This window comes from Leopardus geoffroyi, chromosome A1 (genome assembly GCF_018350155.1).
Source record: "Leopardus geoffroyi isolate Oge1 chromosome A1, O.geoffroyi_Oge1_pat1.0, whole genome shotgun sequence".
Classification (NCBI taxonomy): Eukaryota; Metazoa; Chordata; class Mammalia; order Carnivora; family Felidae; genus Leopardus; species Leopardus geoffroyi.
The window spans coordinates 66,613,847-66,685,935 of NC_059326.1; the positions used below are offsets into that span (position 1 = coordinate 66,613,847).

Below are 72,089 nucleotides of genomic sequence, written 5' to 3' on the forward strand. Positions count from 1 at the left end.
GGAACAAGGGCAGCCCTTGACCAAATTATGAACTCAGACTTTTGTACCTGACGGCCCTTTCACAGCATTTTCTAGGACTTGCCCTTCCAGGACCAGCACTCTCACACAAGTTCCACCCTTTTATGCTCCTCTTCTCATTAAGTAACCCCTGCCTGTCTGGTACCCTCCTCCAAATCACAGTCAGATTAGAAGAGCTTATTTAAGGTGCTAATGGGGGAGGTTATTCCCATGTTTCTCTTCTTCCACTAGACACTGGGGGTTTCCTGTTGGTACCTGTGCATTCATCCGTTCAACAACTTTTGAAGACCTTTGTAAAATAAGCCAGGCATTCTTATAAACACTGGTTGAAAACAATAATCTCTGCCCTCATCGCTTTACATTCTAGAGTGGGGATGCAGACAATAAGCAAGTAAACACTAATACGCAATATAATTTCAGGTAGTGATTAGTGTGTTAGTTGAGAAAGGGGCTATTTTAGATAAGATGGCCAGGTAACACCTCTCCCAGGAGGTGATGTCTAAGTAGCCATCTGAATTGAGTGATGCAAGCGGCCTAAGCAAAGAGGAAGCAAGTGCAAAGGCCTCAAGACAGGAGGAACGGGCCTCAGGTGTTTACAGGAACTCCAAAAGAGTAAGTGTGGCAGGCACAGAAAAGCAAAGAGGTAGAATGGCAGATCAGTTTGGAAAAGTAGGGCGTGGACACTTGAGTCCTGTAGATATGTTAAAGAGTTTGGGTTTTATTCTAAGTTTGACAGGAACCACTAGGGTAAAACTCTATGCACTTATTTACTTAATAAACACTGACTTCTGTGGGAAGAACAGACTTTAGGGGAACAAGAGTGGAAGCAGTATGACCAATTGGGAAGTAACAGTAGTAATCTAGGCAGAAGAAGACAGTAACTTGGACTAGGGTAGGAGGGCGGGGCGGGGGGTGGGGTGGCGGTGTGAGAAGTGTTTGCTTTGAAAGTAGTGAAAGAGGACTCACTGATTGAATATGGGTGTGAGAGGTAAAGAGCCATCACACATCTAGTCTAGGTCAAAGCACTAACAGAGGGGTGTTTGTTAAAGCCCGCTAAATAAATGAATGTGCTACTGTAACCCAAACATGGTTGCTTGGTGCCTATATGTAGAAGGCCTGTGTACGGAAGGGGTGGGCTGGAGGCTGGGGCAGTCGAGGAAGCTTACTGCAACATGGGTGCACTCAGAAGAGTGACAGGTGCATCCCAGGCCAGGTAAGAGGACAGACGGTACCACAGCACTTTGGTTTTGGTTGGGAAGCATCTTAAGTCGGAGTTTCAAAGGAACCAAGACTTTTCAGGCGGAGGCGGGGACGGGGGGCGGGGAGGGGGGGGTGATGGCAGAAGGTAGGCTGATCCTAATCATGCGTTAAGACCCTTCCCATTTCAGACCCCCTAAGCTGGTCCCAAGTTGCCAAGAGCAAGTAGAGGTGCAGGAAAAGGTTGGGGTTTCTGGGGAGCCACTACTCGGCCAGCGACGCCGTTACCTACATGAAACCAGCACCCCCGGTCACCAGGAGCCGCTTCGCAAAGCTGCCGGGAGGACCCAAGGGCTCCGCCCTGCCCGCAGCCGACATCTCCCAGCTCAGCAGTGCCTAGCAGCGTAAAGCGCCAGATCTGTACACCGTAGGTAAGTTCCACCGCGACTCTTCGCGACACGTCTAGCTGCCCCGACACGTCAGTGGGGTGGGCAGCAGCAGCTTCCGGAGCTGGGCCGACTTATCCCCGCCCACTGCGGGCTGGGCGGGGCCCGCGGGGGAGCGGGCGGCGCAGCGCTACTGCGCAGGCGCAGCTCTTCTCCGTTCAAACCCACCGGGTTAAGCGCAATTGGGGTGGCTGGGAAGATGAGGTCTGGTACGGTTCGTGACAAGTGACACCAGTATGGATCGGGTTTTTACTTAGATACGCAGATGTCGGAGTTATGAATGATTACCTTCTTTTCATTCTTGTACTGCAACGATCTCCACCAACTGTTTACCACCAGTTGAGATGAGAACAGGCGTTCTCTTCTTGCAAAGTGTGGAAATAGGAGGTTAGAATTGCAAAATGCCTTTTACTTCGTTAATATTTTTACCGACAACGCAGGCTGCTGACCGTAGTGGTAAAGATATTTCCTAGATTCTGCCCTTACACTCCCTCTTTATCCCTATGCTCCAGCCTGCCTGCCCTTCTCGCTCTTCCTTGCATTTGTCAGGTCTGCTACTTCTGGGCCTCTCCCCAGATATCTGCCTAGTTTTTACTGATACTTCGTCAGTTCTCCGCCTGAATGTCACCCTTCTAGAGAGTCCTTCTTTGACCACCCCGATTAAGATAGCAAGCTCTACCCCAGCCCTGCAGAACCACTTTATCCTTCTTTCATTTTCTACATAGTGGTCATTGATGCCAATTAACTGCTCATTGATACTGCTCCACGAGGTCAGGGGCTCCGTTTTGTTTTTTGCCGTAATGCCCAGGCCATGGGACAAGGCCTGGGACAGAATAAATGATCAGTTAATGTTGTTGAATAGATGAATAGATATGTTGGTTGTTGTTTTTTTTCTTTTTTCATGTAATGTGTTGGCAAAGTCTAAAAAGAATGAGAATACGCAGTATATGTGGAAATGCCATATGTTACAACTTTTTTTTCAGGGGCAAAATGGTAACATATACAAAAAGTTCAAATGTACATACCCTATGATCCCCAAATTCCATGATGTATAATATAGATAATTGCAAATAAACACAAATATGTTCATTGCTATATTGCTTATATGTAGTAGTGAACAATCTAATGATATATTAGATCCAGTCTCACCTTTTAAATACCATGGGCTGAAATAAACACTTTCAAAAGAATGTACGCACATGGAATGAGGACCAAAATATATTGTAGTGGATACTTATGGTTTTATCTGACCAGACTCTCCTACTCTCCTACCCTTTATAATCACCCTAAATTGACCACTCCCCCACCTCAGGAAGGTCACAGGAGCATCGAACTCACACTAGGCCAACTGAAACATCTTCCTGGGATTTGGAATTGGACTAAGGTTCTAGTATAATCTGGTTGCTCTTCTTGAACTCTTGAGGACCTACAAATCTGGGACTAGTTGGTGGCCATTTTCATTCAAATGAAGTGAGGGATCAAAAAAAAAAAAATCTGTCTTCAGTGAAAGAAAAACAGAGTTGATCATGAAGAGAAGAGACAGAAAGGGCCTCACAGCATTCATGGCCTATGTTCTGATTTTTTTTCCAGGACCAATTTTATTCCTGTCCTTGGTGTGCAAATACCATGTACATTTGTAACTACATGTCTAAAAAGATCTACCCTAAACTATTAACAGGGGTTACCTTGTTACCATATCAGGCAGGGCAAGGAAAAAATGAGGACTTCCATTTTTACTTCATACACTTTTGGCTGTGAAATTTTTTTTCTAAGTTACATGAATTACTTTTATAATAAAAAAAGAGTGCAATTTTTAAAAATCTCATATTAATACCTTTAGTTTATTCCTGGTTGACCAGCAATATAGAAAATGTTGGGTATACTATAGAAAGCATTTCATCAAGTTTTTTTTTTTTTTTCTAAATAGTGAGGTCTGTTGTGAGAAGTTGCTTATATGTAATGAAAGCATGTTGTGAAATGAAAATAATTTATATACATTTATTCATGAAATTTTTGAGCTTCTGCTCTCATCAAGACAGATACAGTCTCTGACCAGATGAAGCTTCTTATATAATGGAGGATTAGAGACATCTAGAGACATTTACAACACAGTGTAGGAAAGTAAGGGATTCTGGTTCCCAGGGTATCTAACACAGACTTAGAGGTTTAGGAAATTAAAAAAAAAATTTTTTTTTTAACACTTATTCATTTTTGAGAGTGAGAGAGACAGAGCATGAGTTGGGGAGGGGCAGAGAGAAAGGGAGACACAGAATCCAAAATAGGCTCCAGGCTGGGAGCTGTCAGCACAGAGCCTTACGTGGGGCTCCAACTCCCGGACCGGGAGATCATGACCTGAGCCGAAGTTGGGCACTTAACCGACTGAGCCACCCAGGCACCCCAAGAAAAGTTTTGTTTGTTTGTTTGTTTAAGCCAATTGGGAAAGAAGAGTTAAAGTAGAAAATGGAAGGTGATGGAGAGGTTGAGTGGTAGACTAAGCGAAGCCTTCCAGCCATAGGGATCTGCAAGTGCTCCAGGTTCAGAGAGGACAACTTGGAGTGTTCTGGAAACTGACAGTGGTGGCTCCGTAAGGATGGAGACAAAAAGTTAAGAGATGGAAATTTGAGAGCCTTGAAAGCTATATTCTAGAGTCTGATTTGTGTACTACAGGCGATCAAAGGCGTTTGAAGGAAAGTGATGCAGTCAGATTGCGTTTCCCACAGCTTTCTGTGACTCCAGGGTAGAGATGGGCTGTGTGTAACCAACTGGAGAAAATTAAGGCTGGTGCCACATCACTTGCCACAGGCCAAGTAAGATGATGTATCCGTGATGGCCTGGATAGAAATGGCAGCGCTGCCTACCATCGCCGCCCAGAAGAGGCGCTAAATAGGCATGTGTTTCATTGAGATGATTGGATGTAGGGGTGTAAGCTATACTTCCGAGGTGTCTGATGACATAACTCAAGAAGATAGGGAACCTAGGAGGTTAAAATAGGTTAGAGGTGCCAAGAGAATTCATGCGTTAAACTTGGACGAGTACAGTTACGTGTCTTTGAGACATTAAAGCGGAAACGTCCAGCAGGTTGCATAGGCACCTAGAGCTCTGCCGGGGCTTTCCTTTCTTCGCCAGAAACGGTGCCATCGTGCGCTTCTCAGTTCTTTCCAATTTCCACACCCTCCACTCCCCCGAGAGCCCTCGGGAGCCGCGTAGGCGATCCCACGCATGCGCCGTGGCACCACGCACAGAGACGGAGGGGGATACTTTTTCCGTAACCTGAAGCAACATCCTTCTGAGTCTCCATAAAAAAGGCGGGAACTAGCCAACAGGCTGAGGAGTGATGGGACGCGCGCCTCCGCACGTCCCGCCCATTTCAGCCTCTGATTGGTGGGTGTACTTGGCTCGTGGTGGAGGGACCTGCCACATAGGCTGTCAGTCTCCCGGGGGCGGGTCCGCGACGCCGGTCCTGCTCCCTCCTCCCCCACCCCCGGCTGCCGACGTGGGGAAGGCGGCCGCAGGCTGTTAGGGGCCGGGGCGTGGGTCCCGAGCGGGAGGGGGGATGGGAGGCCTGCGGCTGCTGGCGGTGGCCCTCACCTGCTGCTGGTGGCCGCCGGGCGGCCAGGGTAAGACCCTGCGGGGCAGCTTCAGCAGCGCCGCGGCCCGAGACGCTCAGGGCCAGAGCATCGGCCACTTCGAGTTCCACGGTAGGTGCGGGGGCGGGGAGCGGGATGCAGGCGCGTGGGCCCATCTCGCGGGCCGCGCCTCCCCACCTCGCTTCGGGAGGCCTGGAGCCGGCGGCGGCGACGCGGGCACCTCCCCCCTCACCCAGCCCACCCGGACTCCCAGCGTCGCTGGCAGCCCTCCCCCGACCGCAGTTGCCGGAATCTTGGGCTGCTCGAATGCCAGCTCTGGTGTTGCTGCTCCCCACTCCCTAGTCTGCACCCTCCCCCAGGAGTGATTGTGTTCTGCGCTTGGAACGCCGCTTCGCCAACCCTCCCCACACGCACGAAAGTACGGAGACTCTAATGCATCTTTCGAGATCCTTCCCTCAAGGAAGCAGGGTTTGCTCACCCCTGACTCAAACTGGTTGTAGACACTAAGGCACTGTACTTACGCGTTCATCGAAGTCCCAGAACTTAGATTTACTGGGTTTAGTTTTTGTTTTTAAGATCAATTTGCTCTAACCTCCTTGAAGCAGAGAAGTGTGGGAAACCAAATAAAACACCTGCTAATCTGGTGGTCACAATTGCCAGGTCAAATCGCCTAAAGTAGGAGATTGACTCTGGACCAGGAGGCCCGGAATTAACTTGACAGAAATGCTTGTAAGTGGGTCCTGGGAGCTTCATTATTTGTATCCTGTCTGGATCTTCTGAAATGAGAAGTGCATTTGATTCGTACTTTCTGGTCTCCCTCAAAAATCAATAATTCTTGAATGAATGAATTTGCAGTTCATTCTAATTTTTGCTTTATTTGCACTCTCGAAATTTAAGTGATTTTCTTGGTATGTACTCTTGCTACTCTATTTGACTAGTACAATATTGCAAATAATTATTTGCCTTGATGAGGTTGGGATCCTTGATTAATGTAGCTTTTAGCATGAAAAGACGCAATGTCAGACTGTGGTCCTAGAGAGGATTCTTAGGAGAAGATAATAGGAGCAAGAAGCTATTTTGGTGTAGGGAATTTAAAGTATTGGGAAGGTACAGAATTGGTGATGTAAAGGAAGAGGAACCTGAATTTTTTTTTTTTTTTATACTCAAAGTGTTTAAAACAACTGAGAAAAAGAAAAGCAACCCAGTTTTCCAAAATCCAGTGTGGCACAGATCTTGAGTTAAGAAGAAACTCTAGAAACGGTTTTGTTATTATATTTTAGGTCACATTTTTAGTTTTTTTAATCAACTAGTTGTTACTGTACTTTGAATATTGACAGTGATAGTAAAGACATTACAATAAATGGCACAACCTGGACAGTGCTGGAAAATCTGGGCTATATGGAAGCTACAACCTGGATTATCACTCAAGACTAGCAGAGGACTTAGACAACCAGGATATTTCATGATGATATTTCATGAATATCATCACGATACTCCATAAACATGGAGGAGAAACATACGTTGGGAATCCAGGTGTTTTAAGGAAGATTGAGGAATTGAGTGTTCAAGTATATTCACACACACACTCTCATTGTGTGTATTTATTACAAATTTTCAGTGAATTTGAATTCAGTAGAATAATATTACTAAGTTACACTGAAATAATAAACTCTAACTCAGTGCAATTTAAGATGGTAAGCCTTTGAGTCACTCTTAAAATTATCGATAATTTGGGGAAACCTCGGTGGCTCAGTCGGTTAAGCGTCTGACTCTTGGTTTTGGCTCAGGTCATGATCTCACAGTTTGAGGGTTCGAGCCTTGCTTTGGGCTCTGCACTGACAGTGCAGAGCCTGCTTGGGATTCTCTCTCTTGCCCTCTCTCTCTGCCCTCCCCTGATCTCACTCTCTCTCTCCCTCCCTCAAAATAAATAAACAAAAAAAATTAAAAATAAAATAAAATTTTTGATAATTTGTAATGTGATCAATTTATGTAGGAGACTTGGACATTCTTTGATACATACTGTACGTTTAAATTTATTTAAAATGTTTAATTAGAGTAAAATGATAATAAAGTGATGACATCAACAGAAGAATATATCTTAGAATGAAATAAGTCTCCAGCTTTTCTTCTCACCTAGAGGCAACTACTTTTTACCATTTCTGTTAGGGCCTTAAATGTAGTTAGTGTGTGCAACCAGGCTCATTCTGTAGTGTCTTACAGTATCTATTGTTCTAAAAGTTCTTTTGTAAAAGTCACAGATGTCACATTTTTCACATGGTCTAAAATGTCTACCCCCAAACTAATTTATTTAAACTTTCTTGCTATTAGCTATGCTTATTTTTTACATTAAAAGTATAGCTAAATATTAACATACACGTTACTTTAGAAAACAAGAGCAACTTTGGTGGGAAATTGCTGTAGATGGTTTATAAACAAAGATTAAAGCCATGTGGAGTGGTTCTAAAAATGAGGCAAAAATTCTGTGACAGTGAATGTCCAGATATAGTGAAATGTCATCAGTTTTCCTCAGAAGTAGATGGAGACACCACAGGTTAAGTTTGGATAATTAATATGAATAGTCTCTTGACTTACCTCTGAATGGGCTGTTCATGCTCATGTGATTTACCTAGTTAAGTGAGATTTAAGAAAAACTGCTCTTTAAATTCCTGTTTTGATAAATACAGATGTTGAATTGTCTTGTCATTTCAGTTCCATACAAGACCAAACTCGTTGATAATTTTTGTTTTAATGCCAAGGTGACCATGCTCTTCTGTGTGTCAGAATCAATAACATAGCAGGAGCTGTTGGGAAAGAAGCTAAACTCTACCTGTTCCAAGCTCAGGAATGGCTAAAGCTCCAGGAAAGCAGTCATGGTTATGGTTGCAATGAAAAATTGTCCAAAGCTCAGTTGACAAGTGAGTATCTCCTTTTTCTTTTGATCATTGGATCTGTTTTTTGACTCCTGAATGAAGTCTGTTGTTTATATACCAAGATGTTTCATGACACATCATGCTTTGATGACATTTTGTCTAGTACATTTTAAGCTGAAGTTTAAGGAAACTGACCTTTTCCTTGATCAAGGGGTAGAATGCCTTTTCCCTCCCTTTATCATTAAAAATTTTTGAAAAATATCTAGCTGATTTATAAAGGCATACTTTCATTCATTTGGACTTCTTACAAGTCACATAATTCACACCAGTATGGCAAATATATTTTGACCCAGTGGCAGCATGGAATGAACGATAGCATTTGTTGAACGCTTATTATCTGCTAGCACTGAGCAAAGCACTAAACATGTATTATCTCAGTTAATTGTATAATTTAGCCCAAGTGATGCTGTTTTGCAACATGTTACTAGAACATGGGACCTAATCATGTGATGACACAGTATGTCATCTTGGGATGTACAAGCACCACATCATTTGTAAACTTCTAGATTTGCCTCTAGAGAAGCTCTGCTTTTATTATCCTAGTTGCCTGTATCCTGGAGCCCTTCCATTCTCATCAAGACTATCCCATGTATTAGGGTGCACTATCCAGAATTAGTGCAACTCTTTTTAATTTCTGTATAAACGAAGGGCGTATACCATGCTACCCATGTTACCCGCTGGAAGTTAATTGGTTGTAGAAGACATGAGAAATGTGAAACTTCCATTAGAAGAAATAGGAATTATCCCTCTCCCCTCTCCCTTCTGTAGGGAAACAGAATTATCCCTCTGTTTCCCCTACTGTGTTCTGCATATCAGTGAGTCTCTGAATCTTCTTTTAATTAGTCAAGTAAAACATTGCCATTTCTAAACTTTCAGCCTTCCTAGTCTTAGCAGCTCTCTTAGGTCCCTCATAAGGTAGCTAGCTACAGTAGGATTAAGAGTAGAAGACCCCAGTCCTTGCCACCTCGTGTAGGGATCTCTTATTTAGATTTATGAGATGACATTAACAGTATGTTGAAGAAGTCTCAAATGACTGGATTCAGATATCAAAGAGACAGTTATATAAACTTATTTACCTCTCCCTTGAATTTTGGAACTAACCTGGGAAATTTGTGCAAATGCTCATTATCAGTTATCTTTTCCTTTCTATACCAAGTTGGTCATCTGAAATGTTCCACATATGTATAAAAAGTTCTGGCCTTCCATTCCTACTTCTTATAATGTCCCAAACCAATTCATCCTCTAGCCCATCTAGACCTCACCCTCTTCCAGTGTTCCCTGTTTCAGGAACCAACACCACCATCTATCCAGTAAGCAAGCTAGAAATCAAGGAGTCTTCCAACACTCCATCTTTGACCTCTCCATCTCCTTCCAGTCTATCAGTGAGTGACCTCTAAATCTCTCTTGAATTCATCTACTTTTCTTCATCTCTGCCTCCACCACGTTATTCCAGTCTGCCATAATTTCTTGCCCATTGCAGTAGTCTCCCATGTGGCCACTGCTGCCATGCTGGTGCCCCCCAGAACCAGAGTGATCTTTCTGAGCAGAGATCACGTCACATTCACTTCTTACCACACATAAGTACTTCTGTCTTTTTATACTGCTCTTAGGACAAAGACATGCCTCCTTAACCTGATTAGCAAAGCCATCATAGTCTGGCCAGTGTTTGCCCCCCAGTTCTGTCTCACAGCATTGTCCCCTCCTGCCTCATTTTATCTGTGGGCTTGTTCTATTTCAGTGCTACTCTGGGCCTTTGCACAGGCTTTTCCTCTCTTGTTCTTCCTTCCCTTTTTGGCTCCTTCCTACACTAAGTTAACATGTGAGTTTTTATAGCTTGTTTTCCTCCACAGCACATATTATAGTTACCGCTTTTCATTTTATTTATTTATTATAAAATCAGCGAGAGAAGCAAAGCTCTTCTGGTCTACCCATTCACTCATGCATACACTGGGCACTTTCATGCTTCATGTACTAGGCAAGGCACTTAGGATAAATCAGGGACTAAAATACACTCTCTTTGTCTTTATGGCTAGTGGGGTCACAGGAATGAATCTGATCAATGTGAATAAATATGAAATTGCAATTGTGGTAAGTACTATGGATGCTAGTCACATGGTGTTAGGAGAATGAAAACTTATAATATGTCTTTGTAGCTTTTACTATTTGTAGGATGAATCGTCATAGAGTTTAGGGCTTGAAGGGCTTTCGGTATTTGGTTTTTTGGTTTGTTTTAAAGTTTATTTATTTAGGGGCATCTGGGTGGCTCAGTCTTTTGGGTATCCGACTTCGGCTCAGGTCATGATCTTACAGTTCGTAGGTTCGGGCCCCGTATCGGGTTCTGTCCTGACAGCTCAGAGCCTGGAGCCTGCTTCAGATTCTGTGTTTCCCTCTCTTTGCTCCTCCCCACTCATGCTGTCTCTCAAAATAAATAAACGTAAAAAAAAATTTTTTTTAACATTTATTTATTTTTGAGAGAGAGGGTGCGTGAGAAAGGGACAGAGAGGGAGAGAGAGAATCCCAAACAGGCTCCATGCTGACATGGGGCTTGATCTTAGTGAGATCCTGACCTGAGCCAGTATCAAGGGTCAGATGCTTAACCAACTGAGGCCCCCAGACCCCCCTTTTTTTGTTTTTATTTTAATTCAGTGTAGTTAACATAGTGTTATATTAGTTTCAGCTGTATAATATAGTGAATCAACAATTCTATACACTACTCAGTGCTGATCATAATAAATGTTCTCTTAATCCCTTTTACCTATTTCACCCGTCCCCCCACTTTCCTCCCCTCTGTTTGTTCTCTGTAGATAAGAGTCTTTTTTTCTTTTTTTGTCTTTTTCTTTGTTAGTTTGTTTTGTTTCTTAAATTCCACATATGAGAAAAATCATATGGTGTTTATCTTTCTCCTGACTGACTTATTTCACTAGATCCAGTAACTCTCTAGATCCATCCATATTGTTGCAAATGGCAAGATTTTATTTTTTTCATGGTTGAGTATTATTTCACTGTATGTCTATACCGCATCTTCCTCATCCATTCATCTATCAATGGACAGTTGGGCTCCTTCCATAATTTGGCTATTGTAAATAATGCTGCAGTAAACGTAGGGGTGTGTATATCTTTTCAAAGTAATGTTTTCATATTCTTTGAGTAAATACCCAGTAGTGCAATTACTGTATCATACGGCAGTTCTGTTTTTAATTTTTTGAGGAACCTCCATTCTGCATATAGTGACTACACCAGTTTCCATTTCCAACAACAGTGCATGGGGGTTCCTTTTTCTCCACATCCTCGCCAACACTTGCTATTTCTTACATTTTTTTTAAACCATTCAGGGAGGTGTGAGATGATATCTCATTGTGGTTTTGATTTGTATTCCCCTGATGATGAGTGATGTTGAGCATCTTTTCATGTGTCTGTTGGCCATCTGGATGTCTTCCTTGGAGAAATATTTATTTGTGTCTTCTGCCTATTTCTAAATTGGATTGTGGTATTTTGGTATTGAGTTGTATTATGTATTTTAAGTTGTTTATGTATTTTGGATACTAATCCTCCATCAGATATGTCATTTGCAAATATCTTCTATTTAGTAGGTTGTCTTTTTGTTTTGTTGATTGTTTCTTTTGCTGTGCAGAAGCTTCTTATTTTGATGTAGTCCCAATAGTTTATTTTTTCTTTTATTTCCCTTGCCTCAGAAGACATATCTAGAAAAATGTTGCTTCGGCTAGTGTCAGAAAAATTACTACCTGTGTTCTCAAAAATTTTTATGGTTTCAGGTCTTCAGGACCCACATTTAGGTCTTTAATCCATTTTGACTTTTATTTTTGTGTCTGGTGTAAGAAAGTGGTCCAGTTTCATTCCTTTGTATGTAGCTGTCCAGGTTTCCCAACACCATTTGTTGACGATATTGAGGGTTTTTTTCTGGTTGGTAGGCTGATTGCTTTGTATTTGGTACCTCAAAGTCTTTTTCTCTCTCCAGTAAAAACTTATGAGGCCATTTAAAGCTTTGACTTCTAGGAATTGATTTGTTTTTTTATATTACCTTGTTAATATTATACCATACCCTGTATACACTTGCAAAAACATAATTTTTAGATCAGTTGTATACCTTCAGTCCCAGAACTTATGGGTACAAGGAGACAGTATGGTGTGATGGAAAGGCTGCTAAACTGAGAACCATGGCTTGTTTTCTTTGAGCCTCACTTTACCTATCGGTACATCAGGAAAGTTGGGTTAGTTTTTGCTAAGGTTCCCAAAAGTCCTAACCTGATGTAATTCTAAATATAACTCTTCAGGATGGAGTTGAATCTATATAGGGCTATAACTTATGTAAAATCTCTAGCAGATGTTTCTTAGACTATTTTTCCTTCTTCTCTGTTCTTCTGTTGAGTGCAAGGGTATTATTGGAATGGAAGATCTCAGGTAATAAGAATTTGTGGGGAATGATGATTGTTTTGTTAAATTTGGGGACCTGAAATAAATTAAGTACTGGTAATATATATATATATATATGTATCACTTTTTACAAATTTTATCAAGTCTTTTCCCAATACCAAAAGCCAAGTCTTAAGAAAATCTATATTCTCTACCTTTTACATATTAGTGGTCATATTTATAGTAGGTTATTATTTAGAGGCTTTGGTGCATTGAAACACAAAACATGTCCTTAAATGCGTGACAGTGTAGTAGTACCACATATTTTTAAGTAATTTCTTGTAGAAATATTCTCATTTCCTGGCCATTAATGAGACTTTGAGGATTGAATAGCCTTTTATCTACTTGGTAATGTGTTCCTTAACTGCTTCTAACTCCTATGAAAAACCTTGTGACTGTGAACTATGAAAAGACTAGCAGATTTGAAAAATCCTGTAGTGTCAGATGTTGCTTATGAGTACATATATTCTCCCAAATTAATGTTTGAGAAATTATTTTTCTGTCTTCCTTTTTCCTCTTTCAGTAATGTTATAAAACATCAAAATTTAAAACAATGGTAAAAACTACTTTGTAGGTTTTTAAAGCAAGCGAAGGAGACATTTAAAAGCACTGAAAATTACAACTGTATGTAAAAAACATTTAACAAGGAGGTTTGGGGTAATTTGCTGTCATATTACAAGAGCTAAATATTTTGCATATAAAACATTTTCAGTATTATCTTTTTACATCATATGCATAAGATTTCCCTTTGTACAATTGATGTGTTTTATAAATCATTTAAAGATATTAGCACTTTATTATTTTGTGTATTTTTGTTAACAGTATTCATTTTCTTTAATAACATGATTCGGCAACTAGCCATTTAACGTTATTGTCTGCAATTCAAGTTTTGTTAATATTTGAGATACTAATTACATCAGCATAGAACATGCATGCTGTGTGGTAGTCTTTTGTCTCAAAAACAATGAACATACAGTTTTGTGAAGAGGTTTGTTTCCCAGGCCTGCTAAAAAAAAGGCCACAAGACAAAAACTGAAGGCCAGTATCACTTTTTGAAGCACACTTTTGTTTTTATTTGATGTAAATCTGCACAATTGAAAACGAAACATTAGAGTATATTGGTGAAAAATACAATAGTTAATTTTTATTTTTTACGTCATCTTATCTAAGAAAAAAATCACAAGTGATGAAATAGCAAAGTAGCAGAACCGTTATATTATGAGGTCCAAATTATGTCATTGTGAGCTGCACAGTTCACATGCCTAATTTCTGAACCACTGGTGATCATATATTGAATCTTGTTAAAGGTCTTCAAATATTTATCAGAAACTAGAATCTTTGCTACGCATTTCAAGAAGCTATACAGTAAAAATAAATAAGCAAAAAAAAACCCACAGTATAAATGCCAGCCAGTTTAAGATAGCCCCCAAAACACAATGCTGTGGCGTTATTAATAAAATCAGCTTGTCCGCTTCAACTGCTGTTAATGAAATTCCCAATTGTAAAGTTTTAAGTCCTCAAAATTTGAATCCTGACTAGATAAATCTGTATCTCATTTTAAAGATCATCCATAAGTAGTATTTTTTAAACATTTTGTTAGGAACATTTCCATTCATATAGATATGTTGAAAGTGTAGTACAACTAACATCTGTATATCCTGGCTTAGATTCAATAATTGTTAATATTTTGTTACATTTGCTTCTTATTCGTACGTGTGTGATTTTTGTTTTAAATCACAGCATAAGAAAATAAGCTGTGGATGTCATGAGCAGTTTGCCCCAGCATGTATCTTATAAGAGTGAGGAAATTCTTCCATTAGCATTACCATTATGATGCCTAAGAAAAGGAATAAGTTCGTAATGTCCTCTAAAATCTCTTCCACATGCAGATCATCAAGTTTATCTCAACAAGTGTCTTTTATTTATTAAAAAGTATTTTTTCTTCAATTGAGAAAAAGATCAGGACTAGCTGGCCTGCTGTGGGGGCAATCTAGAGTTGGAGATTGGGCCCATCACTATCTTATATTTTAAGAATACCTTGTATAGAATCAGACTCTTTAGGTAGGATTTTTATATACTGTCTCATTTGCTCCTGACAAGAACTGTGAGCCAGACAGGTCAGGTACCTTAATTTTACTACTGAAGAAGCACATTTCGAGAGGTTAAGCAATTTATTTGCTGAGTCATGAAGTTATTAAGTAATAGCACCAACTCTGCTACTTTTTTTATTCTACAGTGTGTTTGAGACATAACCCTCCTACCTGAGAGTACCTCGTAAGTCAGAATCATAGTTTCAGATTTGGAATGCATATTAGACATCATTAAGTGTTTCTCAGAAGGGGTGCTATTGACGTTTTCGGTGGAACAGGTCTTTATTGTATGAAATTTTACCTTGGATTACATGCGGTTTGGCACAGCCTCCCTCCAAGGACCTTGTCCACTATTGTGACAACAAAACTGTCCCTGCACATTTTCAAATGCCCTGGAGGGGAGCAGGATTACCCTGCATTGAGAACCATTTATTGGTATAACTGCCTGTTTTAAAGAAAGGAAAAGGAGAATTATCCTTTATTCAGCACCTACTGTATGACAGGTACCATCCTACGTGACTCCTATACCTCAGTGCTTTCTTACGCTCCTTGCTCCAAGTATTATCTCCATTTTACAGATGAAGAGAGTAAATGTCATTGCTTGTACATCTTGCCCAAGTTTACATGGTAGGTAAGTATTGGAAGCCAGGATTCAAACACAGACCTGTGTGATGCCAACTTTCATGAACCTCCCTGTTCCCCCACGATATAGACCGGGCCCAGTATAACAACTCTTACGTTCCCATCATTTCTATTTTTCCACTTTGAGTATCTTTTTAATGAATAATCAACGAGAAAAAGATTTTGGAAAATCGTTTGAAGGTATATGTCGGTCATAGTTTTTAGATACAGTGATTCCCTGAGTTGAATGCTCCATTTTAAATTTAACGCAAATATAATTTTCAAAAATGTCTCTGCAGCGGTTACACAGCTTTGTGAATGTACTTAAAGCCACAGAACTGTACACTTCAAAATGGTTAAAACGGTCATGTGTTAGGCATGTTTTACCACAATAAAAAAGAAAATATTTTTAGTGTTGCTAATCCACATGAAAATCTTGACATACTTAAAATTCAAATTCAGAATTTCATTGAAACCATTCTACTCATTTGTGATGCTTCACAGGACTTTTATATTGACTCCTTTGGTTAAGATACATTATTTTTATCTACCTTATGATTTACAGACCTTATTCCAAAACTACACCAGGGGTTTGATTTTCAAGGTAATAAGAACTAAACAAAACTGCGAATTGATTATATGACTAAAACAATGAATACATTTGCGAACTTTGCTTTGAAAGTGCTATTTTCTTTCTCTTTAAAGTGGCCATGAATCAGACTGAACATAATCTGACTGTGTCCCAGATTCCATATCCACAAACGTGGCACGTGTTTTATGCAGACAAGTATACGTGCAAAGATGACAATGAGAATTCTCTGGCAGAAGATATCCCATTTGAAATGATGTTACTAAACCCAGATGCCGAAGGGAATCCATTTGATCATTTTAGTGCTGGAGAATCTGGTAAGAATATATACTCAAATGTATGTTCTAAGTATAGAAAAAGATTGATGCACAAATATCTTCATGTTGTGTTTTTAGAATATTAAAACTTAAAAGCAACTTAAGTGTGTAGTAGTAGGCAGATGGTAAATGAATCATTTAATAGCATTTTAATAGCTATACTATTAAGTTAAAGAAGCAGAACACTAAATTTTATATTTTACGATTTCAAGTATGTTACAAAATGCACAGAATTAAGCAGAGAGAAGTACAGAAATATTAACAGAATGTTTCTATATTTTGGGTGGTAGTATTATGGATGATTTTTGGTCTTCTCTATACATTCTAAACCTTTTTTTGTTTTTATGATAACGTAGCATTATTTTTATAAACAGAAAAATGTTAATAAATTGAGCAGTCTAAATTGGAAAACCAATTTTTAAGTGAGATAGAAACTGACCTACTTTTCCCAACTTATTTAAACAGATTAGGGATTATCTTCATAGGAGCTTGCAACCATTTTAAGAGTGATCAAAGTTTATAATGTTTTCCAAAATCAGAATTACTCCCATAAAATATGCCATGAAAATTTTAGGTCGTGGGGCGCCTGTGTGGCTCAGTCAGTTAAGTGTCCGACTTCGGCTTAGGTCATGATCTCACGGTTTGTGGGTTCGAGCCCCGCGTTGGGCTCTGTGCTGACAGCTCAGAGCCTGGAGCCTGCTTCGGATTCTGTGTCTCCCTCTCTCTGCTTCTTCCCCATTCATGCTCTGTCTCTCTCTGTCTCTCAAAACGAAATTTAAAAGGTTAAAAAAAAATTTTTTTTTTTAATTTTTGGTTGTGTATTGCTCTATGGAAGTAAGATTCCTAGCCCAAACAGAAATGAATGACTTCTTGTGATTAATGATAGACATGCTATAAAGTATTCCAGCAGACTTGTAAATCAGCGTGTCAGAATGAAAACTAAGATCTATAGACTGTCTATCAAAGAAAAGGATTAGGAGTTTACTTCTTACTGAGTTCATTACCCATTTGGAAGAATCAGTCTGCTTAGAGAAAAATTTCAATCCCATTAAATCTCATTGACCATCATGGTGAGTGGGTGTAGGAAGAACAGGAATTGAGGCTACATTAGATTAAACCGGTTGTTTAGTTCAAAGTGTAAATTGTCACAGCTAGAAATGTAACTCGAGGAGCATGTGTTATGGGCAGTAGGTCACCAGTAACTTAACATGTGGAAAGATGAATTTTTTAAACTATCTTTTAGTCTAAAAACAATGTTTACATAGTGGCAGAGTGCCAAACATTTTTAAATAGTTAAAAAGTTCTTTCTGTGAAGGAAATGACATAAGAGTAAGCCACTCAAGTTGTTTTTGAATGAAGATGAACTTAAAAGTTAAATTTTACTTAATAGTGCTTTGGAGCAGTATGGATCATTATTGGAAGTTAATTTAGTCCTACTGTTTCTTTTATCTTTATAACATTTTCTGTATTGGGAAACGCATTGATCAAATCCAGGTCTACTGATAGCATTGGATGGACAGTTGGATTAAATTGCTTGTATGGTCCCTTTTAACCATAAGTCTTCACTATTTCCTATGACACTAATTTTTAGGACTGGTAAAGGCTCAGAGGGAAGTAATGCTCTGCTGTGGTCCCTGGATGTGCAAACCCTACAGCCTGAAGTGGAGTTCAAATCTAATAGCCCTTTTCCCTCCTGCCCTTCCAGCAATATGGCTTCAATTCAAGAGGTGGTTTTATTTATTGTGTGGATCCATGAGACTCTGCTACATCCTGATATGCTTTTTTTTTTTTTTTTTTTTTTTTTTTTTTGGCTTCCTTACCCAGACTCCCATTTTTGGTCTCTTTCTCATTCCTAATTAGACTTCTGAACATTGACTATAGGCCATAGAATGATCACGTTTGTGTCCTGTGCCACTGAACATCAGTCATACTTGCCCTGGCTCACCCTGAACCCTGCCTACATCTTCCATTGTTTTTCCCAGCATCCTGAATTATGGCTAGCTTTGTCTTTAGTGTTCATACAAACTATTCCAATTCAGCTCTTAGTCCTGACTCCTTCTGACCTACCTTCTCCTGTGACTGATTTTGATTTGATGCTTATACTTATGTCTAAAATCTGTCTTATACTAGAATGGAGAAAGTTACATTTAAACAACGGGCAAAATGTCACTATACTATGTATTTTCATTAAGCATGGGATTCTGTGCAAGGCTAATCTGTGGGGATTGATTATTAACAAGTGCCAGAAATACTCAGAAGTATTCAGATTTGTTATATAGCTGGCTTCATTCCTAGGGGTCACATCATTTTATTGATTAAAATGCCTAGGAGCCTTAAAATATGATTAATTCCACATTGCCATGAGATGTGATGGTTTACATCGAAGTCTAAATCAGTGGTTCTCAACCCATCACTGTGCATCTGGAGAGCTTTAGAAAATATATAAATATCCACCCTCTGAGACTCCAATAGATTGGCTTTTGGAGTGGAAGCCAGGCAACTATAGTTTGTCAGAGCTTCAAGTTGACTCTAATGTACAGAACCAGTGATCTAAAAGTCCATATTCCACATTGTTTTGGTATTGTATTGGTTTTACAGTACAGTCTTGAGAGGGATTCTTCCTACAGTATAGGAAGCCTCAAGGTATGGAATTTATTTCCAGGGAGTAATCCCCAGTTAGTTCGTCTTAGAAACTTCTTCTCATTTGTCTTTCTTTCCTGAGTAGGGAAAATTGATTTGCTATGGTTTTTACTGAGAATTGACTACTAAGCTGTATGTCTGAGGGGTTTGAATTACATAACCTGGTGCGGATAGCTGCAATCAATGCTACGCATTATTCTGGTTAGATTTTATCATTTGTTTTCTTTCAAACCAATTATGTGTTTTGTGTCTATCAAACTTCGGTTAAGCTCCTATTTCACAGATTGGTCTAGGTTAAAAAAAAAAAACCATTAAGGCAAGTATGATGCCACTTGACAAAACACTACATAGGAATATTATGCTTTAAGGTAGAATAAAGTAAAACTGCTTCTTAAAAAAATTAGAATTTTTGTTAAAAAATCAGCGCTGTATCTGTGTTCTTGTTAGAGACGAACAGAAGTACTTAGACTCCTGAGAGTTAAAGCATTATCATCTGAAGTAGACTGGTTTTCATCGTAATAATATTATAATATTATTCTCTGTTACGTCTGCCATCTCACTGTTTTTTCAAGATTCCAGATACTACCTCTGGTAACATGTTGGCATGCTTTTGGTTGAAAGTAACAGAAAACTCAAATGCAGGTGGTACAGACAATGAATGAATTATCAGGCAGAAATTAATTATCTTACATAACAAGAATTTGTGAGGCTTCCTCATGGTGGTTTAGTCAGCGTGTCTGTGTCCTCCTGTCTTCTGACTGTCCGCGTTGTCCGTAGGCTAGCTCCCTCGTGTTCAGAGTTAACTGCGGTTCACTGTGTGGGCATCGCATCTAGATAACGGCAAAATTCAGTATCTCTTTTGAGAGCAAGGACACCTTCCTCAGAGGCTCCCTCGTCGCACTTCACTGGGCAGAACGGGGTCACATGCCTTTGCTCTACAGCATCCTAAGAGAAATGTAAGTGAAGGTGTCAAAGAGGGTAGACCGACGTGTCAGAGTAAAGGGTTAGGCTTCCCTCCTACTGGCAGGAGTGTTGGAATTTCTGTGATCAGTTGAGACTGATCCAGATCCATCTTGAAACACTTCAGGGTGGTGTGGACACCGGGGCTCTGAGGCTGCAAGCGGAGCGGGCAGGCGGGAGTGGGCCAGTGCCGCGGCCATGGCCGGTGACTCTCCCCTTGTCTTACCCTCTTTCCTCTCATCTCCCGTCCTTCAGCTGGAGCTGAGTTTTTCGAAGCTGTGCTATAAGTTTTCTTCCTGCTGAATTTGGCCAGCGCTTCTTGCTGTGCAGCTTGCCTTAAAACCCACACGTTTTCTCATACCGCATGTGTTTGCCGCCTGCTGCATACTCATTTGATGGCACTTATCTTCTTCCGTATCTAGGTGAGAGTTAGTGCCTGTTTTAGGATTAGAATCTAATCTCACGGTGAACAGATACAGACTGCTTTCTTGTGATGGATGGTGGCAAAATAAAAATTGATCACTGAAGAGAAAAAAAAACACTTTTTTTTTTCGAGAGCAACTTTATTTAAAAGAACAGTGAGTGCAGAGTCAGCATTTTGTCTTTAGACTGTCTTGTGGACAGGGTCAAGGTAAGAATAATTTATGCAAAACCGAATGAACAAAGTACAGGGCACAGGTGTCCTGAGCTAGTTCAAGTTATTTAATATATTATCTGAATGAAATAATTTACTAGTTACAATGTTAGCTTTTCTGGAAGGTACATTTAATCTTGAATAATTCTAAAACATTTTTTTTGCTACTGACATGCTTTCAAAAGTATCCTCCTCCGATATTATTATTCTGTTTACTCAGTACATAGTCTGAGGATTTTCTTTTCATGGTAGATTTGTAACCTAATGGAGTCTGAAACTTTATCTTGTAATGGATATTCTGTAAAGCATTATAAATAAATAGAAAGAAAGAATGCCATAATTAAGTCTTCATACTAAGGAGGAGAAATAACGAAGATTCGAAAGGTAGACTAGCATAAAGAATTTTACTGACCCAGTGATAATATGTTTAGCGTATTTTCTGTCTTGTTCCATTACTATAACAATTCTGGGCTTATTGTTCCATTATTTCTAAAGCTGGAATACTTTTCTATGTAAGGAGTTTAAAAAGAAATTATGCCTCTTCAGTTATTTGATCTTCTCTTCCTGAAGTCTAAACATGCTTTTTCACCTGGAGGAGAGAAATGAACTAGCGACATTTATATATGTAGAGCAGGAGAGACACCCAGTGGCTGAAATACTTACCTTTTTTTTTTTTCCTCCTGACCATGCCAAAAACATGATTGAGATCGAACTGTTTATTGACTGTTTTTCCTACTATTTGCATCTTCTGGATTACTTTTTCAAAAAGAATACTCCTTTCTCTGCCTGTTGATTGGAGTTTACCTCAAAGGGGAAGCTAAAGCAGAGTCAGTGTTCATGATCGATAGAGGTGATTGCGGTTTAGATTGTTCGTCCCCAGGCTCAGGAGAGGCAGCTCTGCTCACAGCCACCGTCATTAAGCGCCAGTGTTGTTTAGATACAATATAATATAAAATCGTAGTATTATAGACTAGCTAGCCCTCTGGTTTATGATAAATTTTTTCCAAATTTTCTGAAAAATAACACAACTCAGAGATTCCAGGTACTGCAGAAAAAGGGGTATTTCTCTTGTGGCTGCACGAAGACTGTACTGGCAAGCTGCTAGTAGGAACTAGAGCCTGCTTAATGACTGGCACCGTTTTTAATATAAAGTCTGTTCACTTACTTGGTTCTTGTCGTTACCAAGCAGCTCCCTTTGCTCTTTGGAAATTTCTGCTTACTCAAAATATTTCTTTCACTGTGACCTCATTCGACTTCTTTGGTCTGTCCCAACATCAGCTCCTTTCAACTCCAGTTTCTATTGCCTGATTCTTTCCATGTTTTGTGGTTTGATTTCCTGAGAGAATATGATTAGCCTAACTTACCTGGGAGAACCAAATTAGACTGGTGGCCAATGGCTCGTCTTTGGATTGCTGGCCATCTGGTCAGGTGTTAAACAGTTTTAAGTCAACTGTAGACTGGAGGCTTATGGTCTCCATAGGATTTCCTTTTTGACAAGAGCTGAAGACAGTTGACTTCAGAAGGGGACTCTGGTCGTAACAGGTATTTTGAAACTCTCTCCAACTGAAAATGTAAGGTAACGGTACATTTCAGAGTTGTGTTTCTGCATCAGAATCACCTGATGGGCTTATTAAAACACAGCTTGCTGGTCCCCTCTCCCACAATTTCTGATACAGCAGATCTGGGATGAGGCCCAAGCATGTGCATTTCTAACAAGTTCCCTACTGCTGCTGCTGGCCCAGGGATCACACTTTGAGAGCCATTGTCAGGGTGTATTAAAGTGTTGTTGACTGAATCTGTTCCTAACTTTCATATGGAAGTAATCCACTTTGGGGGTAAAAAGTATGTCTCACAATGCTGAAATCCTTGTTTTTACTGTTTCCTAACAAAACTGTGATCTTACAGTTAGTCTTCGGGCTTATCCCCCGGCCGCTATGCTTTTTTATATATTGACTTTACCTGCTTTTAGTTTAATCTGCCTTCTTATGTTTAAATCTTTATCCCACAGTAAAAAAATTGTTTTAAGTTTCAATAATTTCCCTTTTTTTTCCTTACAAAAGTGAATGCTATGACTCCAGTGAAAAAACAAGTTTTAGAAATATATTGGCAGGAAGATTTGAAAGCAACCCTGCGCTGTAAGTGGCTTTGTTTGACTGAAGCAAGCTCCTTTCTTCTCTCCACAGGGCTACATGAGTTCTTCTTCCTCCTAGTCCTTGTGTACTTTGTGATTGCCTGCATTTATGCTCAGTCATTGTGGCAGGCTATTAAGAAAGGAGGACCCATGCACATGATTTTAAAGGTCCTGACAACTGCATTGCTGTTACAAGCTGCTTCGGCTTTAGCTAATTACATTCATTTTTCCAGGTAACTCCAAACCACTAAAACTGTGTTCATCATTATGTCTAATTAATCCTAATTAGTTCACCAAAATTATGCCTGCTTTGATTACGAATAATCTTTTCACATTTGTAATTTACACTAATACTCTTCTCTTCAATTCCTCAGTTACTCCAAAGATGGACTAGGGATACCTTTTATGGGAAGTTTGGCAGAATGTGAGTATCTTTCTGAGATTCATTTTTTAAAACATAAACTTGCTATCTGTTTATTGTTTGTTTTCCTTTTTTGTACATTGTTTTTTGTCATAATACAATTTTTCTATCCAAGGTTGGTTAGAATTCAGCTCAACTGAAAACAGGGTTACAGATTCAGTTCCCATGTGTCCTGTTTAACTTCTTTTTAATTATCAGTCATGTGCGTCGTTCTTCATTGTTTTTGGAGCATATTTATATACATTCTCTCACTTTAAGTAAAAACTCACTGAAGTAGGTACAATTAGCCTTATTTTGCACATAAAGAATCTGGGCTCGTTGACAGGAAGTACATTCCCAAATGTCAGCAGCTTTTGAGCAGTAAAGACAAAAGTCAGACCCAAGTTTTCTGATCCCAGAGCTGACATTTGTAGTCCTATTTTCAACCCTTTTTTGACTCTTTTTCTATTTCTGACCCAGAGCCATAGAGTACACCTATAAGTGAACTGACGTCACATCTCGTTCTTTTATTTGTATGAGGAACTTTCATGAAGTAATTTTTCAATTAAGCATGATGGGAAAAATAGTCAAGATTTGCTCTAAAAAAGCAGATTCTGAATATGAAACCATTCTAGGATTTACTTTTTTAAATATTTCCATAGTTCTGGTCTCCTCTCTCTTTAATAGGGTAGCTTATGGTAATCTCTGTAATCATCTGAAGACCCATTTATCCTCATCTTGCTGCCTGTCTTAAGATTCTAAACCTTCTAGAACCTGTTTTCCTAGTGAAGAGAATGTGTGCTGGTCACCTCCTGGCCACGAAAAAGAGTTGCTTCTTTTTGAACGTTATTGAGAACTCTGGTTTCTCTTGCTCTTGTCTCTTAGGCGACTTAGGATGTTTAACAGAACCGTAGAATTTTAAATCTGAACAGAACCTTAGAAATAATTTAGCTTATGCATTTTAGAGAGGTAAAACACACAAAAGCCCATCACGGGCAAGCTATTACCAAAATCAAGGACTTTTGGATTTTTGTGGTGAGTGTCTGCTATATACAAAACACTTTTTTTTTTTTTTTTTTTTTTTTTTTTGGCTGTCTGGCATCTTCACTGTGGGTTTAAAAGCAGAAGGTTTTTTTGTGTGTGTGTGTTTTTAATTACAGTAAACCAGCGTTGCTAAATTTTGGTGTTCTGACAACAAATTTGGTTTAATGATTAAATGTCAAGATTTTTAATAAAATCACACAGAATGGGATTTTGTGTGATCTGCTTTTTTTATTTATAGTTATTTTTCAGAAACAGATAAGCAGTGTTCTACCTATGCTTACAGTTATGGTATTCTATCAATATGTGTATTACTTAGTATACAGAGAAATGAGCCAGAACATCAGGGTTCCCCCCCCCCCCAGGTATTTGTTTTTGCTAATTAGCAATTTATGCAGGAATATTTCTTTGGCTGTCTTCCTTAAGTAACTGAATATGTATTTGTGAGATGTTTAATAAAAGTATTTGGCATCACTGTCACTTGAAATCTGTGGTGAAAGAAAACTGCTTGATCTGAAAGGTCATGGCATTTTGTACCATTCAAACGTCATGATAGTTCATTATCAGAACTCACTATTACAAGTATATGAGCATAAATGTAGAGTCTTCAGTTTTAATTTAGAGGGCAGAACAGTGATCATTATATATCTGAAGAGCTGTATCATGAATAGGTTTTCAGCTTATAAGTTGCTAATATGTTATACCACAGCTAGTTTTATCCATTTCTACAAGAAAATCTTTATATGAAAGAAATAAAAGCTGTAAACATCCAAGGTATCGATGGCAATTTGAAGAAGGTTTCACTTTGTTCAATTCTGATCACGTTTGTGCCAAAGTCCGTATCAAAATATACTATGGTGAGAAAGTGATCATCTTTTTTTTTAAATCAATAAATACCAGCTTCCAAAATAAAAATGCATGGAACTTGGAGTATTTGGAGATTGTTGTTTTCTTGAAGCTGGAACTCGATGTGGGTGGTCTTCTTGCTACTTTTTAAAGTAGCAGCCTTTCCCTGCAGTGTACGTGATGGCCGCCTGGTGGCACATCACACCAGGGCACGGATCATTTCGTTTCGTTTGTCTTCCGGACTCAACATCACCGAATGCTACAGCAGCCGTGCATTTTATTGTCATGGCTATTTCTTGCTAACAGTTTGAGAAAATAAGTTCACACTATGTAGTTCAGCCATCAAAAAAAAAAAAATTAACAACCTGGAACTGAAGACACTAGTATGCCCCACGTTGCAGAAATTACATTTAAAATGTGTTTATTTTAATAAGCAGTAAGTTACAGAGAACAGTATTATGTAGTTAGAAAAATTAAGAAAAATGGGAAACACAAAGATTTAAAGTTAGTCTTTTTTTTTAATATGAAATTTATTTAAAAAAAAATTTATTGTCAAATTGGTTTCCATACAACACCCACTGCTCATCCCAAAGTTAGTCTTAATAAAGATGTATATATAGAGAGAAAGAATATTGCCGTTAATAAGAACTTAAAGGCAAAATTTTAATTGTTAGAGTTCGACATGGATATCTCTAATTATTGAATTTTATCAACTTCTCTTTGAAAATGCCTATCTTTTTGTGTTTAAAAAATAATTGCTTTATATTCTCAATACAAAAAAGACCAGATCCTTCGTGTTATGAAAACTTGGTTGACTTTGGTTTTCATTTCCCATTTAGTTTTTGACATTGCTTCCCAAATTCAAATGTTATACCTGCTTCTGAGTCTGTGTATGGGTTGGACAATAGTGAGGATGAAGAAGTCTCAAAGCAGACCTCTCCAGTGGGATTCTACTCCTGCATCCACTGGCATTGCTGTATTCATTGTCATAACGCAGGTGAGGATTGATCCTCAGTGTTTGTCCTCTGCAATATGCAGAAATGCAAACGTGAATATGTCTCATTTCAAAGGTAAAACTTGGGACCCATGAGCAATTTGTCACTTTAAAGTCTTTTCATCTTCTGAGTGCTAGTATAGATTGCAGAATGTAATTGTAATTTATCTGAATTTGAGATTTCTCCCAGCTTATTCAAGTGCAGAATGCTTACTATTAGGTTAGATTCTCATTTCCTACTTAATAGCTTTCTTTTGTATTTTCTAACACACATAGTAAGTATTCAACATTTTAAATGAGTGAATCAATGAATCTTAGATTCATCCATAGGCATGGATCTTTAGGTCCAGTTCTGCTACTTTATACATGAAACAATTCAAATGAATATCTGAGATTAATGAAAAAGCAATTTACAGAATGAGAAAGAATGGGATCTAGTTTTTGAGAACAAATGCAAAAACAAATATAGTCCTTTTAGCCCTTTTTTTGTTTGTTTTCTCTTATTCTCAGATCTCAATATGCTTATATGCAATGGATTTTATAAAAATTACAAAGAAAGGTATAAACAAAAATTTATACTGAGTTCGTGACCACCATTAGCTATAGATGAAAATGAAATTTACATCTGGGCTCTGCAGAGGACATTATAGTCTAAGTTTTAATGCATTAAATAAATTGAAAATTTCATTAATGAAGGATAAGACCTGTGCTTTATTCATCTTTATACTCCTAGTATTTATTTAGTATAGGTGTTGAGTGAAATACGTGTATTGAATTTCATGATTGATTTAGAAAGAGACCATATGACAGGTGGTAATATTTATAAAGGAAATAATGCCTTTCTCAGGCATTAGATGGAAAGGCTAATGACAACTGAATTAGAAATGATAAGTATAAGGGCAAGATTCTACCAAGTTAATGTTTTTGATCTAAGGCTTATGGAGACTAGTGTTCCTATCAGGCTAAATTCTCATTTCTCAATAAATAGCTTTTTTAAAAACTGAATTTTCATGATTTCCTTATAATGTTAATCCATTATCATAGACAAATAGGAATTGAGAACTGAGATTATGACACTTCTCTAGAGTTTATGTCAGCGTTTATGACGAATACATGACACATGGCCCTGGTCCTCAACCAGCCAGACAAGGAAGGTGAATGAGACTACATAAGTACAAATACACATGTATATTCCACAAGTCACACACTAGTATACATATCTGAAACTGTGGGGTTTGAGGATGTAAAAATGCAAATCATGGGAAATAATAGTTCTTTTTTGTTGGTTTTCTTTGGGGTTAATTAACAAATAGAAATTGTACATTTTTAAGACATACAACTTGATGTTTTGATATATGTATGCATTTTGAAATGATCACCAAAATCAGGCTAGTTAACATATCCATCACCTCACATAGATACCAGGAGATAGTAGTTTACAATAGGACTTCTTTTTGTACAAGTTAAGTTTAGAAATGCAGGTTAGGGAATCATATGGGTATAGTAATTTGGTGGAGTGAAGAAATAACACTTCAGTCATGGAGAGCACATCTTTCTCCTAAGAAGGAAATGTAGGTGTGGGGGATGACAGAGAAATTCAGCTGTCAAGCGTGGAAGCAGGAAGATTTGAAAATGAGAAGAGGAAGGGGTTTCTGACAAACCCCATAAAGTCTAAGAATTGGATTTAATAACTGAGTTTTGATCTAAATTCTTTGGAAGCCACTGAAGACCGCTCTAAGGGCTGAGCTGGCAAATGAAAGAAACACGGGGGACCCCTGACATGTGTGATGGCAAAAATATTATAATAGCTTATGATCAGTGTTTAGAAAAGATGGAGGGAAAGTGATTTCTACAAAAGAGCAAAACACAGAACAGCTAATGAGGAACTTGGTGAGCTTTTTTTTTTACTGTAACAGTAACCATACGGGAGGAAAAAAGTCAACAAACAAATGGATAAGTAACGATGCTGGTCATCTGAGAACAGCCTGGCTGCTTCTAGTGAATATAAAAAATGTACCCTCCTTTACCCTGAGAGGTTACATCTGAAATCAACAGCTCCGACTCGTTCACTTCTGGATTACAGAAGATACTGACATGTTTCAAAGTCACCCTGATACAATGGTGCTTGAATACAGGGCAGTTTGATTCTTCATATAGTGTGGAAGGAAGATTTAGAAGAAAGTTCAGATTTCTACTCTTAACCTTTTCAACTTATTTTCATCCTTAAAGATGTCTTGTATCGGGGTAACATTCACATTTTTTATTTTCTGTATGTTGGTCTCATTCAATAAAAATCCCTTTTCTCGCTGTAGGGTAGGGTATCAGGGGGGTAAAGTCTGTGCTGGGTGTCTGTGTTTTATTAACAACCTTTATGGTGTGTCTTAGAACCTCTTAGGAATATTTATATATGCTTTAAGGAGGTGTTTAAAAAGCAAGTACTCTACTTATAAGTAGACATGATTTTTTTTCTCTCTCTAAATGTAATATTGTATTTTGCAGAGTATTTTGCTACTTTGGGAACAGTTTGAAGATACCAGTCCTCACAGCTACCATTCACATCACAACTTAGCAGGGATCTTGCTAATCATTTTAAGAATTTGCCTAGCATTGTCATTAGGCTGTGGACTCTACCAGATCATCACAGTGGAGAGAAGCACGCTGAAAAGGGAGTTTTACATCACATTTGCCAAGGTATGGGTTTGGGTAGAAAATGGCTTCTTGGGATTATCAGCTTTGTTCTACTTTTTGGGGGAGGTTAAGCAACCCCATGTTAATATTGGTTAAGCTTGTATTCTGTGCCAAAGCACTGAGATACGCCCTTTATGTGCCCCAGCTCATCTAATCTTCACAACCTGTGAGATGTAGGTATTATCCCATTTTACAGAACCCTTGCGATAGTAGTTTCCATGTAATCTTAGGTCAGTTTGCCTATGTCATAATTTCTTTGTCAATAGGAATTCTACACTCTTTTTCCGTATCAGAGTTTTTTAAAAATTACATTAGAATACAGCTTACATTTCTCAAAAAACAGTTAATTAACTATGAACTGTTCACATGCAGAGTTATGCAGTCTTTTCTAACAAGCCGTAAGGAGCTCTCAGCAAAAGCAGATGCAGCAGGAGCCTGGGGACATCGTATGTTTCAGCCATTTCACTGCCTCCCAAGGAGGTCATGTTTGCTTTATTACTTCTTCTGTGTCCCTTACCCTTGTGGGATCTAAAAGCAAATTTGATTTTTTTTTCTCTACCCGTTTAACAAAGGAAAAGATGAGAGAAGTTGGGGCAGCAACGCTGCAGGAGGCTACCTCCTAGAGAGTTCTGTTTTTCGGTCAGATTGAGAGAATCCGTACACCTTCCTCTTGGCAACCCAGAACGGTATTCGGATAAGCCGTTTAGTCTGCCCACCCGAGTCCACAGGGCTCAGCGTCCATTCCGAGGTGGCTGTGGAAGTAGGGCCAAATTCCTCATTCCCAGTGTTCAGCATCTTAAAGCTGCTGTTGCAGCCGCAGGAACCCACGTCAGCTTTCTGAGTGCCAAACGGGCAAAAAAAACACGTCACTTTGCTTTTGAATTTGTCACAGGGATGGATGGGTTTGCGTATTGTTTGAAAAGTTAATATATGTTTAAGGGGGTTTAAAACTAAATTTCCTCTTTCATTCTGTATTTAAGATAGTAACAAACTTTTTCTTAAAAAATTTTTATATGTTTTAATTTAACTTTTTGAATGGGTTCAAACATCTGAAAGTGTTTAAAGAGCAGTTTTGTTTTGTTTTGTTTTTTACCTCTCGTCCGTCTATCCAGTTGTTATCTCCTCCTATAATCACTGCTATCAATTCCTGACTTACCCTCCTAGAGAACTTTAAACATGTATGTATTCCTGTGTATTTCCCTCCGTATTTACACGAACAGTAGTATACTAAACACCTTTTTTTACATCTTGTTTTTTGCCTTCTCTTCAGTATACCAGGCGTCTCAACAGCTCCTATTAACTTATTATTTCACTTAACATTTAATTTTGGAAGATAGAATACATTGCCGTGGTTCTAGGAAAAATAGAAAAAGATGCTTGAAAAGTGTAATGTTAAAAAGTTTCCCATCCTTCCTTGCCCAGTTCCGCTGTCCTGCGTACTAGCTCACAAATGGGCAAGTACTGTCAGTGCTTTGGCATTCTTACAGAATCTCTTCCTGTATCTACATGCGAATACGAATGCAGTCTTACTTTTTTCCTTTTACAGAAATAGTACACGTTTGTACTTTGCTTTTCTCAATGTTTAATGTTGCTTATATTCATGTATTTTCATGGTTAAATATATAACATAGTGTACAGTATTAAGTATATTAAAATGTGTACATATAAGAGATGTACAAATACAAAATTTTAAATACCCACGTGATTAGAAACAAAATGTTATCCTAGCAGCATCAAATTTATTTTTTATATTTAGAGTAGCAAGCTCTACTCTGAAGATCAATTGAGGTCAATCAGGACCTCCTAAATATGCTAGTAATGTTACTCTGAAAATAAAGATACAGCTGCATGCATTTGACTTACTTCTCATTTGTTTCAGGGCTGTATCTTATGGTTTTTATGCCATCCAGGTCTCGCATGTATTTCTGTCGTTTTTAGTGACTACCAAAGAGATAAGGTAAGTAAAACACATGATCACAGTGGTTTTTTATTTTAGTGTTTATTGGGAAATTATTAAAGGTGAAAAGGCCTATTTTTTTTCCATTTAGAGGTTTTTCTGAGCTTTTTATGTATTTTATTTTATTTTTAATTTTTTTAAGCTCTATTTTATTTTATTTTTTTTAATTTTTTTATTTTATTTTATTTTTTTTAATATTTTTTTTTCAACGTTTATTTATTTTTGGGACAGAGACAGAGCATGAATGGGGGAGGGGCAGAGAGAGAGGGAGACACAGAATCGGAAACAGGCTCCAGGCTCTGAGCCATCAGCCCAGAGCCTGACGCGGGGCTCGAACTCCCGGACCGCGAGATCGTGACCTGGCTGAAGTCGGACGCTTAACCGACTGCGCCACCCAGGCGCCCCAAGCTCTATTTTATTTTTGAGAGAGACAGAGTGCAAGCAGGGGAGAGGCAGAGAGAGAGAGGGAGACACAGAATCCAAAGCAAGCTCCAGGCTCTGAGCTGGATGGGACTCTCAGCACAGAGTCCCGTGTGGGGCTCAAACCCATGAACCACAAGCTCATGACCGGAGCCGAAGTTGGACGCTTAACCCACTGAGCCACCCAGGCGCCACATTGAGCTCTTTAAAATAAAGCTTTGAAACAAAATATTGAACTGGCGAGTATATAAATTAGAACTTTAAGTGTAAAAGAAAAATGTTGAATTTAGTTAATAAAAAATGATGAAAATAGCTTTTGTTGTTAATTTTAATCTATTTCATAATACTATTTTATAAATGAGGCGATTCATAATCCGTTGTTAGGAAAAATTAAGATGTTTTACAACATAGTGGAAAAATCAAAATAGATTTATAAAATCAGTCTAGTCGCTTTAACAGACTGCAGACTGCAATGCCACACTCAAGTGTGCCACCGTTTTTATTGTGCTGAAACCCACCTTCTTGGTAAACGACTCCATCATTTCAAAGTGTTCTGCCGGGTACCTTTTACAAGCAATGCAGTCTGTGCTTGAACACACGGATGTTTCTTAAACCTGAGGTGTTTACAAGGGGTAAATAGGAAGGTAGTCTACAAAAATAAAGAAGCAACTTGAGAATTTCTGAAAGGGCTTTTAGAGTACTCTTCAAGGTTCAGGTCCCTACCTGAATCATGCTTTATTCTCATTACTAGATTATCCAGGAACCTGATTTTTCGGATCTCTTCCTGGGGTGTGTGCACCCTGAGGAGAGAATGGGTTAGCAAATTGAGTGTGTTTATAAACTGTTAAATAAGTTTTGCCTTGAACAGTTACAGTTCTGAACATTGGTCATATTTTCCTACTGAGAATTTCTTTGATAAAACGTACCCATGTTAAAGATGGAGGAGTAGTTTATGTGTGTATATATATATATGTGGATGTATGTAAATATAAAGTGCATGGGTTCATGATAACTTGAATATAATTTGTCTGTTGCTGCATGCAGTAAATGCATTCCCTTTCTTTTCTTTTCAGGTTATTACAATAGGTGTTATCCTTTGCCAGTCTGTTTCCATGGTTATTCTCTACAGACTCTTTCTGTCCCACAGTCTATACTGGGAAGTCTCTTCACTTTCTTCAGTAACACTACCACTGACCATATCATCTGGGCACAAAAGTCGGCCTCACTTCTGATACTTGATTTTCTTTAAAGGAAAAATGAATTGATTTGAGAGTGCAATAAGGATCCAAATGCAGTGACTTTTCTTTCATACTTGTGGTATGGAAAATTGAACAAAGAAGGCCGAGCATGTTATTTATACAACTGCATTGAAGCAGTATCAAACTGAAAAAAGGTAATAAATGTTTTGAAATATGCTTAATAAACTTTGAAGAAAGAGTGTTGTTATAAGGTGATTTATGCAATTTCTCTGTGGAAATTAAGATGAAAAAGAATTATATGATATTTTGGTAAGAGATTCACCACTTACAATGCCTTGTCTCATATCAATAGTTAACTCAGGTTTGATAGTCTTGTGAAAAGTAATCAGTTAAATGATTACTTGCTTATACATATCTAACTCCAGTTACAAAGTCAGTGTAATACACTGATTTAAAACTGCTTCTTTTTATGCTTTGAGGAAAATGCATTTCGTATTGGAGTTTAAAGGAATTGAAAATGAAATTACTTCAGAATGTGAATATAAAGTATATTTATAGCTAAATGAATAAGCTTTTGTTTATTTGTGTGTGGGGTTCTCCATTTTCTTCTATCACTTCTGGCTCTAGTTCAGGTTCTAGCTTGATTAGCAAAGGGTTTCTGACAGATAATTTATGAAAAATAACACTTAGATACATTACATAGGTTATTCGTTACAAAGAGTTCTCAAATGTAAGCACTTAGGTGAAGAGACAAACAGGGTTCTATGTTTAAAAAGAAAGAAGGAAAAAGTACTATGTGATAGGTACTAAAATTTTAATCCTGATATAATTCATTTCTCTTACATTGAATCCCCAATCATAATTAAGCCGTATACACAGATTAAATTAACAGAAGCATTTCACATAAATGTTGGTTTCAGTCATCAACTACCCATGAATTCCTGCCCAAGGATACTTAATCAGGATTAAATTTTCTATGAATAATTGAAAAACAAAATACTCACTGGATTTGTTATAATCCGTGTTGGCACTGGATTCTAAGTAGTTGCCATCTTGAATCCTTTGTAATAAAGCCATATTTTTTTGTGTATGTGATGCCCCAGTATTGAGTATGCTAGCTGCAAAACACTCTATCAAGTGCCTGTTTAAAGAATTGCTAAATGGTTGTCAATACCTGCTGTATAAAATGAGTATTCCCATTAGTAGTCACTGATTGGAAAGGATTCTGTTTCTGTGTGTCATGTCATTCAGACCTTTTCATTTTCACATCTGGCTTTAAAAAAAATATTCTTTATCAACTGTCAAAGGTATTACATTTTTAAGCAAGAAATAGTGCACTGATCTGGTAATTAAAGTTTTTAATTAAGTAGTTAACGTAGCGTAACTTTAATATATCTATGGCTTCGTCTTTGTTTTTACCTGACACCTAGTCTCATTGGAAATGAACAGTATTCTGTTTCATTTTAAAGGCAAGATGCATAGGTTCTTGAGCAGCAAACTGGCAGAATGGCAGAGGTCAGCCTGCTCATTAAATCATTTTCCTAACAGTTCTCTGTAAATTATCTAATAAATGAGGGCTGCAGGTTACCACTAGAAAGTCTGAAGTATATTTTAGGTTTACGTGATCTGCTGTGGGGTCACGACCTTTTCTTTTCGCCCGTCTCGCTCATAACCCCGGTTTCTGTCTGTCACGTTCAACTGAGGTGCAGTTAATTAAGCAGGACGAAAAGGTGAAGTCTTTTCCTAAGTGTTGTGAACTTGCAACAGTGGAAAGGGAGTAACTTTTCTGTTGCTTACGCAAAGATCACAGAAACTGTAATCCGAATATATGAAATATGTTGTTGTGCTTGCATATATGAAACTTTAACAGGTCTTTTTTTACTTTAATTATCTTTTAATTTATGGTTGAATTGTTGATAATTTATTTTGTTATTCAGGAGCCATTGTTAAATGAAGGAAAACAGTTGTTAATAATTAACATATAACACCTAAGACACTGTTAATAAATCTAGTAATCAGAGCTCAGAATTTATAGTCCGTAAGTCGTGGCACAGCATCGCTCTTCTCTTGCTGGATGTTTGCAGGAGACCTGTCAGCGCCGAGCATGGAAGGATAGACTGCAAACTCTCCTTAAGATCAAAACTGCTCTACTTTTCTTTCTGACAGATCATGCTTTCCTAAATCTGTGTTTACATTTTTTTCTTAAAGAAGATGAGTATGTCCAGAGCTTTTTTTTTTCCTTTTTTTTTTTTTTCCATTTTTTTCCATTTTATTTCTTCCTTTAGGAGGGTAAAGAAAATATTTACTCCTGTTGACACGTGTAACAATACTAGCTCCTACTTAACTGAATGTCTGCTGTGCGTCAGGCCCCTTATCTTCGTCACTGAGCCCTACCGTGCTGGCAAAGCTCCCCTTCAACTGCGTGTGAGAGAGAATAAATGAGTTCTCTAAAGGCACCTGACTTCTCTTTCATTTTTCTACTTCACCCTCATGATTTAATGAGCACCTATTAGGTGTGTATGTTTTCAGTGAGAATGCGTGGCTATCCATAGTTAATTTTGGCTGTTGATTTTAACATTAAACCTGAAATTGTACTGAGGTCAGAAATGAGGTTTCACGTGTAAGTGTGCACTGAGCACACTTCAGTATTTGAACCTTGGGTTTCAGCTAGAGGCAAAAGAGCTTGTTTCAGGAAGGCTGTCTGTGGTCTCAACTTGTAGGCTAAGTCTACTGAAACTAGAAGATTGGCAAGTCCAAGGCCAGCTGTGATGTAGTGAGACTAGAACACATGCATCAACATGAGCCCTGGCCCCTTCAGCACGTTTCCCTGAGGAGGCAGTGCCGATTCTCGGGAAATTCTTAGGAAATCCAGAATTATTTGTGTAACATTCTATTTAAATAGCTTCAGTGGTGTCAGATCTTCAAGATTTGTGTTTGTTTTGAGAAGTAATATAACCAGTCAATTTGAGACCAGATCTAAAAAGGTAATACCATTTTTGGTACCAACATGAATTCTTTTTTTTTTTTTTTTTTTTTTCAACGTTTTTTTAATTTATTTTTGGGACAGAGAGAGAGACAGAGCATGAACGGGGGAGGGGCAGAGAGAGAGGGAGACACAGAATCGGAAACAGGCTCCAGGCTCTGAGCGTCAGCCCAGAGCCTGACGCGGGGCTCGAACTCACGGACCGCGAGATCGTGACCTGGCTGAAGTCGGACGCTTAACCGACTGCGCCACCCAGGCGCCCCTCAACATGAATTCTTGAGTTGAGACTAAAATGACAAAATTGGTTTTCCTGTGAAATCTGAAAAGCAGTGTGGAAGCACACTGGCCTGAACTCTTGAATAGTTCTTGAAGGAATATTGCTGCTTCCACACTCCGGCAGCCTTTTCTGCACGTCTCCCAGGGCATCGTGCACAGCGTCCTCTAGGAGTGTGGCTTACATAGAAAACCAGGAGATCTGGAGGAGTCCTAGAGAGAAGTGGCCCTGCCCGCCAAAGCCCATTCTCTGCACAGTGAAGGGAAATCAGTTGGATGATAGAATTCTTTGTGCTAATCTTAGGCCTTTCTTTAAGTTCGAAATTATTTTATTTTATTTTATTTTATTTTTAATTTTTTTTTAACGTTTATTTTTATTTTTGAGACAGAGAGAGACAGATCATGGACAGGAGAGGATCAGAGAGAGAGGGAGACACAGAATCTGAAACAGGCTCCAGGCTCTGAGCTGTCAGCACAGAGCTTGACACGGGGCTCGAACTCACGGACCGCGAGATCATGACCTGAGCTGAAGTCGGCCGCTTAACCGACTGAGCCACCCAGGTGCCCCTCGAAATTATTTTAATTATTTTAAAATATTTTAAAATAATTAGTTTAAAATGATAAATCAGACCAAACTACTACTGGCTTGTCAAAAACTCTCCATTTGCTTTCCTTTGCACTTAGAAAAAAGTGATCCATGCTCATTACCGTATTCTACAAGGACCCATGTGACCTGATCCCTGCCTCTCTGACCTCATTTCATACCACTCTCCCTCTCACCATACTCCAACCCCATCATCAAAAAATACCGTGTTTGTATCGCTGCCTCAGGGACTTTGCAGTAACTATTTCTGCCTGGAATACTCTCTTCCAAATCTTGGCATTGGCTGTGTGGCTGAATCCTCCTTGCCCTCCAGGTTCTCAGCTCAAATATCTTTCAGAGACCTCTGACCATCGGTAGTGGCTTTATGTGGTGCCAGTATAGCTAAGCTGGAGATATGTTCCTCTTAATTCTCCCTGCATAATTTTAGGATCATGTGGGTCACAAGAGATGTGTGGTGTGAGATTCAGAAGGCAGAAGTAGCCAGATCCAGATTTCTATAATTGAAAGGTCCAAGCAGGGCATGCATTGTTGTGGCTTACCCACATTATTGCGTATCTGCTGGCTTATCTTTTTGGTCTGTGGGCCAACAACCAGGCATGCAGAAACGCCAGCTCCTGCTACATCACCTCGTTTACTTTCTCTGACTCCTCGGCCACGTGTGTGTTTCATTCTGTGACAGAGGGTGCCAGGTTCTGCAGCACAACCCTGTCATTGAGGTTGGAGGCTTGGAGGCAGTGGGAGACTGGCATGGGTTCCACTGAGTCCCCACGGGTTCTGCTCTCCTCTCCTGGCAGGTCCCAGTATGTTCTCGCTTCCCCCGCTTCACATCCGTCCCTCCTTCCCTTTTTGTGGCCTCCCTGTCACAAAAGAACAGCCTCCTATAATCCCTATTACAAATCCTTTCTTTTATATATTAAAAATGGTGTGTGAGTGATACCCTAGTGGTTCTTCTCTGATCAGATGCTAACTGAGAGGTCATCCGAACAGATGCTACCCCATCCGGATTGCTCTGTCACATTTCCCCTTTTCTTGTTTAAACTTCCCACTTTATCTTTGCCTGTTGCCTCTCACCCCAATTAGAATGTAAATTCTAAGGGAGTTTGGCCATCCTCTGGATTGTTCACTGCTGTATCCCTAGCACCTAGAGCATTCCCTGCTGCACACGAGATGCTCAAAAATGTTTCTTGAATTAATGAACGCAATTTTGAAAAAGTTTCAGACATGCACTTAGCAATATGGCATGAATTAAATCATAGAACCTCCCATAATGACTTAATGCCTTCCTTGCCTGTTCTTCATTTAATTACATGGAACCAAGAATGTGTACAAATCTTGCATAGCCAAGTAGTTGTTCTGAAGTTTAATCTCTAAAACTCATCAGTTATGAGAGGCTTCCTCAAGTTGTCAAAGAGGCAGTTTCTCTCTATTTTATATAGTATTGGAACTATGTGCCCTGTTTCTCAGATCACTACAACTAAAAGCACCAATTTAAAAGAAGGTTGAGTCAACTAGAGGAAGAAGGTTGATGGCAGTGAGAAGTAGCTGGGAGAAATCGGAAAAAACTAAAAATGGCACTAACTCAAATCACAGGAGCCTGGGGTCATGCAGTGTGGGTGAAAACAGCCCTGTGGCCTGAACAGACCCTTAGGGCTTTGTTGTTCAGTATAACTTCCGACAATGGCTCTTAAGTAATCAAAGATTAAATTACATGTTATGTTCAGTATCCTCAGAGAAATGTGCAAATACATTGTGATGTTTTATTCTTGTTAAGTAGGTATTATGTGCATAATTGTGCAAAAATCAGAAGGTTGAAAGGGTAAAAAATTAAGTCAGCCATTTCCCTTCCATTGATCCACACTCTGCTATCAGTTTCTTGTTTATTTTTCTGGATGGCCTCATGTGTATATAAACACGCACATATATATGAAACACAAATGGTACTATAGTATACCGTACACAATGTTTTGCATATTCAGCAGTTTATTCTGTGTCCTTACCTACAGAATTGCCCCATTTTCTTCATTAGTTGCATAGAACCCCATTATATGGGTATATTTTAATTTTTTTAAATCAGTCCTCTGCCACTGGACAGTGTTAGTTTCCACTCTTTTGCTATTACAAATAGCTTCTAAACACTTGGAATAAAATAAAATGGATAAAAAATTTGCCTCTTCCCCTCTTCCCAGCACTACAGCCCCCTTCCCCTTTCCAGGATCTAAACCCTTGGAAGTTCCAGAGTGAATGAAGTGTCTTTGTTATTCATGGTGGAACCTGATAGTTTATGCTAATGAGATGACTCAGGATGAAGGCTAGCCACACCCAAAATACCAACCATGTGATTAGAGAGTTGGGGCTTTGGGGCACAGTGATAACAGCCTGACCTCTGGGGTGGGAAGGACTGGAGATTAAATTCAGCCTTGTGGCCAATGATTCAGTTGGCTATGCCTATGTAATAAAGCCCAACAAAAACCCGACACCAAGCTCAGGTGAGCTTTTTTGGTTTTTGTTTTGTTTAATACAGTGGAATTCTCAATTTTTTTATGGCTTCTGTGTTCTTCTTATGTCACAGATAGAAAAGCATTATCTCTTTGAAATTATGTTTCAGTTGTCCATATTTTCTAGTAGATTTACATTTTTATCTATTTAAAGTTTTGATTCACCTAGAATTTATTTTGCTATAAAATATAAGCTAGGGATCCAACTTAATTTTTTTCAGATGGTTGCCCTCTTTTACAACATCATATATTGTGTAATCTACCTTCTCTTTACTGATTTGTTGCTAGTCTATTTCTGGGCTTAAGGCTATTTCAGTGAACTGTTTGATCCGTGATCTAAAACCGCACTATTTTAATTATTGTAGCTTTAAAATATGCCATATTGTCTGGTGGGGAGATTTACCTGTTAGTGCTCTTCTTTGTTATAATTTTTATGATTATACCTACCACTTCTTTCATAATGAACTTTAGAATCAATTTTTCTGATTTTTAAAAGAAAAATCTTGTTTACTATTTCTAGTGGGATGAACTAAATTCCTATATCAAATTAGGGAGAAACGACTTTATTAACATGTTGGATATTAATCCCACAGATGGTTGCTCATCTTTTTGGCTCCTTAGCCAAGCATTTCATTAACTGTGTGAACCTGTGATTGCTCTCACAGTGATCCAAGAAAGTGGTATGAAATACTTTTCTATTTGTTTAATGTGAACATGTGTTTGCCAATCACTTTTAAAGGCCTTCTTTATATAGATCTTGTACATTTCATTATACCCCTTGGATATTTGAGTGTTTTCTTTCATGCTGTCTTGCAAATGGCTGTTGTTTTACACATGAAGTGTGTTGATTTCTGTATTTTAATTTTGCTCCCAATTCTAACTGAATTATAATCATTGTAATAATTTTCTAGTTGGTTCTCTTGTATTTTCTAGGCAAACAGTTGTGTCATTTGCATATAATGATCATATTTTTTCTCTCCTTTCCCTTTTTTACCTCTCATTTTTACCCCCTTATTGCTAGTATCTTCAAAACAGGGTTAATTGGTTTTGGTAACATGGCAGTAAGATTTCTACATCCCCATGACATAATTCCAAGCAGACTTTGGAAAGTTAAGTACATATTATTGTGATCCCTAGAGCAATAACTAAAATACACACACCACCACCACCACCACCACCACTACCCCTACACCCAAATATTTTGGCAAAATTAAAATATGAAAGTTTAAATGGAATGCTAAAATAGTGTTCAAATAACCCAAAAGAAGAGAGGAAAAGGGAAATGGCAATTAAAAACAGAAAAATAAGCAGAAAACAAATAACAAACTGATAGACCCAAATCCAGACTTATCAATAATCACACTAAATGTAAATGTTCTACATATACCAATTGAGAGATTGTCAGAATATTTTTTTTTTTTTTGTATCCCAACTATGCTCTATACAAAAACTCACTTAAATATAGTGATATGGGTAAGTTAAAATGACAGGAAAGATATACCCATGCAAACAGTATGACTATATTAATATCAAGATACACTTCAGAGTAATAAAAATTACCAGGGATAAACAAAGGATAAAAAGATAAGAGTTGATTCATCAAGAACACCTCAGTCTTAAATATATACACCAAACAGCAGATCTTCAAACTACATACAGCAAAAACTAACAGAACTAAAAAGAGAAATAGACAAACCTTTAATTGTAGTTGGAGACTTCAACACTCCTCTTTCAGTCATCATATATGGAACTGAATAGAACAATATAGAACTGAACAACACTGTCAATGGGATCTACATGACATTTGTAGAACACTCAACCCAAGAGCAGCAGAAGAGTCTTTTCAGGTATGCATGCACCATGCATCAAGATAGACTATAACCTGGGTCATAAATTATAACAAATCTAAAAAAAAAAAATTGAAGTTATCAAATAGTCTCTCTGAGCCTAATCAGTAACACAAAGATAACTGGAAAATCTACAAATACTTGAAAAACAAACAAATTAACCATGGCTTACTAAAAATAATTTGAACTGACAAAATGAAAATACAGCGTATCAAAATGCATGAGAGGAAGCTAAAATATTTCTTAGGAATAAATTTATAGCATTCAGTACCTATTATACAGAGGGGTGCCTGGTTGACTTAGTTGGTAGAGCATGCAACTCTTGATCTCAGGCTTGTAAGTTTGAGCCTCACGTTGAGTACAGAGATTACTTGAAAATAAAATCTTTAAGAAACAAAAAACAATGCTTATAAAGAAGGGAAGTCTTGAATCAATAATCCAAAACTTTTAACTTAAGAAAACAAAAAATAACCTCAAAGGGGCGCCTGGGTGGCGCAGTCAGTTAAGCGTCCGACTTCAGCCAGGTCACGATCTCACGGTCCGTGAGTTCGAGCCCCACGTCAGGCTCTGGGCTGATGGCTCGGAGCCTGGAGCCTGTTTCCGATTCTGTGTCTCCCTCTCTCTGCCCCTCCCCCGTTCATGCTCTGACTCTCTCTGTCCCAAAAATAAATTAAAAAACGTTGAAAAAATATTAAAAAAAAAAAATAATAACCTCAAAGCAGCAAGAGAAAGAAAATAATAAAGAGTAGCTTTCAATTAACTTGATCACAGAAAACCATGGAGAAAATTAATGAAACCAAAACTGGTTCTTGGAAAAGATCAGTAAAATTAATAAGCCTCTAGTAAAATTGACGAAGAAAAGGGGTAACATAAATTACTGTTAGCAGTCATGAAAGAAGAGGTATTAGACTTGGCAAATATTAATAGGACAATAGGAAATACTGCAAAAATCTACATAAATAGGACAATTTAGGTTAAATCAACTCTCTGGAAAGTGTATGTCAAGAACTATGAAGAGTGTGAGATTTTACTAAGAAGCTAACTATTAACCTGTTACTCTTTCATAAAGGCTGCAGAGCACATGAGACTCCTAGGTCAGAGATGAAGGACTTTGTTACTCATAGCCTGGCAAATATCACGAGCTTCCTGTTGGTTTGCATGGGTTACACATAATTCCTACATCCATGGAGGCAATAGATATAGTCCATCGTGGCAATAGATGTAGTCCATGGCAGTGGGATTCATGTAGCCCCCAAGAAACACCGAAGTTGAGAAATTTATCTCTTTCATAACTGGTGCTGGGTTGAGAGGAAAATGTTACTTCATTCTGCTCACAGTCCTGAGAAAGGGCCAAAATGAAGAGTCGTTAGAGGTTTGCATTCTTGGCATAACCAGCAAGGTATGCAGGGATGCATAGGGCCCATAGTATACTGCCACAAACACCAGACTACCAAAACCGACTCAAGATGAACTAAATATCCCAAATAGTCCTGTAACAACTAAGGAATTCTTGTTTCAAAGCCTTCAGAAATGAAAATCTCCAGGCCCAGATGGTTTCACTGGTGAATTCTATGAAACATTTAAAGAAGAAATAGCACCAATTCTACATAATCTCTTCCAGAAAAATAGAAGGGAGAGAAAATGTAAAGCCAGTTCAGTGGAAAAGTGAATGCCTTTTCCACAAACAGCGTTGGAACTGTTGGACATACATTTGCAAAATAAATGAACCTCAACTGAAACCTCACATCTTATACAAAAATTAACTCAAAATAAATCAGATTTAAATGTAAAGCATAAAACCATAAAACTTTCAGAACACTTAGGATGAAAGCTTAGTCAAAGAGTTCTTAGACACCAAAAGCACAAACCCCACGGCATGCCTGGGTGGCTCAGTCAATTAAATGTCCGACTTTGGGTCAGGTCATGATCTCATGGTTCGTGAGTTCACACCTTGCATCTCCCTTTCTGCTGTCAGCACAGCCTGCTTTGGATCCTCTCTTCTGTCTCTGCCTCTCCCCTGCTCATGCTGTCTGTGTCTCCCAAAAATAAGTAAACATTTAAAAAAATACATAAACATAAACCCAAGGAGAAAATATTGATAAATTTGACTTCATTAGAATTTAAAACTTTTGCTCACAAAAGATAATGTTAAGAAGATGAATAGACAAGCTACAGTCTGGGAGAAAATATTTGGGAAATACATGCCCAATAAAGAAGTCCACATAAAGAATATACAGAGAACTCTTAAAACCCTTTAGTGAGCAGATAACCCAGTTAAAAAAAAAAAAAGATGGACCAAAGTCTTCACCAGGCACTTTACCAAAGAGAATATACAGATGACAGATTGGCACATGAAAAGGTGTTCAACAGAAGTAAAATCCATTAGGGAACTGTAAATTAGAATCATAGCGAGATACCCACTATGCACCTATTAGAATGGCTAGAATAAAAATACTGAAAATGCCAAGTCTTGCCAAGGTTGTGTAGTAACTAGAACTCTCCTACATTGCTGGTGGGAATGCAAAATGGTATAGCCATTCTGGAAAACAGTCCTATAGTTGCCTATAAATTAAATAAATTACCATATGGCCCAGAAACCCCACTTCTGTGTATTAACCCTAGAGAAGTAAAAAAGTATATTCACACAAATGTCTGTATGCTAATGTTTATAGCACCTCTATACACAATCATGAAAAACTGGAAATCCAAATGTCCTAAATTGACAGAATATAATATATCCATACAAAAAATACTGTCAGTAATAGAAACAAACTATTGGTTCACACAACTTCAATGAGTCTCAAAGACATGATGAATTTAAAAAGCCAGTCTTGGGGCACCTGGGTGGCTCAGTTGGTTGAGTCTCACTCTCGGTTTCAACTCAGGTCCATGATCTCATTGTTTGTAAGTTTCAGCCCGGCACAGGGCTCCACACTGACAGTGCAGGGCCTGCTTGGGGTTCTCTCTCTCCCTCTCTCTTTGCCTCTCCCCAGTTTGTTTTCTCTCTCTCTCTCTCTCTCTCTCTCTCTCAAAATAAATAAACTAAAAAAAAAAAAAAAAAAAAAAGCCAATCTTAAAAGGTCATTTATTGTATGATTCCATTTAAGTGAAATTTTCAAATTGAGAAAACTGTAGTGATAGAAAAAATAATCAGTCATTGTCCGGAGTTACCAGTGGGAGGAAGGTTTGACTACAAAGGGGTAACACCAAGGAGGTTTTGAGGGTAATGGAACTTTTCTGTATACTGAGTGTGGTTGTGGCTTCATTGAATCTATACACATATTAAAATTCAAAGAACTGTACACCAAAAAAAGACAATCTTCTGTGTCATAATTTAAAGAATAAAAACTTTTTAAAACAGATATTGCATGTTATCTAATCCTTTCCTCATCTAGGAATATGATAATACATGGGTGCCTGGGTCGGTTGGGCATCCAACTCTTGATCTCAGCTTGGGTCTTGATTTCAGGGTTGTGAGTTCAGGCCCTGAGTTGGGCTCCATGCTGGGTGTGGAGCTTACTTCCGAAAAAAAAAAATGATAATATCATTTTTCTTTTTTTCTATTAACGTAGTGAATAGTATTAACAAATTTCCTTATGTAGAATCATCATTCAATATATTTTTGGAAGTTTTACCACCCCAGTCTGATAAGATTTTTTAAAATCTGAGGTATCTCATAGGATAGAAACTTCAGGCAGTTTGGAAATGAAAATATTCAGATTCATTTCTTGAGGTTGTCTTGGAAAGACAAGACTCGTGTTTGTTCTGAAAAGTGCATTTAAAGTCAGTTGTATTATTATTGTGAATGTTTGCCTTAAGTGTCACTTACATTTCAGATTTATTGCCACTAGATGCTTTGGAGTATGGCTGGTTAGGTATAAATAAGGTGCTGAATTCTTTTATATTTAGGAGGTATTATGATCTACTGGAAAAAGCAGGGACTTTTTGGCGCGACGGACTGATTTCACATCCAGACTCTGCCATTTTTCAATGATTTTCTCATTCGTTACCTGGTTTTGGAACTAACAGTGATTCCTTTAGCACAGAGAAGGGGTCCTCCGACTAGAATGAGAAGTGGCCAGATGTGAGAGATGGGTTTTAATATTACTAACTCGGGATTGTTGTAAAGATTATGTGTGGCGCTCATGCTTACTCAGTACAGTGCTCTTTATTTACAGTCCTGAAAGTTGTGTGCAAAACTTTCAGTGAACCTGAGATTCTTCCTAATCTGTTCATTCATGGAGATAATATTTAAATGTCCATGAGATGAAAGTGTGTGCTTTAAGTAATCGTACATATGTGGTTAGAACAGAAAGTAGGCGTGATTGGAATACGTTCAAGATTCTATTTAATTTACACACGACTACATTCCAACTTACACCCACACAAAATAAACTTTTAAATCTTTTGCCTAGCCTGTGAGCCTTACAGATCTTTCAGAAGATAAATGTTAAAGACTCACCTAGAAGTTAAGAGTGTTTGTAAAAGGTTTACTGGGGGGGCGGGGGTGAATTTTTGAAGTGAAAAGTGGCTTTTTTCCTCAGATACACCAATTGCTATGGCTGGAGTTCCTCATCAAATTAGTAAACTGGAAGATTCTTTCCCCTTGTAAGGACAACAGGTTTTGTAGAAATAAGTGATACTCGATCCCTGTTCAAGTTTAGTATTTCCAAACTAACAATACTTTTAAACCCCTGTAAAGTCTACCTTTGTTCCTCAGAGTGTGTAAAATGGTTCGTACACTTAACCTGAGAACTCAAGAGAGGAAGCGCTTCTGTCATAGGTCAGGTTTTAAACCCAGTAGCAAAAAATCGTAAATTATGGCTCCTATCTGGATCTCAAAGTCCTAGATCTCTCACCTCTTTAAATAGTGAAATTCCCTTACAGAGAACAACATTTCGCCGCCTGCTCTTCAGCCTCCGGGTCTCCGGGTCTCACCTGTGGCCACTCCTCACTCTCTCCAGTAGGACCCCCTTGCTGTGCTGAAAGAACCACTGTTTGCTCTGAACCAGATGTTTCCCCCCAGGGCTCTGCTTTAAATCGGTAAGGCAATATTTCCTGCCCTTTGTCTTCTTCTTCGTTTTCATACTTCTGCTCTTTATCATAATGTTGTTTTGGTGTTTCTGGTTCTTGAGGATACACCACTGTCAGCTCAAGCTTCTGCTGTGAGTTTCAACAGCTGTGACATGTCTAAACCGCATGATCTTGAAAGTGTTGGCACTCGCGAAAAATAGAGAGGAGCCAAATTAATAAAACAAAACATTTCAAAGGGTTCCTATGGTTACCTCCCAAAACCAGGAAGTACGTTGGGTTGCGTTGGCTCGTGCAGCCTGCAGTAGCTTCTTCTGTGCTTCTGCATCGTTTGTGTGCGCGCCGTGTAATATGTGCTTGAGGATTGGAGCGGCTGATGATTGCAATCACATCACGAAAGGTGTGCCTTTTTGCCTGTAAAATCCATTCTTAAATGGGTTATTGTGTTTGAAGTGATATATTACAATCTTTAGAGATAAAATATGAATACAGTACAAGGGGTGTGGGAACCAAGGTGCAAAATGGTATGTTTTATGTAGAGGAGTAATGAGAAAATAATGAGTATGCATTCTAATAAGGGTAAAGTCACTACAGAAGATTGAAAAGACTTCCTTTTATTGCAAGTTGAGCCTGTGCAGAGTTGGACTCAGGCAGTAATAAAGTGGTGCTATGTTCCTTTGCATCTGATTTTATGAGACCTTTATGTGTCAGTGTGACTTTCTTCTTTATGTATTCATATTTTAGTTTTAATATATTTGCTTAGAGTTTGATTTTTTTTTTTAATGAGGTAAAGCTTCAGGGTATAAATGTAAATGCTACTATATAGCCCCTGAGTTATGAGCAGCAGGAGAAGAGTCAGGAAGAGAGGAATATATTCTGAAGTGATCAGCTTGCCATTTAAAAAGGAAATACTTTTTATCTCCATATATATATATATATATGTCGTGACTTTTTTCGTGAGTGATTTACCTATACCTAACCTTTTCTATTCTTTATCTTTTCCTTTATACTTTCTAATAGCTCTACCTGTATTTTTCCTACTTTGCGATTTGCTTGCCTTGGTTTTGTTTGTGGTTTTGTGGTTTGTTTTTCTTTTTGGCATTCAGAAATTTAAAGATTCTTATGTAGCTAAATATGTGAATATTTTCCTTTGATATTTCTCCCTTTAGTACCCTAAGATTACATATACAGTTATATTTTTATTCACTAATTCCACAGGTTTTTTACAGTCAACTTTTTAATCTATTTGAAATTTATCTTGATGGAAAACCATAGTTCTCATCCATGGCTATGCCGTAGAATTACATGAGAAAAAGAAAAAAAAAAAAACCTCATGCTTAGATCCCGTTACAGAAAAACTCATTTAGAATCTCTGAGGAGAGAGTCTGGCCATTGCATTGTTTTAGAATTTCTGCATGTGATTTGTGAGGTGCAACCAGAGTCAGGAATCACTGTGTAAAGAGTCATGTATGCATCCACTGTTCCGTTTGCTCAAATTGTTCCAATCCACCGCTCAAAGATGTTTTGGAAGCACACACATGCCAATACCCTGATTCCAATTTTACACTAATGTATATAGTACTATGCAAAAGACTAAATAATACATTCACATCTCAATGGTAATTATCTAAGAGGTGTGAGACTTAAATTTTCTTATTTATCTTTTTCTGCAATTCCCAAATTCTCTATAAGCAGCATGTATTATCCTTTAATATGAGAAAAAAATTAGTTGCAAAGGAACCTTAATTTTTTTAAAAAGTTTAATTTTTAGTCATTATTTTTTAAATAGTGCATAGAAAAGTATCCTTATAAATGTGATAGAATCATTAGAGCAAGTCTATCGTTTGCAAAGGTGTCTTATTAGATGAAGACATACGCACTGGTTTGCTAAGTTTGCCGCTTATGTTTTTATAAATAAATAGATATTTATCTATTTTATATACATATACTGATTTGAATTTTAACTGACTTTATTAAATATTTTATTTGCCTTATCTCTGAGAATAAAATACTGTTTGGGGAAAATTGATAAAAAGAATCTATATACTTCAGTTTTTTATTGCTTTGGTCAATGAGAGAATCATAACAGCCAGTATGGTTTTATCTTAGCTTGTGTTAGCCCATGTCCTTACTTTGCATAGGGAATTCATTTTAGTAATAAGATCGTAAATTCATATTGGATTTCTAAAGACATTAAAGACTAAGAACTTTAGACAATGGTCAGTCCATGTTCCTGTTTATAATTGACAAAACTTTTTGAAGATCATTTATTTCATCAGAGCCTTACAATAATTCCTATATTTGGTTGGCAGGATTTTACTGTATTTAACTGAATCTAAGATTCCATTGCTTTGAAGACTCACCATTAATTTAACTAAGAAAGAAAAAGTGTGGCTAGTCACATTATGGTACAATGTTTTTCAAACACACTATTAATGCATCCAATTTCAAGATCGTAAAACTTGAAAAATATATTCATCTTAGTATCAATGAAATATAGGTGTTATTTTTTTTGTAAAGTTTATTTATTTTGAGAGAGGAAGAAAGAGCAAAACAGGGAAGGGGAAGAAAGAGAGGGAGAGAGAGGATCCCAAGCAGGCTTATGCTGCAATGTGGAGCCTGACACGGAGCTCGATCCCACAAACTGGGAGATCATGACCTGAGCTGAAATCATGAGTCAGACCCTTAACCCACTGAGCCACACCCTTAACCCACTGAGCCACCCAGACGCCCAGATGTTATTCTTTTAAATGAGAATACAGAAAGAGGAGGAAATTTTCTTGTCCAATACATGCAGGATTTGAATTTAATATCCAGATTGTTCTACACACTATAGTAAAGTTGTAGATATTATAATTGAGATTAGTGAAGAAAGGCTTTATACGATAATTTAGTCCAATTGATAAAGGTACTATGGTGGGGGATGAACTTTATACGTGACTTATCAGAGGCCATGTCTTCCTACCAATCTGAGTAACATTCGAATTACCTGTTTGGAGACATTTGTTTTTGTCATATTAAATGTAACGTAGCCAGCAAGAGTTCTTCTGCCAAAGCACTGAGATTGGTTAAATGATGTCAGCAACTACTTTGCCATAGGTCTGGCACCTTCCCCAAATGCTCGAGTGGAGGGAGGATATATGAGATATTTTATCCTGAATACTTGATTTGTTAGAACTGAGTACAGTGGAAATTATATTGCTTAGTCACATCTGAAAATTGTATATTTGAAAAGGAGTCATAGAGATTCTCTTAAAACAATCCCTTCAGTTTATGGAAAAGGAACTGAGAGCCTCTGGGGGTAGATAATTTGCTGCAGATCACGTGGTCACAGAGCAGGAGAGCCCAGATGGAAGCCAGATCCCTGGATCCTAGTCTCGTGCCCTTTCTGCTATTTCATATTCCTGACATTCAGGGACATGAGGAAGATTAGAGTTATTAAGTAATTTTAAGAGGACTGAATTTATAAACTGTGTGGTTGTTTTGGCTTATGTGTTTTTGGATGTTTGCCTCACCTTCTTTGGGAAAAATCTGAAAAGAAACTAGCATTGACGACTTATTCACCACTTAGAGTCCAAGGAGAGACCAAGTCCATGTTATTTAATGTAATCCTCTCAACAACCTTGAGAGGAAATGAGTTCAAATAGATTAAGTAATTTCCCAGTGTTACACAGGTAAGTGACAGAATTGAGAGTGTGTCAGGCCCTAAAGCTTATTAGCTGCTACAATCTACTCCCTTCTTATGATTAAAAAAACTTCGGGGCGCCTGGCTGGTACAGTCAATGGGGCACGCAACTCTTGATCTCAAGGTTGTGAATTTGAGCCCCACGTTGGGTGTAGAGATTACTTAAAAGTAAAATCTTTTTAAAAATAAAATAAAATAGAACTAACTTCAAGTGAGGTATTCTGTACTACATAGAAGACGAACATCCTGGGGCACCTGGGGCGCTTAGTCGGTTAAGTGTCCTACTTCAGCTCAGGTCATGATCTCACAGTTTATGAGTTCAAGCCCCGCGTCAGGCTCTGTTCTGACAGCTCAGAGCCTGGAGCCTGCTTTGGAATCTGTGTCTCCCTCTCTCTGCTCCTCCCCTGCTTGTGCTCTGTCTCTCTCTGTCTCTCAAAAATGAATAAACGTTAAAAAGAAGAAGAAGACAAACATCCCGGGCCTCTCATGTTTGCAAGAGATAGTTCGACAGACTTGCCAAAAATTTCAAAGCCCCTTTGGGAGAGAAGTAGGAGGGGACACACTTGGTAAGAGGGATCTTTCACTGATGATTTTGTGCTGTGCTTGTGGGGAAGGGGAGGAAAAGGCATTCAGTTTTCCTAGGTCACTATATGTCTGATTTTTATTCATAGCATTGACTATTCTCATCAACCAGATTATCAGTCATTTTTATTAAATATTATCCTTTCCTTGAGATACGTTTAAAAAATTAGATTCTTTTCTTACCTTTTGTTATTGTGTTTTTAGGTTTCATATTTATTCATCCCATTATTAACAAGTGTAGCTTTTCAGCATTTTAAAAGTCTCTTTACAAATATATAGCCTTGTATTCCATAAAGATGTCCTGTGTCAGAGCTATAAAATGCTCCCTTTAGCAATAGTATGTTAGCAATGCCATGTGGCTCTCTCATCACAGTTTCTTTCTTTCTTTCTTTCTTTTTTTTTTTTTTTTTGGTATCTTTTAATTCTAAAAATTCTAAAATTGGGGCACCTGGGTGGCTCAGTTGGTAAGCGCCCAACTCTTGATTTCAGCTCGGGTCATGGTCTCACAGTTCATGGGTTCGAGCTCTGCGTCAGGCTCTGTGCACATGGTGTGTGTTCTGCTTGGGATTCTCTCTTTCTTTTCTCTCTAGGCCTCTCCCCTGATATCTCCCTTTCTCTCTCTCTCTCTCAAAAATAAATAAATAAAATTAAAAATAAAAAAAATTAAAAACTCTAAACTTTGAGTCAATGTTTGTTCTGTTCATACACATCCTTGAATGATTCTGTGTACAAATGTCAATGTGGGATATAAGGCTGCTAATCTATTTAAACAGACTTGGCAAGACCCTCAGGATAAAGAAGGATTGCATTGGTTATTGTTTTGTTGGCCAAAAGAACTATTTTGGAATTGTTCACTTAATAAAATTGACTTTTTAAAAAAAATTATATTTATTAGTGTTAAACAGCATATAACTTTAAAGATATAGAAAGAATAATCTTGAAAAAGAGGAACAAAGTTGGACTCAGAGGACTTGATTTTAAGACCTTCTATAAAGCCATCTTAATCGAGATGATATGGTTTTGATATAAAGATAGATCACTGGATGCCGGATAGAGTCCAGAAATTGGCCCACACTTATGTAGTCAATTGCTTTATAACAAAATACCAAGGCAGTTAAGTGAGGAAAGAAAAATCTTCGCAACAAATTCTAAAACAACTGCACAAATATGTTAAAAAACAATGAACTAATGAACCTTGACTCCTATCTCATACCACACCCAAAAAGTTAATTTGAGAGGAATAATAAGCCCAAAATAGAAAAGTTAAAACTACAAAACTTCTGCAAGAAAACTTTGTGACCTTTGGGTAGGCAAAAACATTTCTTAAGACACAAAAAGCACCAAGCGTCAAAAACAGTTGATAAAATGGGCTCAAAATCAAAACTTACGCTTTCCAAAAGACACCATGAAGAAAACAAATGGCAAGCCACAGACTGAAAATATTCACAGTACATCTGTCCCTAAAAGGACTTTCTCCAGAGTAAATCAAGGAGCCCTACAAATAAATAAAAAAACACAACCTAATTTCTAAAAGTGGGCACAAATCTTGAACTGATGTGACAGCAAAAAGCTATATGAATGATGAATAAACACATGGGAAGATGCTCCACAGCATTAGCTCTCAGGGAGATACAAATCCCGCCAAACACCACTTCACATCCAGCAGAATGATGGAAATTAGTAAGACTGACAGCTCCCAGGTGGAGAGAACGTGCCACAGCTCCAACTCACATACATTGTTGTGGGGAGTGCAGACTGACCCAACCACTTTGGAAAGTTCATTGGCAGTGTCTTATACAGTTAAACCATTGATCCTGAGATCCAGCAATTCCACTCGTAGGCCTTTATCTTAGAGAAAAAGCCCATATGTCATTAAGACATTTGACTTGAGTAAGAATGTTCATAGCAGCTTCATTCATAATAGGCAAAAGCTGGGGGGAAAAACATGAATAGGGGAATGAATAAATAAATTGTGGGATATTCATATAATGGAATATTACTCAGCAATGAAAAGCAACAAACTATTGATAGACATAGCAACATAGATGAATCACAAAAATATTATGTTAAGCAAAAGAAGCCATACATGGAGTATCCTCACGTTCATATCAAGTTTTAGAATGGGTAAAACTGATCTATGGCCATGGAAACATGGTCAGCGAGAATTGATTAGAAGCGGACATAAGAGAACTTCCTGGTTGCTAGAAATCATCTTATCTTGACTGGGATGTTGTGACATAGATATACACATTTATAATAATTCACCAAGTTGCACACTTAAATGTACACACATTTTACTGTATGTAAATTTCACCTAAAGAGTATTTTTAAAAGATTGCATTGTATTCATAGCTATGAAGGTAGCGAACAAAGTTGTTTCACATAAGATGGGGGCATAAGTCAGTAGACACAAGGTATACAAGCAAAATCATGTTGGATTGCTGTTGAATATGACCAACCAGGGGAGTGGGTTTTCAGTAAGTATCTGTTGAGTAATGACCATTTATCTAAAGTTTGTCTGCAAGAACAGTGACCTCCTTCCTACTGGCCATGTGCACGTATGGAGAAAAGGATCCATGTTATTTTTTTAATCAGAAATTCCTTTTTTAACATATTCCATTTCAAAACTAAATACATAGGAAAATTAGATGAGTTTAAGGGAAGAAAAATGTTAAGTATAATCAAGAAAAGAATATTCCAAACACAAAATAAAACTCTATGTCCATACCACCGTTAATACATTTGTATGTATTCTCAAAAGATTTTCCCCTCTATTGTCAAACATAATCTAAATATCACACCACACACATACGAAGTGGGATACTACCATAATATTATTTCATCATGTTTAGGATATACTAATTTTTAGCATCAGTTACAATACTTGAACGTTATTCCATTGTATAAACATGCCACCACTTATTTAGCCAATTTCTGGACATTTGGTTGAAACAATTGGATTTTCTTCAGTTTTCCATTGTTATGAAAATGCTAAATTATTCCTTCAGGATTTGTAAAGGCAAGCAGCCCTTTCCGGATAATGTGGAATAAAGAAAATGCATCTTCACCAAATGTTCTGCTATACTGGGTCGCACCTGTTTTATTGGCGCCCTGTCTGGCACAGGGCAGGCACTCAGTTTACATGATGACATACAAGAGGGAGAGAATGAGTTTCTATGATAATGGTCTTTCCCATTTGTGGGTGAAGGTCTATGCTTCTTATCCGGATCTGCGTATTTTAATGCCCAAATTAATTGTCTTCCTTTCCAATGCATAGCACAAATTTAACAATATTCCTGCTTTTCAGTCTTTAGTTTGCTTTTATTACCTTCCTGCCTGCAGTGTTTCTATGATTTGTCTTACAGCAATATTCATTAGTGGTCTTAACTCATTGCACCTTTTAAACTTTACATGGCACATTGCACAATGCCAAATGCAGGCGGAAGTTTCACAAATAGTATTTTATTATGATAGTGGGTTCTACTCTTTTTTGCATTTGTGAATTTTTACTTACTGCCTGTTGTGTACCAAGCAGTGTGTTAGAGGTAGAGATAGGAAGGAATGGCAAAGGAGACAGAGGCTCTGTCCTCAAGAAATTTTACAGATAAAGGATAGGCATGGAGGGGTGTCTGGCTGGCTCGGTCGGAAAAACATGCGAATCTTGATCTCAGGGTTGTGAGTTTGAAAGTAGAGATTACTTAAAAAATAAAAAACAATGAAAAAACAAAAACCAAAATAAATAAAGTAAAAAACAACAACAGAAAAGGGTAGGCATGGAATCCAATAATGATGTTATGCCAAGGTAAAAGTGAAGTAATTATGCACAAAATCTGATAGAAAGACTGTAGAGGAAAACAACTCCAGGTCTAGGGATAGGGAGTAGAGAGGGCTTCATTGAGGAAATGAAGGATAAGGGGAAGATTTCAGGATCTTGAAGACTCAGGGAGGTTTTCCAGGTAGCCCATGAAAGGAAGGATGTTTCAGGCAAAGTGAATGGGTCTGTGCAAAGCGCAGAGGCTTGAATGAGCGCGCATGGAGAAATACAGTCATTTGGTAAGACCAGAGAGCAAAGTCTAAGTTGGAGAGTGCCAGAAGATGAGGCTAGCGATGGGGGTAGTAGCCCGATCAGGAAGCATTTTGAATATCAGACTAAGAATACAAGGGTGAGAAATACTGCAGACCTGACCGAAGAGGAATAAAAAATGTATTTTGGAAATAAGATCAATTGTGAACAGTCATAATCAATGAGTGGTAAGGATGACGCCCAAGATTTCTGCCTTGCCTTGGGAAACTGGGGAGGTTGATGTATTAGTTTTCTATTGCTGTTTAACAAATTACTACAAACTTAGTAGCTTTAAACTACACACACTTATTATGTCAGTTTCCATGGGTTGAGTGTCCAGGCATGGCTTAGCTGGTCTTCTGTCCAGGTCTTACAAGGCTGTATCAAGGTGGCAGCTGAGCCATGTTCCTTTCTGGAGCCCAAGGTTTTCTTCCAAGCTCATGGGTTGTGGGCAGATTTCAGTCCCTTGCACTTGTAAGACTGAGGTCCCGTTCTCTTGCTACCTGTCAGCTGGGGACTGCTTTTAACTCCTACAGGCCATCTGTAGTTCCTTGCTATGTGGCCCTCTGACAGTCCTTTCCCGACATGGTAGTTTATTGCCTCAGAGCCAGAAGGAGAATCTCTCAACCTTCTATACCCTCTTTTAAAGGGCTCACCTGAATATATCAGGCCTGCCAAGGTTCATCTCCTTTTTGATAACTCAAAGTCAACCATTTAGGGACTTTAATTACATCTGCAAAATCCCTTCACCTTTGCCACATAGTGTACCATAACCACGGGAGTGATCCCATGAATATGATCCCACTGGATTCACAGGCCTTATCCAGCACCCAACACCAATGGATGGGTATTGCCATTAGACCTCTTAGAATTTTGCCTAGAGGTTGCCATGAATTGAAATAGAAAATACATGAAGAGGGACAATTTTATTGAGATTAAATGTTGTGTTTAGCTTTTAACATATTGAATTTGAAATACCTGTATGTCATCTGGGTGTAGACTGTTATATTTAGTGACTTTCTACACAGTACCTATGGGCTTTGGCACACATTCCACTTCAGCACAAATGCTGCAAAATCATCTTCTGAATAACTGTACCAATCCAGTTGAACCAAAGTAGTAATAGCCTGTATGATAAAAGCATCGTAAAATTTCTTTGGGGCACCTGGGTGGCTTAGTCGGTTAAACATCCAACTTTGGCTCAGGTCATGATCTCATGGCTCACGAGTTCAAGCTCCGCATCGGGCTCTGTGCTGACAGCTCAGAGCCTGGAGCCCACTTTGGATTCTGTGTCCCCCTCTCTCTCTGTCCCTCCCCCGCTCAGTCTCTCTTCCTTGAAAAGTAAATAAATGTTTAAAAAATTTTTTTTAATTTCTTTGAATCATCACAATATTAGTATAAAATTTTCATTTTACACACTTTAATTTTACTTATAGTTTTGCGTATATACACATATCCACACACACCTTGGAATAATATACATTTCCCATATTTGCCTCTTACGTAGTGTGAGATATGCCTATGAAGTATATATATGCACAAACTACTTGTTTTACATATTTCATCAACAGTGTACATTTATGTCCCAATATTTTCTGTGTTCTCTGGCTTCAGGACAGAAACTGAAACACATTCCTTCTTATGCTTTGAATTCTCAGAAGCAGCATCCTTATAATGATATGTTATTATGAGTGTGATCTCATGTAGTAAAATGTAGTTTATGTGATACCTAATGTTATATAGTTGATGTCCATGAATATTGTTGTATTTTACGTTTACAGCATGTGGGTTGGCATTTTACAGGAGTCTGTGTTGCAGCTACACAATGGCCCCACAGCGGTTGAAACAGTTGCCAACTGAGAGTAGGGACTGCCTGAAGCCTTTCAGAGCACTCTTTAACTACAAGAACATCAAACAAGATGGTGGATGGCTTCATTAGCAGCCTGTTTGAATAGCATTTTCTCACTTTGAGATAAAAATGTTCTGAAGAGTTTGTTTAGGTCTGCTAATGAATATTTCATCCCAGATGGAGAAAGCACACAGGGGAAATGCCGCACAAACAACCCTTCCATGAACTCACCCACCCTTTGTGTTCAAGTGGTGTGTATACTGGAGAGAATGGGGCTGCATATTTGAGAGCACCGACTCTTTTCAACATGGTTTTCTTGTTGTTGTTTGGTTTTGTTTACAGCATGAAATTCTAACTTGCAGCCTGAGAGTCTGGTACATATGTAAGAAATTAAATTGGGCCAGTATTTATTTATGAACGTCTAGTTTTAGGAATTTTAAAACCTTCTCCCCCAAAGACTTTTATTAGGTTGGAACTTTACATGGAATATAAAATTAAAAGGTTTACAAATAAGCATGTTTTGCTGTGTCGTGTGTGGATTTTAATTGATGAGTTTTTAAACAAATCTTTGAAGTGTATCAGCCCTTACATGTTCACAAGATCTGGAGGATCAGGCCCCTCATTTGCATTTTGTATTTTCTTTAGCTCAAAATAGATTTGATTAAAAAACAAAATTTGGCACAAGATTAATCCATAATAGGATTTTATTGCTCCTATTTAAAAAAAAAAAACAACAAGCAATGTTATGCTTTGAGGTGTGATTAGCACATAAGTACAGCAGCTACTTTTCAGATATGTCTCATTTCATTTTATTTTGAATTCACCCATTGGATTCCACATTTGTGGGATGGTGTGTTGAAAGTGAACAGTTTCGTTCACTCTCCTCACATCTACCAAGAAATACAAAATTTATTGGCATTTGCTTTAGCCACACTGCAACAAATGAGTCTTCATACTTACTAGATGTGAGGTCTAACTTATTTTAAATGCTAATAGGTGTGTGCCTAAAAGTGAATTCAGTAGATACTTGAATTGTAAGAAATTTAAAGTTACAGTTGAAATGCTAAAATTAAGGTGCCCAACCCTGCCTCAGGAACATATGCTACAGAAGCAAGATTTTGCTCTATTACATGTCTATATAAAGAAGGATTACAGTCATAAGTATACTTCCTATAGTGTGTAATCTACTTGTTCTTTTTTTCCGAGTATTATCTTGGTTAGAAGAGATGAGATCGGAATGACTATGGCTTAGTTTCCCATAAATGACCAGTTTAATTTTTCCCTTCTTGTGACTTCTGATTTTGAATTGTTCTGTTTGTTTGTTATAATGTTATGGTCACAATGTTAATATTTCTGGAGTACAAACTGAGAATTAAATAAGGTGCAAGATGGCAGGGAAACTCGGTCCTTGGCTTTATGATCTGTATTAGGCATATACTTCAAAGGCAAGTTGTTAAAACATGTCGTAAATATGTAAGACTCATTACCCAAAGAAGCCATGTCAGCCATATGTATGTATTGGATATATCTGTGAATTATAAACATCCTAACTCTCTACCTACTTTCTTTTATCTTATTTATATATGAATGTATATGGGTGTGTGTACATATGCATATATGTGTGTATATATGAGTTTATGCCCATACACACAGGTGTGTACATGTACAGTATATATACAAATATGGTAAAGGATGAGGATGTAGAGAGCTAGGCACGTGTATAGGTCACATATTTTATTTATTTAAAGTGTATTTATTTATTTGGGGGGAGGGGCAAAAAGAGAAGGAGAGAGAGAATCCCAAACAGGCTCCATAGTCAGCACTCAGCACAGAGCCCGACGTGGGGCTCCATCCCATGAACAGTGAGATCATGACCTGGGCTGAAATCAAGAGTCAGACGCTCAACCACCTGAGCCACCCAGGCACCCCTAGTACACATATTTTACAATCACAACAGTTTATTTTGGTGGAAAGAACATGTATGGACATTGGGCTCTTCTTGTTCAAGGATCACTCCAGCTGTATCACTTAATGATGTAACTTTGGACAAGTTGTATTCAAATTCTTATACTTTTCCCAAGGGAGAAGGAAGGCACCCTCTGGGCATTTAATCCTAGACTGGTATTTTATCCTACTTCTCCACTAACCTGCTTGGTAGAGTCGATAACATCTTTACTGTGCTAATGAGGACCTGAAAGTTTGGGCCTATCTTTTTATACGCTGATGTCATTGTAAGCCATCACCAGGCTCTCTCATAGACATTCTTTGGTGCAAGACTACATAATCACTGGTCTGATTTAGTAGCATGTGTTTTACTTGGACAAAGCAGCTCATGTCTTACATGTGAACAGAGCACTTATCTGACTAAATTGGACTACTCAAAAGTCATAATTTATGGACTTCAGACCCAAAACTGGAAAATACTAACATTGCCAATATTACGTATTTTACTAGCATTAGTACAAGAGAAATGGATACCCCAATAATGTTGGAACTATGTAAAGGTAAAATACTTCGATTTAAAATTTTCTTTAGGAAAAGAATGATATCTTTGAGATAATTTTCTTTGAGTGAGCTTAATTAGAACCATAAGAAAAACCGAAACATTATTGCCAATTACGTTGATCAATTAGTAAAAATGATCAACTATTCAAAAGAAGTTGCGTTTTTTTTTTAAAATCAAGTATTAAGTGCTTTGAGAAGTAGCATTCTCAACATGGGAAAAGAGAGATACAATGTAGTATAGAAGAGGTTAAGTAAAACCCTGTAGCCCTGAATTTAAATTAGAAATATCACTATGAACTCTTGATATCATGTATCTTTAATATATATACATTCCTAGTGCTTTCCATTGGAAAAACCAAGAACCGGTGGTGAGCCCAGTAGCCATGAACACTTCCAGGCCTTCTCCTTATGCCATGTTTCACTCAAAGGAACTAGGACTCCTTGGAGCATCTGCTGCCCTGGGTTTGGCACAGGGAATGTAGAAGATGATGCCAGAGCATCTTGTTGAACCAGAAAGAGAAGAACAATCAAAGATTTCTAACAGACTTGAGAACCAACATGAAAAGCTTCTCCATGGCCAAAGATGGACCGACATGAGCATCAAGAAGACTGTTAACCTCAACGGACTGAAATGCATCAAACATGGTTAAACACATGAAATACCAAAAACTTGATTGCCATTGAAGGAAGCTAAATCATGATTTTGAAAATTGATAAAGCAAAAAGGTGACATAAAGTATTTACTCTGTCTTCCCTATATGAACTGTATTAGTAGATAAAGAAAGATTTCTCTTTATACACGTATTCCAGCTCGTAAACGGAGAGTTGGCATGATAGATGATCACCATTTTCCACCTCCAAATCGGTAACTCTGTGCAATGCTGCCGTGGACGTCACTGTGCCTGTGTGAAAGCAGTTCTCTGGAGGGAGCCTGGGTGGCTCAGTCAATTAAGCATCCACCTCTTGATTTTGGCTCAAGTCATGATCTCACCAACCAGGTGATGGAGCACTGAGTTGGGCTCTGTGCTGACAGCATGGAGCACCCTTGGGATTCTCTCTCACCCCCTCCCTTGATCCCTCCCCCACTCTTGCTCTCTCTCAAAAACAAATAAATAAACTGTTTTTATTTTAAAAGCAGTTTTCTGGGACACACTTGAGCAGTGAGACTGCAGGTCACAGACAACACACATGTTAATTTCACAACATGACCCCAAAGTATTTTTACAGTGGTTCTACCAAATCATATTCCAACCAGCAGATCATAAAGATTTCCCTTGCTTTAAAGACATGAATAGACACTTTTCCAAAGAAGATATCCAGATGGTCAACAGACACATGAAAAGATGCTCAACATCACTCATCATCAGAGAGAATTGAATCAAAACCACAATGAGATATTACCTCACACCTGTCAGAATGGCTAAAATTAACAACACAGGCAACGACAGACATTGGCGAGGATGTGGAGAAAGAGGAACCCTTTTACACTGCTAGTGGGAATGCAAATTGGTGCAGCCACTCTGGAAAACAGTATGGAGGTTCCTCAGAAAATTAAAAACAGAACTACCCTATGACCCAGCAATTGCACTTCTAGGTATTTATCCAAAGGACAAAAATATTGATTCAAAGGGGCACATGCACCCCAATGTTTATAGCAGCACTATCGACAATAGCCAAAGTATGGAAAGAGCCTAAATGTCCGTCGACTGATGAATGGATAAATAAGATGTGGTCTGTATATACAATGGAATATTACTCGGTGATCAAAAAGAATGAAACCTTGCCAGTTACAACAACATGGATGGAACTAGAGTGTATTATGTTAAGGGAAATCAGTCAGTCAGAGAAAGACAAATATCATATAATTTCACTCTATGTGGAATTTAAGAAACACAGCAGATGAACACGGGAAGGGAAGCAAAAGTAAGATAGAAACAGAGAGGGAGACAAACCATAAGAGACTCTTAAATACAGAGAACAAACTTAAGGTTGCTGGAGGGCATTTGGAGTCGGCGGATGGGCTAAATAGGCAAGGGGCATTAAGGACGATGCTTATTGGGATGAGCACTGGCTGAAATCAGAATTACACTATACATAACTAACTTAGATTTAAATAAAAAGAAAAAATAAAAAGATAAAAGATATATAAAAAAGAGACTTCTCTTGCTTTCTAATTATTCTTCACATTTTTCTATAAAGAAATGGGAGTGGCCTCCTCAATTTTCTGCTAGGTGCTACTTCCCACTGTTTTCCCAATCCCTGTGGCTTCCATGGGGGTTAACCTCCTTCCCACTCTCCAGAGGGCACACAGCCAGCTCTGGTCCTTTTTCCAGGCACAAGTCAGGAGGGACAAGTTGTGCCTCGAGTTGGCCTAATGAGACTTGACTTTGCAACTTTTGTTGGAAAGTTTGGGGAAAGGGAGCTTTTTTTTTTTTCCTCTCCCACTCTGGGGATGTATGCTTTAGGGGTACTAAAAGTCATGTCAGTGTGTGGATTAGACCTGCATGGAGTGAATCCAACACAGACGTAGAACCAATGGAGGAAGAGATTGATTTCTAGATCCAGCCCCATGCCAGAAGCCTGTTAAATTGCCCTGGTTTCTTTAGTGATATAAGTCAGTGGGTAACAATATCTACCCTCTACCTCCAGTCCTGACTTACATATGATGAATTCAAGAAGTATTTATTACCTATCCATCCTGGGTTTAAAGATGCAACAGTGAATATGCTCCATGAATGTTTGCTTATTTTGATTTTGACCTGAGAAATACCTTGGTATTGAGAAATTACAGTTTTTGCCTCTAATAATCTTTAATATAGATACTTACAAACAAACTGTTTAAAACTTCCTCAGAAGCAATTGGTCAAAATGTTTGTTTAGTATGCTTAAAATGTGAAACCAAGACTCTTCGATTCTGTACAGAATATAAAAATGAGACAGTCCCTCCTGTGGAATTATTATGTCATCTAATGGGAGAGATAACACAATTGCAGGGGGAAATCCTCAAACTCCTAAAAGTGACAATACACACAAGTACAGTATGTAGTTCAGGGAGAAGGAGAGAATGAACAGGCATATGTGCAAGTCCCAAGAAGGTTCTGGACTGAGTAGATGTCCACATTGGGTAAAACAACAAAGGGGCTGGAGGAGGTACTAATTTTGTGGGGCCTGAACCTTATAAAATCTTGGGGACCCTCCTTAAGAAAACTGACACAAAATTTCGTGGGAGCTTATGCCACCACCAGGGCCCCTGAGCCCTGAGGCCTGAGCGTCATTAGCTCCTTGGTCAATTTGTCTGTGCAGGAGAGGTATGTGTAGGTGTAAAAAAAACCCTAGGCTGTGGTCCAAGGAAGAGCAAACAGGTTGAACTCACTATGGGCTAGAGTACAGAAGAAGGTGACAATTACGCTACTAAATGGTTGCTTGAAAAGGCCAGTCCTTTTAGGGGGCCTCAAAGCTAAGATGAAGTTTCATGACAACGTAGTTAGGAACTGGAGCACATTTCTGAGGAGAAAAGTCGCACAGTTAGGTAAACATTCTTGCTACTGGGGCTAAGATGAGTTACCAAGTAAATGAAAGGAGGTGCTGGGGCTCCCAGAGTATTTCTAGCAAGAAATGATGGTTTTGTGCACCTGGAGGGAGACCGAAGAAACTGAAAGGAGGGAAATGAATGCCGGTCCGAGCATTATTGAGGGGAATAGTCTAGATACAAGTCTGCAAACCAAGGCTGGAGTGCATGGAGGTTGGCAATAGATTCATTTTTACATGTTAATTTTTCCTGATGTTGTAAGCTTCTTGTGAGTCGGGGCTTAGGGTTTTAGCATTGTTTTGTACTATTTTTTTGTAAATGTATATCTAATAAATATCTAACATAGCCCTATATTCCAGGGCTGTGCTCTGAATGTTTGTGTCTCCCCCAAATAAATACGTTGAAATCCTCATCCGCCAGTGTGATGCTATTGGGGATGGGGCCTTTGGGAGGTGATTGGGTCCTGGGGGCAGAGCCCTCATCAATGAGATTAGTGTTCTTATAAAGGAGACTCCATACAGACCCTCTCCTCCCACCAAGTGAAGACACAGGGAGAAACCAGCAGTCAGAAGACGATCTTCACGGAAACCCACCCACACTGGCACCCTGATCTTGGACTTAGAGCCCCCAGAACTATGAGCAGTAAATTTCTGCTGTTTGTGAGGTGACCAAGTGAATGGTATTTTGTTATAGCAGCCTGAACAAAGATATCCCCGTAACATAAGAAACCTTGATGCTGTCCTCATCGGAGCTATCAAGGGGCAATGCTATATGACCTCAACATGTGCTAGATTCCATTTCTACATAGAGTGTGAACGGAGCATGAATGGCAGCATGGCCAAGGGAAATGAAGCTAGCTTTCAGGTGAATGGGATATCTCCCTCTCAGTGTTCAAAGTTTGAAATACTTAGGTGGCCCCAACTCAGTGTGAGCCAGCTTCATGTACTGACAGGGGTCTAGAAGGAAGCAGAGGAGAAGGCCAGAGTTCATGGCACCTGCAAACACTGAAGGAGACAGGATTTCCCACCCTTAGTGTGCAGAGTAGAGAAAAGGCTACAATACGAGGTGGCAGTGATGACGAGGCATTTTCTTTGTGGACTCTTGAAAAACAAATAGGGTTTTTGATCATGTAAACATAATTCTCCTGAAAGATTAAAATAATCCAGTCTGAGCCAAACCTTCCTGTAAGAAGGGCACAGACCACTTCTATGATTCATTCCTTTTCCCTTCAGGAACCCAAACCCAGCACTGGAAATGTTGGAAAGCCTGAGTGCATTTTACCCCCCATGATGGTCAGTCCACCCACTGATTTCAGTGTCCAGATCGTAAGCACCAGAAAGCTGGGGTTGTTCATCAGTTCAGAGAAACACCCTTGAAATCGAAAGCTAGGCTTTGCGGGATTTAGTCCTATCTCTGTGCGGGGGAGAAAATCAAGCAGCACCTAGGCGTCAGAGAGGAGGGAATCCCAGCTCCAGGCTGCCTTTGGTTTGGGTTATGTTTTTTTGCAGTTTTTGGTATGAACCTGTAACAAACCGAGCAGGCAGTTTGGGAAAGCAGTGTTCATAAATCACAGTAACAGGAAACAGACCACTAGGGGGGATTGTTAACCCATTTTGTGCAAAAAAGAGTGACTCTTTAACTTTTGAGAACGATGCCGTTTCATTCTTTCAAATCGTCATTAGTCACCTTGAAGCAGGCGCAGTGCACCAGAACTGGAATTCAATCTTTTGCAAGCAAACTCGTATCTCCACCGAAAGTGATCAAATGCCTGCAAACATCCCTTTCTTGTTTTAATTGCGAAAGGATTAATGAGGGCTTTGAAGACAGAGCTGTTCCCACTACGTGCTTCCAGAAGCAACGGTTCCCACAGCATCCGGGCAGGTGTGGTGCAGAAGCTGGGCCCAGCCCTCATCACGTAGTGGGGTGCTGTCTGTGCAGGGTCTGGGGTGTGCTCAGCTCGGAACCAGTCAACTTTGTTACCTGAACTCTCCCAAACCCAAAGTGTAATAAGAAAACAGCAAAGAGTAATTCCCGCCCCCCCCCCCCCCCCCCCCCCCCCCGCCGCCACAGTGATTACAGAGGGACAGGGACCAGGGGGAATTCGAGAGCCAGACTAAATGAAGCATTTTTCAGATAAAAAGGCAAAACTCTAGATTTTAGCCAGGGGGATACTAACACACACATGGGATTGTTTAAAGGAAACGCCAGTTTGTTTATTTATTTAATAACTTTTATTTTACGCCAGTATTTTTAGAATTGCTCCTTCAGTGGAGAAGATCTCTTACTTGCAGTGTGTTAATAATCATTTCCAAGGCGGTAGCTACAAGTCTCTCGCCGGGTAGGTCCAGGGCTTGGTGTCAGTGAGGAGACTCTTGGAGGATGTATTGATTGGAAGACGGCGAGTTTGGGAAAGGCCACAGGGCAGGGGCTGGGGACGAGTCCAAAAGGCTCACGATTGTTTCAGTCATTAAACAGCGATATTTAATTTGAGTTTAGTAATCCAGGGCACTATTATTTGGGCCCAAGCAAAAAGGAAAAAAAAAGAAGAAGAAGAAAATTAAATAAGTATAATAAAAGAGCGAGGACGGGCCAAGCTGCTTTGGGCAAAGAAGAGTAATAAAGGAGTCTTTATAACTGCCGGATGGTGGGATATACTCTCCCCCCGCCCCCAAGCAGAATGTCAAATTCTGTCCCCCATTTTTCCCTCTTAAAGCATGCTAAAAGGAAAATTCTTCACAGAATCTTAAAGAACTTTTTTGACACAACAGCTGCAAAATCTATTTTCTAAACAAAGATTTATACATATTTATATGAGCTTAATCCAGATTTTTTTTAATAAATCATCCTCAGAACTGCAGAGGTAAACTATATGTAAATACCTCAAGTAATAGGCTTGTAGTGCAAATCACATCATTTTATCTTCAATTTTGCATTCGTTTTTCTGGCTTAAAGGTGCATCAGAGATATGCATTTTAGCATATTCAGAACACGGGGCGTGAAATTAAATGTTTGACAGAGTGAGAAAAATATACAGACTTTGGAGATGCCTTAAAAATAGTAATTTATGCAGATCTAGAGGAGTGAAATCATTTGCAATGGAGTGACCCTCTCTCCAGGAATTTTGTGCTCAGTGTTCTCCCCTAATCTCCCGCTGTATCTTCATTTTTCATTGAACTAGCCAGTTTTCTGCGAAGCCGTCTTGTAGATAAGGGGAGTGCTAAAGAAGAAGAAAGAGGACGCTCGGTGGGTCCGTTTCCATTGCACTTTTACCCAAGGCAATGGGCAGAATTTAACGGATTCCTTCCAACATATGTTTTTGCCAGATAAGTAAACAGTGTGTGTCGGAAATGAAAAAGCATTTGCAATTTAATGACATTACAGCTCTCAGCTTAGGCTGGCGTGCTGCGAGGCGAAAAGCAGAAAAAGAGAGGAGAGTAGAAAGAGAAAAAGAACAAAGTTCATCTTCCCTTTTGTGCATTTTTATCAAGGAAAATATTACTTCTTTCCCCCCTCTCGTTCTCTTTTTCTTCTTCGTCTTTTGGCTTTTTTGTCTCACTCATTTACATTTTTTTTCTGTTCTGCCTTTCTGTCCTCTGTTCACTTTTACCTTTTGCTTATATTGCCACTGACTCATTTCTTTTTTTCTCTCTCCATTGTGTGTCTTTATTCATCTATTTTGGCCATTCAGTTTTACCTTAGAAGAAGCTGTTTATCCCACAATGTATCTTTTTTCCTGCGTTGTACTCCTAGTGCTATAGCTCATAGTCAACAGGATTGTCGGAGGGATTATAACGTTTCATTTCAAAGCACTACAAATCTGCTCTCTTGCCTTCGGTCCCTGCTCCTGTTTCCTCTGATACTCGTCATTTGATTTCACGTTCATTGCAGTCTTTAGTTTCACCCCCAGACGTGACGGCACCCTGATGTCTAAGCACTGATACCCACTGTCTTTGCATTGCGTGTTGTTTCTGCAAGGTTCCAGAAACTTAACCTTGAGATGGAAGAACCATCCTCTCCCACCCTCGGTCAGATTTGGACGGGTGTGGATGGTGAACATGTGGTCAGAATCGGTCCTCCCCGTGCCTGATGGCCGGGGAAGGGTGTCTTGTGGCAGATGCGGATGCGGATGCTCGTAGCGGGCCATCTTCTGATAGAAAATGAACCCCATACACTGCAGCCGCATTTGCTTCTATGTTTCCTTTGTGTGTGGGTGATCACTGAAATATGTGTATATTTGAGAGTTGTGATTGTGTAATTGAGTGTGCCTGGGTGTGTAAGTGTGTACGAACCAGACCGTGTGATAAGAGCACACAGGAAGGTGTGTGGAGTTGTTTAAGGCAGTGTACTCTAAGTCTTCGATGACAGGCATATAGAAAACATGACTATCTTTCAGCTTTGATTCTACCTTAAATTCCAGGAGCAAAAGTTGAAAGGAAAACCAGTATTTTCTCCTTACTGAGATCCATAGCATGTTTATTTCTAGGATTATTTTGACTGCACCTTTGACAAGTAAGAATAAGATTTTCCACCCGGTCTCCCTTTTGTGACAGACTAGTTAGATGACTAAGCAACCCCATTTAGGAGGAAGGACTGAGTCATTTTTGCTACCTTAAGTTGTCAGTTGGTCAATCTAGGCAGTTCCTGAAGAAACAATTTCTAACATGAAGACTAGGATCCGTTGCTGTCTTTCTATTTTTGCAAAGCAAGTTCACATATTTCTAATATTGTTATCATGCGCATTTGAATACTAGTACTCCAGATATTAAACACGAATTCCATTCCAAGAATACACTTAAAAGTTACCGGTTAACCTGCAGGTTGAGCGTAATTGAAAGGACCCGTAATCAAATTTCAAGTCCTATCACAGAAATACCGGACAGACTTTAAAAAGATGCTTAAATAAAATGCTCTTGTCTAAAGACATGTGCATGTTTTTACCATAAAATTACATCTTCCACATCTTCCAGATCCGGCACTTGGTAAGTAAAAAGAAAATCTATTTGGACATAAGGATGTAAAGTAGCTGGAGGTGGTAATTTAATCAACCAAGGATATATTTCAATGTTTTTCTGGTCTTCTGGCATTAGCACTTTAAATTCATTATGTCGGTTTGACAGATATATGCAGCCTTAAGGATCTAAAAATGAAATCCTAGAAGTATAGCCTGCTAGAGGATATATATTGAACTTAAGAGATTAAAATGGTATAACCATTGCAATAGAATGGAACATATCGCGTTTCTCATTTTTTTCCCCACTAAGCATGAGTATTTTGCAGATGTAAAATGCAGTCTTGTCTAATTATAAAACCTGGCTCAAGAGTCAGAGAGCTTTCTAACTTTTATACCGATGAAGTGGATATTAGAAAGAAAATGTTGGCTTCACATACAGTCTGAAGGCGAAGAAGTCTTCCATTTGGGATTTTATGTATCAATAATTTATTAAGGAAAAGGACACAAGTGGTCACATGAAGCCCACTGTTCAGAGGCAAGCATCATGCATGCTGTTCCTATTTAAGGCAAATAACAAAAGAGCCAAATTATAAAGCAGGTCTTAACATAACTGCGACGTTCAATCTAGTATATTATTATGCCAATTTAGTAGCATTAATGATCTGTAATATTAATTCATCATCCTGGAAAATGGGGAAGAGTTGCCATAATTAACTGTATTAAGCCACAATTAAAAAGTCATCCAAGCTGTTGTAAAGATTCCAGCGATGATAAGGGCGTTCGTTATATTACAAACCTTTCTGACCATGTAAATTTTGTATGTGAGCCTTTGTTACAAACAGCCCCTCACTCCGAAGTCAGATATGTCAAAAGAGCAGCCACCCACGGAGGCAGTGACTGACTAGACGCCTTATCGGCCCCTTCCATCGCCAACTGCAGTTCAACACTTTCTTGCAGGGAGAATCAGCTTTGAAAGAGGTACAACCTTTTAGCATATCTACTTTAATTCCTCACAGGGAAGCAAAAACAGGCTGTCTAGTGAAATTCACATATGTCGACAGACTATCTCTCCCCTGAGATTAGGGTCATCTTTGAAAGTCACATTTCACACCGCACAAAATGAACATTTTGATGTTTTAAAATGGAGATCCTATAACGTCCAAGCCTAAATCCAAGTTGCCTATCACCAGATGTCTTTAAGCTCTTAATTCTCCTCCCCACCTATTTGAAGTCTCTATTGTGACGGGAGTTTTTAAGGCACAGACAATATCAGGTGACGAGATAAATGGGACCATGAAAGGAGGTGGGATGCAGCCAGGAGGGCAACCGATTCAACCGGCCAGTCCGAAGGATTCCCTTTATCTTGGACGGGAAAGATCTGCTGGTGATAAAGGCCTATTTCCTCTTTCACCCTGACTTCTCTTTACACCCACATCATTATCATTGCCTTTAAGGATCAGGAGTTTTTCCTCCCTCAGCAACGTCGAGTATGCTGCCTATCTCCACGCATAAATCACCCTCTAAGTGCGTTTGTAATCGGGGACTGTCCTTGCTGACGGTGCTGAGCCGAGTGAGTGAGAAAGCGTAGGTGGTAACTTGCACACACGTGCAGCGGAAAGTAATTCAAGACAACTGAAAAAGAAAGCACATCACCAGCTTGTCCGGAATAAGGGGCTAGGGATTTATATTTGCAGAGATTCGTAAAGGACTCCTCTGAGTGGCTCTGTTTTAGGCCTGTTCAGCCTGAAGCCCCACTGCAAATCCAAAATCACATCTGCCACAATATTGCTCGGCATTCGATCAAGATTTTCAATGAAAAGAAACTGCAGTGATTCCCCCAGCAGATTTTTTTCCCCCACACCCTGTGACTTTCTATCAACATTATCGGATGTGCCTCTGTAAAGATGCACATACGCTCAACACTCCGATTTCGGCAGTGTGCCATGTGCCGGAAAAGTCTTGACAGCAGCACCAATGACTGCTCTTACTGACAAGGGGCAAACCATTGGCCAATCTCAGCCTTACTGATTTGAGGAGTGACTCCATTCCGGCAGTCTCACTCACCAAGACCCAACAACCTGTTCTCAAGAAAAAAACCGCTCCTCCATTCTTGTACTGAAGCATCCAGTTTAAACATCCAGCCTAAGAAGACTCCTATCCCGCCATGGAAAGCTGGAAGCTTGATGACTGTTGGCCAAAAAGAAGGCCCCTTCAAATGTGTTACTACTATACGTAGGAAAATAGCAGTTACTGCTTCTGATGTAAGAGTTTCCAAAAAAAACCTTTCTTCCAAGAGATATTGCCAGAAAAAAGAAAAAAAAAAAAAAAAAGCGGGTCTCTTATATAACCCCTGTGGGAAGGTGGAGGCATTTACCAAACCAAATCTAACTTCACTCCCACCCTTTGGAGAAGCCTGATTTACCCTCCCTCTGTAAAGGATGTGTGGGGCAGATACAGGTGAAAAGACACAGTTTTCTGGATATGTTTACAAAAATCCTAGCACTAGCCTGGCTGAGATGTTGGGAAGAAGACGTTGTGCCAACACCCTTCGCAGGTGTATATGGGTCCAGTTCTGTACTGTGTATTTGCAGGACGCAGTCAAGGATTCAAAAGGAAACCAGGTTTGGGATACTTTTCTGAGGCTCTCAAGAGGCTCTCCATTCTATATGAACTGGGATCCTTGTGAAAACCCATTAGAGCAGTAGTTCGGCTTACGGCCGAACATGAGAGTGTTCATGGTCACAAAGACCCTCACGCACCATGAACTACTTTGTATGATTCTTGTTCTGAGAAGACAAAACTCAGGGTCTCAGCCCTGCCATCAGGCACTTCTAAATCACTCGAGGGAAGGTGACCAGTGTCCGCAGACCTGACCCCTCTCTGTGTCGGCTCTTTCTCCATCCTTACGGAGAAACTTACCAGTGTGTTCACATTCCTTTAGGTTCAGGTAGGACTTTGGTTAACCTTCCACATAGACCAACATGTCCCGCAAAGGCAAAGGCCTTTGCACTCTTGTCCTTTGTAGCATTGTGGCTACACTGTGGCTCCCTCGTGCTTGTGAGTACAGAGGAAGTTATTAAAAGAAAAGAAAGTACCTAGATGTGGGGCCTGGCAAGAGCTGCTCTAAGTTCTTCATCTCCTGTGAGTGGGCCTTGATATTTCCAAGACCCCACAGTCCACTGCGTATGAAAGCAAAAGTAACATTTGTTGGCAGGGCTCAGTTAAATCAGTGGGGTGTACAGACAGCACGGATTTGGGCCTGAGGATCTTACTCTGGGGCATTAGAAAGAGCTACTTCTGGGGCGCCTGGGTGGCTCAGTCGGTTAAGCATCTCACGGTTAGTGAGTTCGAGCCCCACATCAGGCTCTGTGCTGACAGCTCAGAGCCTGGAGGCTGCTTTAGATTCTGTGTCTCCCTCTGTCTCTGCCCCTTCCCTGCTCTTTCTTGCATTTGATCTCTCTCTCTCTCTCTCTCTGTCAAAAATAAACATTAAAAAATTTTAAGAAAGAGAGAAAGAGCTACTTCTTTTCCCACCTGAGGGATGCATGAACACACCTCACCACATCTTCAAGTGTCCCATGGTGACTAAGGCGTAGGTCTATGAAGGGATTATGGATCGCTCGTCCAACCCCCTCATGAGGCTACTGAGACTAAGAAAGTTAATTATCTGCCCCGAACCACCAGCGATCTGGGGGAGGCCATGCCTGGAAGGCAGACTCTGTCTCTTACTTAGCCCTGTGCCCCTTTTCACTGGGTAACTAGGAGATCTGTCTTTATGAGGGATCATGACGTGTCAAAATCAGACTTCACTAGTAACGTTGTAAGTCAATCTTTTGGGAGCTTTTGATCTTTATTTTTGGTCGGTGGGTCAGGAAAATGAGTTGTTACCGCTCCCCCCATGACTGTCTGCTCTCATAGTATCTTGTGTTACCCGTGTGGCATGCCTTCCCATGTCCCGGTTGGATGGTTTCAGACTCACACATCAACTCTTCATTAAATAAAATTGAGGTTACAGGGCACTTAGGTGGCTCAGTGGGCTAAGTGTCTGACTCTTGGTTTCAGCTCAGGTCATGATCTCATGGTTGGTGAGTTGGAGCCCCTCATCAGTCTCTGTGCTGTCACTGTGGAGCCTGCTTAGGATTTTCTCTCTCTCTCTCTCTCTCTCTCTGACCCTCCCCTGCTTGTACTCTGTCTTTCTCTCAAAATAAATAAACTTTACAATAGACAAACAAATAAAAAAATAAATAAAATCAAGGTTAGGAAAACCAGCTTAGCAAAGGGCTTCCGTTTTTAAATGCAGACGAATTTGCACTATTGGTTCAGTCGCCCCTGTTCTGAGTTGAATTGGGTTACCCAAAAGATGCTGAAGTCCTAACTCCCAGTGCCTGTGAATGTGACCTGATTTGGAAATAGGATCTTTTCAGATGATCAAGTTAAGATGAGGTCGGTAGGGAGGGCTTTATTCTAATCTGATTGCTTCCTTCTAGAGGGGAGAAATTTGGACAGAGATAGACACAGTCAGAGGGAAGAAGATGTGAAGACACAGGGAGAGCACCATGTGTAGACAGGAGATTTGGGTGACGCTTCTCCAAGCTGAGAGTGCCAAAAGTTGCCAGAAAACCACCAGAGGCCTGGGAGAGGCGGGGACAGATCCTTTATCGCAGCCTTAGAAGAAACTAACCCTGTGGACACCTTGATCTGGACTGCCAGCCTCCAGGCCTGACACAAAGCTACCAGTCTGCGGTACTTTGTTACAGAAGTCTTAGGGAACTAACATACCTCCCAAAAGGAATACGGAATGCAGATTTCCTTTTGTGCATTACTTCATGCGTGTTTATCTTTTTTCTTTTGCTAAAGGCAATTTAGAGATACTAGGCCTTGCATGTATTTGGAGAAAGGCACGCTTGGTGATCTTAAAAATAAATGAGATTTGCAACCCTTAGTTTGTAACTATCCACACTCTGTTCTTCAGGGACTCTTTGAATTTCCAGGATTGCTCATCTTTATTTCTAAATATGATTTAATAAGTACCCCTGGAATTTGTTACAGTGCTTGGTCGTTAAGATGATAGACCCTCAGTGAATGAGTTCTATCGTAAATTGCGTAAGGCTGTATTTGAGCTTTTATTTGAAAGTGCTAGAAAATACTTGGTGGGGTGCACAGTGGGACCTTTATCAGTATGTGTGCAGAAGGGGCACGCGTGCACATATAGGAGAAGCCAACTTGCCAATATGTGTGACTCTATAGTTAACTTTATTCTATTTTAGTTCTTTTTGTTTTTAAATGTTTAGTTACTTATTTTGAGAGAGAGAGAGAGAGAGAGAGAGAGAGAGGAGAGCAAGCATGAGCGGGGTAGTGGCAGAGAGGGAGAGAGAGAGAGGGAGAGAGAGAATCCCAAGAAGAGCCACCCAGGCGCCCCCATTCTATTTGCAGACTAGAGATAGTTTGATTTTCTTCTGTTATTTCCTAGATTACTTCAGGGATGGGGCAAAAGACTTTGCCATATTCCTTAATTACATGTGAACAAAAAGCTACCAGCTAAGTGTTACTGAATTT

The 72,089-nt window shown here is 38.9% G+C and overlaps 2 protein-coding genes across 6 annotated transcripts in view; one reads left to right on the forward strand and one right to left on the reverse strand.

Moving 5' to 3' along the window:
* The window catches only part of TGDS (TDP-glucose 4,6-dehydratase), a 16,487-nt gene extending 14,737 nt beyond the window's left edge, over nucleotides 1-1,750 (reverse strand). Inside the window, exon 1 of one of the 3 annotated variants that reach the window (XM_045480633.1) lies at nucleotides 1,508-1,750. In XM_045480633.1, the coding sequence (XP_045336589.1) occupies nucleotides 1,508-1,593 (86 nt within the window). In that variant the 5' untranslated portion in view covers nucleotides 1,594-1,750. The remainder of the gene's footprint in view (nucleotides 1-1,507) is intronic. The other 2 variants (XM_045480640.1, XM_045480648.1) reach the window with 2 other exon arrangements.
* Nucleotides 1,751-5,087: 3,337 nt separating this feature from the next.
* On the forward strand, nucleotides 5,088-47,394 carry GPR180 (G protein-coupled receptor 180). 3 transcript variants are annotated; one of them, XR_006713085.1, is made up of 10 exons: nucleotides 5,122-5,359; nucleotides 8,005-8,163; nucleotides 16,026-16,226; nucleotides 22,644-22,824; nucleotides 22,966-23,015; nucleotides 25,718-25,875; nucleotides 28,372-28,563; nucleotides 30,440-30,517; nucleotides 32,011-32,330; nucleotides 45,210-47,394. XR_006713085.1 is itself a non-coding variant. In XM_045480659.1 (9 exons), exons 1-9 carry the CDS (start codon nucleotides 5,215-5,217, stop codon nucleotides 32,167-32,169), a joined length of 1,323 nt encoding a protein of 440 aa, XP_045336615.1. In that variant the 5' UTR covers nucleotides 5,088-5,214; the 3' UTR covers nucleotides 32,170-34,592. The 3 variants fall into 3 exon arrangements, 1 of the variants encoding a protein (XP_045336615.1); XR_006713083.1 differs by having other exon boundaries at nucleotides 45,226-47,394; XM_045480659.1 differs by lacking the exon at nucleotides 45,210-47,394 and having other exon boundaries at nucleotides 5,088-5,359; nucleotides 32,011-34,592.
* Nucleotides 47,395-72,089: the final 24,695 nt, after the last annotated feature.

Coding starts and splice junctions, on each gene's coding strand:
- GPR180 (XM_045480659.1), top strand. CDS start 5,215: ATGGGAGGCCTGCGGCTGCTGGCGGTGGCCCTCACCTGCTGCTGGTGG. Junction 5,360..8,004: donor CGGCCACTTCGAGTTCCACG/GTAGGTGCGGGG, acceptor TTTAATGCCAAG/GTGACCATGCTCTTCTGTGT. Junction 8,164..16,025: donor GTCCAAAGCTCAGTTGACAA/GTGAGTATCTCC, acceptor TTCTCTTTAAAG/TGGCCATGAATCAGACTGAA.